The following is a 72,089-nucleotide window of genomic DNA, read 5'->3' as shown; positions in this document are numbered from 1 at the left end:
TTTAAATCAACAATATTCTGTTTATTGAACTTTCTTTCCTTAAAGTGGTCCTACAAGACTTTTGTTAAAAAGGGTAACTCATCACAATAGCGGTGTCCTACTCATTTACATGGAATGCAGTTTTAACCCTTGATCATACCACACTCTACCTTAGGTTGTTATGTACTGTTTAGGGGCTGAGTCTTTTCCTTTCAAAAAGAATGTGGACTAGTCTTGATCAAGTGCTTTATCTTATACACATCCTTTATGGGATCTTACACTCTGCACAGTTAATTGTTTGATAAATATCTAGCCAACTCAGTCAATACAACTTTCAACTATATTTGCACAAAATCCCAGTTCTCTGAGTCAGGTCTCAATAATCATCAAATGAGGGAAACCTTTTTGGATCAAAATTTACTCCTGAATACCATCAAATCACAGAATTGAGTTTATTTGTATAATTGTTCCTATATGCTTACCTATTATTTTATTTTTTCTAATGTATTAATAATTGTGTGTTTCACATGGGATAGAATATTCCTAGACTTTCAAAGTCTTAGTTGGTAACTTTGCAGTCCAGGTTGAGCCCTTCCTTACTTTTTAATATCAGTTGTTTTTCTGCAAGCATATGCCTTTGTGCACATTTCTGAGACCCTGAAAGATGAGAAGGAGGTGAAAAGGGAGGGAAATTTAACATCCAGAGGAGGTTCCAGGAATGTCTGGATTGTAAAGCAGAGCCTGCAAACATCAGTCTCAGGCAGACTCAGGTTTAGAATTCATGAGATAATTTTCCACCTAGGATTTACTGGCTTTCAGAACCTTGGGGAACTTTACTTCTCAGGCAGTGAGTTATTGGATCGAAGATAATGATCAGATTTATTACAAATATTGTTCTACACAAACGTTAGGAATTGGAGTGAAATGTCACCTAGTGCTGGCTTTCTGCCAGTTTGGGAAGAGAGTGATACTGCGGAGAAAGTTCAGTATATATTGCGGTATGCAATCGTCAACGCTGCGTGGAGAGCAACAGGAAATCCTACTACTGCCCTAGAGCTTCTCTGATGGATGATCGTTCTGGGGTATTATTTTGGGCCCTCAATATCAATCGGTGGCAAGTTTCTAAAACAGGAATCGATTTAGGATTGTCACGGTATAGTGTAAAGACCCCTGGAGTAAGAGGATTTCTTCTGCACAGTGGTGAGCCATCTCAACACCCTGAATCTGTCTCTTTACCTGGATGCTGGGACAGTCCAAATGCAGATCCTGTTAATATCACTCTCTTTCTAGAATAATCAATGACAATGTCTCCGGTGGAGCAAGGCAAAATATATTTATTGTTAGCATGCATTTATTGATGGTCTTTTTTTTTTTTTTCTTTTTATATCAGGAAGTAATCTCAGTGGGCAAAAGGCTTTGTCAATTTCTAAAGCCCCGAGGCTGAGGCTGCAGTAGTCATTGTAATACAATAGGCAAGTTACCAAGCAGAGAGCCCTCAGGATTCACAAGCTGGGTACCACATGCAATTCAGCCTCTGGGTCTTGATGAATAAAATCCTCTCCCAAGCACAGAATGCCAGGCAGAAGCTCTTTTGACACAGTTCTGTTTGGATTAGACAGCTAATTTGAAAGTGACTATCTGAGCGTCCCCACCCCAAATTTAATCACCACTGCATCTGTCCTGATGCAGCTTGTGATGAACAAGCTGCCACTGCAGTGTCCTTATTGAGGTTGTTGCTCCTACTCCTTTATCCTCAGGCAGTGGCTTTGCACGCAGCCTGGATGGCCATCACTCTCAAGCTGCGAGATACCTGCCATGCTTCAGTCGGCAGCAAATGCCGGTCCCTGGCTGAAGCAGAGGCAGAGGGACCATTTACCAGACTCTCTGCAGGCGCAGGGAAAGAATGGGGATGGCGATGATTCAGTGACCGTATCCCTGCTGGTAACTCACAGAATATGTTCAGTTGTCAATACAACCATAGACTCTTCCTGAATGGTTCTGCCAATTGCCAGTTTAGCAACCTGACTTGTGAAAGAATTTGGCTCTCTCTTTCTCTCTCTCTTTTTTTCCCCTTTCTCTCATAAGCAGTTCACCATTTCCTTCATAAACACGTTGAGCAGGTATTTAGTGAATATATTAACCTCTTTTCCACACATACTGGTACTAATTTTTTGTTTGTTTTCCATTAAGGAACACTTGATTGTTTAGACTGTCCACTGTATAATTTATCTATAGACTTCACACACAACTAATTTAGCAAGGCTTTCTTATTTAGTTCAAACCAGGACCCTATTCCAGGGCAAAGTTCATTACAACTGGAGTCCTTCTAAGCCTATCCAGAAGTTAAAAGAATTCTTATTTTAAGCCCAATTCTAAAAATAATTTGAAGCAATGAATCCCAGCATAACAACGAATCAAAATACCAGAAAAAATAATAAAATAAACTAGGAAAGAAAGGAAGGAAAAGAAGAAAAGAAAGAAAGAAAGAAAGAAAGAGAAAGAGAGAAAGAGAGAAAGGGAGGAAGGGAGGAAGGGAGGAAGGAAGAAAGGAAAGAAAGAAGGAAGGAAAAAGAGAGAGAGAAAGAAAGAAAGAACAAATAATAAGCCTTCAGGGCATGAAGTGAAAGTCATTCTCAAGGTAAGTTTGGTAATTTTTGAAGTGTCTCTGGGAAGTGGTGATTCGGATGTATGTCTATTGTCCAGGTGTTTAAGAGGGGATAAACCATGTGTCAGACACAGTGGTGGTCCTTTCCGGGATATACTTTATATAATCTTCAGAGTAAAACTCCAATATGGTACTGATTATTAACTCTACTTAAGAGAATTGGAAAAAGAAACTGGAAAAGGAAACTCACTTGCCTGAGCTGACACAGATTGCAAATACCTGCCTGGTATCGAGTACAGGTCATCTTTTCTTTCTCTTTCATCTTCTGGGTATTTTATAAGCACATTGAAGTGGGATTGCATATATATTCATGTAAACTAAATTTTATGTACTTTTTGAGCAAGGAATAGTTCTATTTCAATTTTTAATATGGAAACATGGAAAATGCTTAGCTATTCCTCCTTCCCTGGCAGGATTACAGCGCCAACCAGGAAAGGCCAGGTGTTCAGGGCATGGTCGCCTTTGTTCCTGCAGAGTCACAAACTGCACCTCAAACATCATTGTCCACGTGCTGCCAGGGAAGTTAGGCGAGGAGGCAAGACCAAGGCCAAGTCAGCTTTTTGCTGTTTACAAAAATAGGTTGAAGTTTCCACCATGATGAAAACGTTCAGTTTTATCAACTGCCTAGCAGAACAAAAACATTTACCATTTAGAGACCTTCTTACCTCTAACAATAGTTTACGTTCTCTATTTTTCCTTACAAATGGGTAGACTCAAACTATTCTTAGATATTTCCACCAGTATGTTATGTTCTTTACAAGAATTTGTTCATTGGATTTGATATTCTGTCTACACATCAGGAAGTGAAAGCAATCACGTTGGTGTTGGGTTAAATAAAATGTCTTTGAAATAAAATTAGACCTACACATTTCTTTTGTTCTCTTATGTTTGTCATGTAAAGTGATAATGTTCTTTCTTTTATCCACATAGGTACAGTCTAAATGTTCGATTTATTTGCTTGTTCTTACAATCAAGTGTCCCACGGAACTATTTTGTAAGTAAAAAAGAATCATCACTTTTGGACAGTTTCAAAATTCCCAACACCAGGGTCTCCAGAAATATGCTGGCAAACAGCAATGAAGAATTAAACTAGGCTTTTGTTTGTTTATTTTTGCTTCGTTTTGTTTTTAGTCATGAAGTCCCATAAGACTATTAGAAAATGACACATGTAATAGTGATGGACAGGAAATCTGGAGTCAGAACTGAATTTTAACTCCTGCTGCTCCACTTACTGAGATGTCTCAGGCAAGTCACTTTACCTCCCTAGACACACTGGCACTTGTTGAATGGGGTGTTGCTCCTTTTTCATATGCTTGTTGTGAGAATTGCATGAGATAATATAGAGAAGGTGCTAAACAAAGTAAATCAAGCAATCCATAAATGTTTCTGCTAATGATACAATTTTCTCTAATTAGATGACTTTGGGGAATGGGTAAGATATGTTTTTGTTTGTTGAATTGACATACAATTCCTGGATAACATTTTTTTTTTTTTTTGGTCAGGCAAATTATTATGGCTCAATAGTTCTGATGGTGATTATAGTGGTGGAATAAATCCCTGTCATATTATTATGCTTTGTGACTTTTTGGTTACGTACCTCAAAAGCTATTATCCACTATCTTTGTATTGCTAACTTCATTGTGATATTTATATGTTGTCTTCTAATATTTCTGCTTATTTGTGACAAACGTGAGCATATCAGAATACAAAACTAATAACAACAGGAAATACAGAACTAAATAGAGCCTATAAGAGAGAGGGTGTTAGAGTCTCTGACATCTGTTTGTTGATCTGTCATTGAGCTGCTATTTGAATGCAGACAAAGTTTTTAATTGGACTAAATAAGAACCCGTCTTCGAGAAAAGCTTTCCTCATTATCAGATCCTTTTTAAGCCTGCAAAGACAATCTTGCAACTTCAGTGGTTTGTATTTTCTCAGGATAACTGCATTGACTGGGGTTTCCATTGTATTCTGCTAGTTTCCTTTCCCAGCAGTATTATGGAAAGAGTTAAATTATACAGTAGAAGCTTTAGCATAGAGCGAAACTTCGCTAGTTTCAGAATACCAGAAAAAAGGGGCACCAATCTAATAAAACTCATTTTGTTTTCCCTAAGAGATTTGTGACAAATTTACTGCACATCTCTAAGAATGAATCATAAAGCATTAAAAATGAAGCATTTGTTCAAACTTGAGGCATTTGAAGGATAATATTATCATACTAGTATTTTATTTTATTTTAGAACCTTTTCTTACAAAACTGAATCCACCCTTAATGATTATTCAAAATAGTTGATAATGGTGAGTGAAATGCCCTTGCAAATGACAATGGCACAGATATGAGTTATATTGTTACAGCCTAGGAAGATTGAAACGATCCAAATATTTTGTAAGACAGGTTATAACCCAAGGATATTGAATAAATTATAGGCTCCTGTTCTAAATCTTAAATGGCTGACCTAAAATGTCTCCGCAAACTAAAAGTGCGTTGTCTCATTTTCAAATTGATGGGTCATTTTAAATACATATTTTGACTACTGGCTGCCAACTCAAATTTGATCTCTTTCTCCTATCTCTATTTAAGTAACCTCTTAACCAACAATATGCCTTTTAGGAGTCAGTTGAAACAGGGCTGCTACGAAGTGATCATGAAGTCTGATCATATGGAAGTCATAATAGTTACTATTGAGTAATAATGTAATAATATAAAATATATATTACAAAATACTCTATAATAGTAAATAATTTGAGGCCCTTACTAAAATCCCAGGACCATGCTATGAACATTTCATGTGTTATCTTGTTGAATTTCATAGTGTAGATATGAATCTATGCACACGTAACACTGGATATTCATAGGAAGCCTTCACCCAAGTTTTTTTGTTTTGTTTTGTTGTAAGATTTATTGAGATGCAATTAACATACCACATGATTCATCCATTTAAGGTGGCAGCTATTTTAGATAAAGCAATCAGAAAAGACTTTTCTGTAGAAGGGTTCATCATACGAGGCTATCTTTGCGATATCATGGTCAGGATACCTTTTAGAAGAGCATTTCCAACAGAGTGATCAGGAAGCCGATAGCTTGGCTGAAGTGGGAAGAAACTGTAGAGAGGATTTTATCTTTTATTCTTATAATTATGAACTGTCTTTGGAGGATTCTGAGTAAGGCTGACTTACATTTACAAAGGGGTACTAGACTGTTATCTAGAGGAAAGACTGAACAGACCAATTAGATGTTTTTTGCAGTGAGCTGGGCCAGAGTCAGTTGTGGCTTGCATTAATTGTGAACAATGGCCACATTTGTGCCATACATTAGTCTTCAACTGCATCTCATTTTGCATCCACTAGTAATTCTTGACCTAGAAAGTGTGATTTATATCTCCTGTGTGTGGTCGTTCAGTGTCATGGAACTTGACCTCTCACTGACTTGGCCACCATGTCCGATTTGTAAACTTGTTGACCATGGAGCAATGGTCCTCAAATGTTCCTACACATCGGAACCCACTGTAGGGCTTGTTCAAACACAGATTGCAGGGCCCCTCCCCGAGAGCAGCTGATTCAGAAAGCCCGAAGCACGTGCACTTCTAACAAGTTCCTAGCTTATCACGATGCCACGGCTCTGGGGACCACATTGTGAGATCCACTGCTCTGGATCAGGAATTGAATTTTTTTTTTCCCTATAAAGGACTAGTTAGTAAATAATTTTGACTTTCTGGTTCATAGAGTGTCTGCCACAGCTTCTCAACTCATAGACAATATGTGGACCCATTAATAAGTAGGACATAGATAATACATAAGTGAATGAGCGTATTCCAGTAAAATATGTTTACATAACAGCTGACCCCTGCCCCAGACCATTTACTCTAGTCCTAGCTGCCTCCACCCATCTAATATTCTAACACACACCTATTAGAAAAATACACATACATTTTCACATATATATGTGAATAGCAACATATTTCTTAAAATCTCAGTTTTCTCTAGTTTATTTTTTATATCTTGCTGATGGTACAATAAATTAATATCTGTAGTAATGTTTTATGTCAGTATGATTATTTTACAAGTCTTCAATACCCCACTTGAAAAGTAGGACGATTAAAGAGAAATCATTTTACAAAATATCTGTTACTTTTGAAGAGCCAAAATGCATTACCAAGGTTATCTGTTCCATAATAATAATTTTCCAGTATAATTAGTTCCCTCGTATTAAGAATAAATCCATTACAATGTGCAAAAAATAATTATACAAACTAGGGAGGAGAAAACATTATTAAATAAAACTAGTGTACTATCATTTGGCAGATGTATAAATGCACATATAATGAGATCACTGATGGGAAATATTTGTGGGAGTTTGCTGAAATGAGTGTGACCCCAGTTTTTCAGGTTTTTTTTTTCAAGAATGTAAAAAATTCCCCACCTACGGTTTTCAATAAGGCTGACAGTTTGGCAGTGTTGCTAGTTATTTACAAATCTACAAAATACATGTCTTATAGCTGCTTTGTTTCAAAGTAATACACGTGACTAAAATACTGAGATGGGCCACAACACAGGAACACTAATTAAACAACATCTACAGTGTTGCACATAATTTTGTCATTTTATCCTGTTTGGTAGAATAAGATTATCATTACCTAATATTTTTTCATATTTTTAGATGTGAATACTGAGGCTTTTTCATTTATTTTGCAGATCGCTCTTGTGTACATGAACGTATAGGTGCAAGCAAAGAAAACTAAATAATTACACAAGATGACATCGTATGTGTGCAAGTGGGTTCACAAATTCCAGCCGTGGACTCTGAATTTATCCTTTAACTGTGTGTTGTTGGTTTCTTGGGAAGTAAAGAATGGAATGCTGATAAGAAGACAGAGTTACTTCCCCGATGTGTAGCCATGTCTCCTGTGAGTCATATAAACCTGAATCTGGGGTGTGGGCTGTGATGTCAGAATCTGATTTTCAAAAAAAAATGTGTTTAAAACATTTCTACTTAAGTACAAGACATATACATAAAGTCAAATAAACCCAATGCATAATTTCATGGATTACTACAGTGACTACCCGGATACGTCACTCAGAAGATGGATTATTGTTGACACCCAGAATCCCCTTGGTAAATGACACCCACGTGTTACACACAAGTTTCTGACTTGAGCAAGGAGGTAAACAGTGATGGTGACATTTTCTAAGGTGGAAAACTTACAGGAGGAGGAGGTTCATTTGGGGGAAAAACTGTTTCTATAACTTTTATTATATCATTTTAAAAATATTCTGTTACTGAGCCAAAAATCATCTTTTTCTATATCAATAATCAAGGCACCATTTAAGGATGAATCAGTCAATGAAGAGGTGTTTACGGAATGCACTGCCATTTAGTGCAAAGCAATGATGAAAACAGTAAAAATAGGTAAGCATGCTATTCACGTAATGAGAGTGCAATCTAGTGGGCAAAACAAAGCCAACTAAACATACAGGAAAACAGTAAGGCCCTCGGGTGCCAGTCTTGTTAGAGAGAACCTGAGTGTGTCAGGAGTACTTACGCAGGGTCTCCGTGTCCCTAAGATTCCTGCTCTTTCTCTCAGCCATGCCTCTGGTCCCCCCAAGCTGAAAACCGTGTAAATCCACAATTCTATGTGTATAAAGTAGAAAACTGTACTTGCCAACTGAGTGGTGCAGGGACCATCTGATACTTTATATTCCGGGAAGGAGTTCAGAGAAGGGGATCTTCTGTGATTTCCGTGGGTGATTCATAGACACTCTCGTTCATTCACTTAATTTATTATTAAGCAGCTACCATGTCCTAAGGTCTTTTTTAAATCTAATTGGGAAGTCTTAGAAGAAAATGTGAGTTAATAATAGAAACCTGAAGAGTTGTGTGGAGCTGAAGCACTCTAGTGGCAAAATGATTGTTTTGAGGGACTTAATTAAAATCCTGATTAACAGGCTTTTGACGTTACTCAAAAGTTTGTTAAAACTGAAGATATTTCAGTATTACATTAAGTGGTAAGTATACACACACCAACAATTAAAGTGAAATATTTCCATCTTATAAAAGTGGAAGGAAAGAGAAATCCCTTAGATACTGACTGGCTCTAACAGAACACAGGCGTTTTCTGAGAGGTGAAGTCCCTTTTCAAACCATTATTCTAAGTAGAAATAAGGGATACATTACTAATTACTATAATTGCTATATAAATTCTAAATCTATGCACTTGCATGAAGAGCTTTACATACCATATATGCATATATATATATACATATGCACAATTTTTGTAGATTATAAAATATAAACTATATTATGTATAACCTTTTCTTTGAACTTTTAATCAAACTGTTTTAAAATACAGTCATTCTTAAATTTTAAGCCATTTTTAGTATTACTTTATGTAACTAAAATTCAAAAGAAAAAAAATTTGAACCAGAGAGACAAGGGTGAAGCTACCCAGAAACTCCCTTCCAGTGAAGAGGGATGATTTACGCAAATCACAGAAGCTAGAAGGAGGCACCTATCAAAAAATGTTGCACTCGGTCCTGCTAAGGGAAAGATCATTTTTCACTATGTTTCTTCTGCTGCTTTAATCAGTCTCTTTTCACTGTCTTAAAGGATTGGGCTCAAGTGCTTCTCACTTTGCCAAATAATTTTACTACCTTACTAGTTTGGACCCTATCATGACCTTATCTCACTGCTGAGTGATGGAGGCTAATGGGTTTATCCATCATGAATAAAGATTAATTAAGTTGCTTTCATGATTTCAGGTGACATTGATAAGAAAATAAGGACAAACAAGGACATATCATTCCAAGTATCCATAAAGGTTAATTTTAGAATTTTTTTTCTCAAAAGAAGGAGAGATGCTTTCTTTGAACCTGCACAGAACATAGCTTCTTTAATGTGTTCTCTATTCAGAGAGCTCGAACACCACATCATCCGTTCTTTCCAGGTCAATAAGACAAGGCAGCAAACACTCATTCTGCACCCCTCCTGTGTTTCTAAGGGTCTGAAAATAGTAAGTGGGTATCCCTGGTATGTATAAGGCCTCCCATTGCTTCTCTTCCTTTGCTAAGCTGCCGTCAAAAGGCGTATGAGCTGAATATTATTAAATCAGGTGAAAAAGGTACATGATTTCATGTTAAGTGAAAAGATAGTTTGCAAAGTATTATCTCGAATGTGAAACCAATTTTGTAGCAGAATTACATGTATGGATATTTAGACACAAAGAGACGGGCTACATTAAAAGAGAAATTGTAGAAAAATGTATCCCATGAAATTACTAGTTATCACCCTTAGGCAATGATGTTATGAGTGATTTTGTTTTTAAATGTAGTCAATTCAATTAATGGCAGCTTTGTTTTTCACCTACAATAAACATGTTTCACTTGCATAATTTAAAAAAATAATTAAATTCCTCCCCAAGAGTATAAACTTGTGACCACCAACAAGAATAGCCAAGCTCCCAGAATTTAGACAGTGAGGTGGACTTTTTAAATCAAAGCACCAAAGCGGTTCTTGAATTAGACGTTAAAGGTAAATGGATATAAAATAAATTCCTTATTAATCAACTTTGCTCTGCAAAGAATGGTCATTGCAAATAAGGTAGTGCCCCGAAGCCTCAACAGATAACACAGTAGTTAATTTGAACATCTAGTTACCTAAAAACAGATGGATTCTATAGCATACGTTCACTCAATTGTGGTGATATACCGAGAAAACTGCCCAAAATATATCACTCTGTCAGTAACCAATGAATTAGAAGTATATACTCTTCTTCTTCCCTGTTTTTTGATATTTCAAGAGGACAGATCCAATCCCACTTCTTCATAAATATATTTGTCACCTTCAAGTCAAATTTACCACCTCTAATTTCTATTAAAAAAAAAAAAAACTTTCAGTATTTCTAGATTGTTACCCTTTCATGTTTATGCCTCATTTCTTCCAGAGGACTACATGCTCATTGAAAACAGAGACTGCTTTTAACTTTTATATCATAGTATAGTATTTTTCATATAAAAGTGTTAATGTCCATAGAAGACAGTAGCTGTTAAAACATAGTAGCAATTAAGATTTGGCCCCAAGCTACTTAGGTCCAAGTAGTAGCCTGATACTAATTAGAATGACTTTGAACTATTTCAGGAACCTTTTGTTGCATGTGTCCTCATTTGTAAATGGATACAACAGATTTGATGTTTGTTTGTCTGGGGACAAGGGGAAGGGTTCCATCTACCCTACCAGGCACTATTTTATGTATTTACCATGTACCCCCCACTTTGAACCCTCACAACAACCCTATAAATAGGTATTATTATTATTATTCCCATCTTTCAGATGAGGAAGTTGAGGCTCAGAGAGTTTCAGTGACGTGACCAAAGGCTCACAGCTATTAGCATAAGAGCTGGGATTCAGTCAGGGCGGTAGGTTTCTGAGCCTATGCCTGGAACCTCTTCATTGTAAAGCCTGGTGCATAGTAAGTTCACAATAAATATTAGTTGTGGTTATTATGGATTTTATCAGAAGTTTAATTTTACCCACCAATTTTTTTTCCTTTATTTGCATTCCTTCAGTCAAATCATTTACTGTCCAGTTTGCCACAGTCCCTCCTACTCCCAATTTTCTTATGCTAATACACCTGATTTGCTTGGACCCTGAAGATTTGGGGCCAGTTACTTTGTAAAATATCCCTCCATGTAGGCTTTTATCACTTTATTCTAATTAGATTTACATTATGCCTATTTGGCAAGAATATCACAGAAGCAATGTTGTATTTTCATTGCATCCTATCATGTGGCAGACAATTTTGATTTGTTGCATTTATGATTATGTTAACTTTGATCTCTTGATTGAAAAAGTACCTGCCAGTCTTCAATATCAAACTATTTGCCCTTTATAATTAGTAAGTGTTTGTGGAGAGGAATTTGAGAAAATGTAAATATTCCTGTACTCATTAAATTGTCCATTTATTTAGTAAGTTAGTTGGTTAGTTACTTCAGTGTGGATTTTAAAAGATTCCTGTATAACTTAGAACTTATAATAAATGTTTATCAATACTTCATTATTGTTAAACTTTTTATTTTGGAATAATTTTAGATTTATAAGAAGTTGCAAAATCGTAATAGCAAAGTTCCCATATATCCACTCATTCAGCTTCCCCTTATATGAACATCTTACATTACTGAGACACATTTCCCAAAACTAAGAAATTAGCATTCCTGCAGTCCTATTAACTAAATGACAGACTGTATTTTGACTTCACCAGTTGTCTTTATTCATACCCCCTTTCTGTTCCAGAATCTAATCCAGGATAGCATTCTGTGGTTAGCCAATTCAGTCCTCATGCCTTTTCACTCTTCTCTGATCTGTGACAGGGTTTCAGTCTTTCCTGTTGTTTTATGACCTTCACACTGTTTTAGGAATCTTGCTGGAGTATGTGAAAGGAAGTGCCTCAGTTTTAGATTGCCTAATGTTTTCTCATGATTAGGCTGGGATTCTGGGTTTTGATGAAAAATATGACACAGGAGAAATGCCCTTCTCTATGGCTTGTTTCTGCAGGTACATGGTATCAGTATGACTTATGATGGGGGGTTTAACCTTGATCACCTGGGTACGCTGGTTCCTACAGATTTCTCAACATTAAGTTACTGTTTTTCATTTTTCACACTGTATTCATTAGAGGTGACTGATTAAGGTCATTTCACACCCAAGAGGAGGAAAACCAAGAGGGCAGAGTATCAAGTATACATACAATCATAACTAAATTTTAAGCATGCAGAGAAAGGTCTTTCTCCGAGTCAACGCCTTGAATGTTTGTTTTTTGTTTGTTTGTTTTCTGAGGTCCATCACTTGATGGCAAAATTTACTTAGTCATTTCATTTATGGATTACATGTTCATCCTAGGTCCCCTGTCTGTTTCACAGATTAGTCAATCAACCTCAGAACCAGCATGAATCCTTGACTGCATCTCCTTGCAGGAGACACCGGTGTTCTGGGTGTGCACCAAGTGTGAGGAAGACAGCTCTCCTCTGGGAAGCCTGGTAGGTAGAGTCTTTGTAATTGCTTATAATCAGGCCTGGAAAAAACACAGTTAGGTTTTGAACCAGGAGCCCCCTTCCTGGAGAATGCTTCTGGCACTCAGTATGGGCAAGGCACCCTTTCAGGCGTTTGTGACTTTAAACCTCCTAAAACCCAACTGGACTGGTATTGCCATTTCCATTTGACAGACGAGAAAACTGAGGCACACAGAGATTTTAAGTGATTTACCTTTATTTATGTAAGTAATTTAAATCACAAAACCCCAGAGCTGGAAAGTAGGAGAGCCGGGATCTGATCCCAAGCAATCTGGCTGAGTCACTACTTTAAATCACCACCTGATACTCATTTTATTCATAAACCTAGAATGGAACTCTATTTCCATACCAAAACTAAACGTTGTTATAGGTTTTAATGTACAGTGAGTCTTCTAGAAATGTAACTACTATAAAGAATGTGGCAACATCATCCTTATTTTTAAGCTTCCCAAGAATTGCTCGTCATTTCAGAAAATCAAACTTTTAATGGCAGCATTCCTTGTAGTATTTGAGTTGTCAGTGCATCACACCTGTACCGCCGAGCATCTGGAGCAAACTACAAGAGCAGAAGCATCTGACTGCTTAATTGTAGCCCCTTGTGTCATGCTGATTATTGACATATTGAAATGTGTATTATTTTCTAGTCCATGCTGTTCAGTTTTTTTTGTCAGCTTTTTTGGTCAGGCTTTTTTGTCTAGTCAGTTTTATTGAAGTATAATTTAATACACGAAGATTCAGCCTTTTTAGTATGTACCGTTCTGTGAATTTTGACAAACACACAGTTTGGTATCCAACAATCAAGATACAGAACGGTTCCATCAACCTTCAAAATTACCCTTACGACCCTTTGTAGATTGGAGCTCCACTCAGGTAACACATGTATGATACACACCTGTAACAGTAACTGTATCATTTACAACACTGAGAATCTGTGTGTATCAGTAGTTCACTCATGCATCAGTAGCTTGTCCATGTGTCCACTGAAACATACTAGGCTTAATTCCAATTTGGGGTATTTATGAATAAATCCTCTACAAACATTTCTATACAGTTTATGTGTGTGTGATCATCAATTCTTATTTTTGCTGGGTAATGATCTATGAGTAAGATGGCTGGGTTGTATGGTAAGGGTATACTTAACTTTTTTAGAAACTGCCAAACTGCTTTGCAAAGCAGTTGTATCATTTTACATTCCCACCAGCAGTGTATGGTAATTCTATACACCGTGCATCCTCGCCAGGACTTCGTCTGGTCACGATTTCACCTTTTATTGCTTCTAATGAACCTGTAGGGTGCCATACCGTGGTTTTAATTTAAATTTCTCCATGGACTAATAATGTTTAGCACTTTTTCATCAGCTAATTTGCTATCTGGATATTGTCATTTGTCAACTGTCTGTTCAAAATGCGTCCAGTTTTCTTGGATTATTTCCTTATATTGATTTCTAAGATTTATTAATACATTGTCAATTCAGGTTTTATCAAATACTTGTTTTACCAGGGTTTTGTCCCAGTTGGCGGCTTGCTTCTTAATTTCTTTAACAGTGATATTTAAAGAGGAGTTTTAAATTTTGATATTTTTAATTTATCATGTTTTTTTCTCTATAAGCCATGCTTTCAGCACTATGTCTGTTATTTTTGCCAGATCCAAGATCAAAAATATTTTTCTCCAGTGAAATGTTTTTATTTCAGTTTTCTTTTATTGATTTTATATTCATTGCTTATGCTTAGGTCTTTGAGGTGTGAGCTATGACTTGAGTAATTTTTGCACTTGGATAGTCAATTGTTTTAGAATCATTTGTGGAGAATATTTGTCTTTCACCATAGTATTGCCTTGCACCTTTGTCTAAACTGATTTGACTATTTTATGTGTGTCTGTTTCTGGAGTCTTTATTGTGCCCCATTGATCTCAGTGTCTATCCTTTGCTAACACAGCACTGTCTGTCTGCATTACTGTGGCTTCACAGTAAGTTTTGCAATAAGGTAGTGTATGTCCTCCAACTGTATTTTCTATGTCAAAATTATTTTGACCCTTTTGTTTCTTTTACTTTCCGATAAAGTATTTAAAATCAGCCCACTGATTTCAAAAAAGAAAAAAAAAAACACTTGCTGGTGTTTGATTGGGATTGTGTTGAATCTATAGGCTGGGACAATTGATATCTCAACAGTACTGGGTCTTTCAATTCAGTATCATGATATGTCTCTTCACATATTTAGGTCTCCTTGTTGAGTATTTCGTTGTGTTTTTTTTTTTTTTTTCCATAGGCATGCTATGATCTTCCAGCATACAGATAATGCACATATTTTGTTCAATTCATACTTCAGCATTTCGTTTTAAATAATATTGTGTTTATTTAAATATCCAAGTTTTAATTGATAGGATATAGGCATATATTGGGTAGTTTTAAATTTAAGTTATTATATCCTGTGAAAGAGCTAAATTATCTTATTAGTTCCAGTAGCTCTTTATGTCTTCTTTGGAATTACTTTACCTGGACAAAAAAGTGAGAAACTCCGGCCAGCAGCTATGTGAGCCAGCCATCCTGGAATGGTAGCCTCTAACTCAAGTCAAAGGTTTGCGTGACCAGAACCAAAGAAGACATCTTGATTGCAACCTTATGAGACTAAAAGCCAAGGCCACTCAGTCAAGCTATTCCTGAATTTCTGATCCATGGAAACTGCAGTAGTAAGTATGTGTTGTGTTAAGCCCCTAAATTTTGGGATAATTTGTTTTGCAGCAATAAATGACTAATGCAGTTATCTTCAGTGCACACCCAGCTTCCAATTGTTCCACTGTTACTTTGTACTTAGAACAAGAAGACCCTCCATGGTCTTCTCTGCATACCTGGTTGTCGGCAGGTTGTCTCTCCTGGCTCTGGCCCTTCCTTAGCAATAGACTCTTTGTGACTGTGTGCTTCTTAGCCTCGTGCTTGGGGCAGAGAGTCTGTCCCAGACTCAGTCTTAGGAATGCCCTGACTTCCTTGGTCCCTGGAGTGAGGCTTCCTCGGTAATTCAGCCCCTCCTCCCTGTAGTTACCAAACTCTGCCTTTTATCTTTGGTGAGACTTAAATGACAGAGTCATTCCTGCCTTTCTTCCAGGGACAGGTGACCATATAGATTTGGGTCCAGGATGAGTCCCACTCTGTCCCCAGGGGCAGAGGATGGCTTCTTTTATCCCTCCCTCAGCCACAATGAAGTTTCCCCTGTGCCTTTGCAGGGACAGGATTTGCTGGCACTTCCTTCTCAGTCTGAACCTTTTGTTTTCTAGAAAAGTCAAGGGGAACATTCCCCCTAGGATGCTCTTCTTTTTGGCAGGAGCAGCCACTCTCCTCCTCCAGGTATTTGCCCCTGAAGGAGGCTTTCTCCGGCCTCCCACCCAGTTCTCTGTATTTCTCACTGGTACTCAGTGAGGTTTAAGGAAAAGCCACAAATGGCTCTGATGTGCAATATGGAAAGACCCCTGTATACTATAAACTTCAAAATAGTCCTTATAAAATATAATTCTATAAATGGATATATGGCAATCAAGATAATATGGCATTTGCATAATGCCAAAGAATCCAGAAATAAATTCACATATTGGTCAATTGAATTTGGACAAAAGTGCCAAGATAATCCAACAGAAAAAACAAAGTCTTCAGCAAATGGTTCTGTAACAACTAGATATCTGTATGGAAGAAGAAAAAATAGAACATAGCACTTTAACTCTCATAATATAAAACTGAATACAAAATAGACCAGAAATCTAAATATAAAAGCTAAGTTGGTTAAACTTCTAGAGAAAAACATTGCATTAGACAAAAATTTCCCAGATGTGATAATGAAAAGCATTAGTTATAAAAACTAATAACTGACATTCTCCAAATTAAAATATTTTGGTCTTGTAAAGTCACTGTTACAAAAACAGAAAGTGAAAAGACAGATCTAGAAAAATATTTAAAATAGAAAGTGAAAAGACAATATCTGTCAAGCAACTTGTATCATCAATATATAAAGAACTCTGACAATTAAATGAATTCAATTTTGAAAAGTGTGTAAGACGTTTGATTCAGCATTTCACAAAGTACCTGAAAGATGAATAATCAAATGAAAAGCTTTTCAACATCATTAATCAGTTATTAAGAAAATGCAAATTAAATCACAATAAGATAATTCCCTATTATAATTACTGAGTGACTAATAATTTAAAAAAAACCCTGGTAATAGCAGAGGCTATTACGCCCGAATGTGTAACAACAGGGGCTTCCATCTACTGCAAGAAGAAATGTAAAATGATACAATCACTTTTATTTTTTTTTTTACATTCATGTGCAATTTTTTTGTGGGCATATGTTTTTATTTCTCTTGGAACTGAGTGGAATTGCTGGTCATATGGTAAGTCTATGTTTAACATTTGAAGAGCTGAATGATACAATTACTTTTATAACTCTTTGGAAAAAGTTTCTCTAAAATGTAAACATATGTGACTTTAAGAATAACTCATTGGACTCTTAGGTATTTATCCAAGAAATATTAAAACATTTATCGACACAAAGATTTTACCTGAATATGCTTAGCAGCACTATTCATAATAGCCAAACAAGAGAAACAATATAAATTTCAAAAAATTGATTTCATAAACAATATATGGTTTATCCATACAACAGAACACTGCTCGGCAAAATATGTAGTCCGATTATGGATATGTGCAACAACATGAAAGCATCCCCAAATCATTATGTTGAGTGAAAGAAATCAAACCAAATAGAATACATACTATCTAATTCCATTCACATAAAATTTTAGAAAATTCACATTACTGAATAGTGTCAGACAACACATCAATTATTTTCTCTATCTGATGGTGGAGTAGAGGTGAGATAGATTACAAAGGTGCACAAGAAGTCTTTTAGGAGTGAGAGAAATCAGTATCCTAATTGTGGCAGTGGTTTATGAGCATATACATTTGTTGAAATTTATTTAATTGTACAGTTTAAATGGACATAGTTTATGTAAGTTATATATCAAAAAGTTGATTTAAAAAATGTTGCATCCAGCAGGTATGAGAGCTCCAGGTGTAGATGGAAACCAGATCAACAAATGAAAGACATTAACTTTGCAATAGAAATGTACGTATCCTATGCTGTTTATTATAGCAGACTAAATCTGTAATGCTCACCAAGTAACTGAACCCTCATTCTTCCCTCTGTAAAGAAGAGATAGTATTGACCTATCAGAGTTACCCTGAGGCTAGAATGAAACAAAATATGCAAAACACTTGATACATAATAGATCTTTGTTCCTTCCATCTTATTTTTGTTTTTCTTGAATGTTTTTATATGTTTCTTGTGTGATTCCAACTGCCTAGAATAGTTTTCTTGCTGCATAAACCACCTTTTCAAATCAAAGTATTATTTTTCACTCAGTTTGAAACATTATGTTTTTTCCATACTGTTCATAGATTTTTATTGACCAAATGTTATTTACTTGCAGCATAATGAATTGCATGATTTTCATGGGGGGAAAAATACCTGTTGATCTTTTTAAATTGCATTTGCATTGCATGAATAAATGAGAATGTACAGAATAATAAAATTCAAGTGCCAAAACCTATTTCATAATACAGTGTCTATGTGAGTATGTGTGGTCAAAACTGAGTACACCGCAGGAGCATTTACATACCTGGGTTGCAGAAACTGTGACTCCATTTCCTCTGAATACTTAATGCATGCTTTCTTTGCCTTCTGCCATCAGCAAAGAGTTCTCAAAACAATTTGAAAAGCCAGTCGTTAAGGAGGACGTAAATTCTGCAACATGTTAATCTAGAATATATGTGGAATTTAAATCTTTAAATCCAGTCCACACAGAAAGGAAGTAATCTGTGATTCCGCATCCTTTAATCTCACTGCTAAATGTCATTGTGAAGAGCCTGAGAAATTCCTAGCAGGCTCAGAACCCACAGAAGGAAGACTCCACTCTCTCGGTTTGCAGACCATGAAGCAGGACTCTGGCATCAGTAGCTGGGAGGTGGTCCCTTCAGTGAAACAATTTTGGATCTCATAGCAGACCCTAAGCCATTCTCTGTCAACTGAGTGAGATGTTTCTTTTCTTTCTAAATTGCGTTTCTATTTCCCTCTTCCTCTAGAAATGTCTCAAAAAGCAAAGTTTTGTTTTGCTGTACTTTACTCTTGAGTGTGTGTGTCACAGCTTTATCTAACACGAGCATTAAATAAAGGGCATAATGACACAGTTTCTATTTGTTGATCACTTTCTGTAGTCCTTATGTATATCACATTCACTTATCATGGATGTTTTGGGATAAAAATACTGCCTATTTCTTTCCTCTTACTTATGAAAAAAGTGGAGCTTAGACATTTTTCTCAAGAGTCCACCAACTAGCCTGAAGGCTGGAATTTGACTTTAAGGATATTGTCTTTTTTTTTTTTTGCCATGGCACAATCCAAAGGGAAAGGGATTCGGTGAGTACCCGATGACTGAGAAACTGACAAAGGTGTGTTTTTACAGAGAACAGTGATGGTTCCTCCAGAAAGAAAAACAATCAAGTACGTGGCACTTTGGAAATCAGTGTTTCTCATTCTAGGCGTCTATATGGTCGGTGCCCCATTTGCCTGAAAGCAAAATCAAGCAGTGTAAGAGATTATAGTTGCCCTGTTATTTCCAGGTTGCACGTTTGCTGCCTGCTAATACCCTTTTGACATTTTGATGGATATGGGTCAGAAAACTATTAACAGGTCCATAATTTCATTTAGTCATTGGTGATTTGAGCTTTTTCTAATTTATCACAAGCCATCTGGGTTGATGAAACACTTTCTTGTTGTTCATTTCTCCTCATGCACTTGGGCGAAAGTATATATTTGGGATTTAGGAAAGATACAATGATTCTTCTTTTGAAGTCATAACAAGCTGGGGTATATAGTGGAAGGACCCCTAAGAACCCCACTCTTTCATCAACTCACACCTTTATCTAGGTTAAGAAACACTTATTTGAAGTCTCATGATTTCAGTCTACACAAATATCTAAGTACTCATAGTTATTCACTGGGACTCCATTTCTAGTTGAGAAAACTTACCAAACTGTTCTTTCACATGGCAGATGTACAACTGATGGAAATCAATCTCTTAGACCCTTCCAAAGAACCTCAGTTTCTCCTTCTTTGGCATGGGAGGGGTTGAACTAAGGCATGTGTCTGTTAGCTTCAACTCTTAATATCCTTCAATTCTATGTTCATTATTTCAAGTGAAAAAAGAAGTGATTTCACTCTTATTGCATCCTGTACGGTGATATCATTGTGGCCTCTTGTTTTAAGGGAAATAATTTGCTTTTTATAAGTTTTGGCTCTCCATGAATTATTGTCTTTAGCAAAATTACTAGTAGAAGTGTGTGTTAAGCCATTAGACCTGAAAACTGAAGAAACAAAAGAGACATACATTCACTGTCTCTTCAAAAAGATAAACTACATCATCATCCAAGCCAGCATCATCTCTATATTTACCAATGAGTTTCTTTTATCTTCTCATAAATTCACAGGGTTTAAACAACAGGAAAGTTTTTTTTTTGATAATGTTCCTTATCATAGGTAATTGAATCAATGATATTATTGAGTAATTTATGCAATAATCATCATTATTCAGATAAAAAAGGAATTGGAACAATGTAGTGGTTAAAAGTTTGCTTTGTAGTCAAATAGGCTGTGTTCAAATTTGGTTTCTAACTATTTCTAATAATAATACCTTCACAGCCTTGTTATAAGAAATAAATGAGACAAATGTGTGTAAACTACCCCATGGCTATTTTCTGTTACTTCTACCAACTCTGAATGAGAGCATTGACTTGAGAAGGTCATCAATTCTCTCCTCCCTCAGAGGTCTTGATAGACTCAGTGAGAAGTTGCACGGACTCATGGGGGTAGTAGCGCCGTAATGAAGCCAGATTTTATTTTGATTATTATGAGTATCACCCCATTCCTTTGTCTGGAAAGTAGTAAAATAAGTCGCACTTGAGCCACATGACAAGATGGTATATTTCTTTCTGGAGACTGCACTCCAGAGACAAAGATAATGCTTAATATGTTTGAGCAGATCATTTTTAGAGGCAGAAAACTACTGCCAATAACAAATTGTCTAAATAGAATTATAATTACGATATATTCGTGAACAAGACACATTCAACTTTTTCTTCCTCATCCAGCCAGGAAAAACACAAAAAAGCAAATATCCCCATTTCTAGGTGTATATAATTTGATGCACATACTCATTTTTCTCGTAGGATTATGCAGTGCTAGCCCCACAGAGAAGCCCAGCACACATTATTAATTTGATAAATCAGCATAACTAAATGCAACTGCTCAATAGATTCATAGATTCTTCTATTCACTGTAGAGAGAGTACATTAATGCTCACTTTCATAATCATTAGAGGCATTCACAAATCGCCTTTCTCGGGGCATCTTAAGAGTAAGATTGTAGGTCCCTGCCCCTTTTGAAGTTGTGTGTGGATTTATGACATGTTTGGGCAAATGTGAACAGATGAGATGGATCGCTTCTGGATGGAAGCTTGAAGAAACAGTATGCCATTTGCACTCTGCTGTCCCTCTGCCATGGTAATCACAGGAGCAGGCATCAAAATGTGTATTTACTTCAGCAGTTTAATCTGGTTCTTACATGACCACTATGCTCAGAGTCTTCCTCTTGACCCAGTAGAACATGACCTAAGGGAGAATTACGTTTATTACGTTAAGCCATTGGAATTTGAGGTAGCAGAGTCATGTTGTATACAGTCAACAAATTAAACGCTGGCATATTTAAATTTTCTCATCTTCCAGTTTTTACAAGTCTTCCATTTGATCATCACTGCATGTAGAGTAAAATTCACATTTCTTGTTACGATATATGATAGTCTGCCTAAATTCCTCTAAGTGCCTCTCTTTCCTTCCTCATGTTCACTTCTGTCACAGTGCATCTTCGCTTTGTCTTTGTCAGCCTAGCACCTTATAAACGATACTGCAGTGTAATCCTACCTGGCACTGCTATCACTAAGAATAAACTGGATTATCTTTTCAAATACTTAAGAGCCATTTATCTTTCATTTCCTGTGTGGTTCAAAAGGAAAAGCTTCAGTGCTGTAAAGATACTACTCAGTTATCTTCTTGTATGCAGTCTTGCTGTTGAGTGGTCAGGTGTCAATCTTGATTCTTGTTCATTCATAGGGGATCTATTTTTGTTTTTAATTTTTGTTTTTAAAAGGTTTTAATAGTTCTGTTTTGGCATTCTCAAATTTTCCTGTGATGTACATTGTATGACTGTGTTTCCTAACTTCTGTGTTTAGATTCTGAGTAAATCTTATTAAATAAGTTAATCTTTGGGTGTTTTTTTTGTATAATTCTGGAAGTTCTTGGTTTTATTTCTTGACGTCTGTCTCCCTTTGTTCACTTGGATCACCTATGAAAACTATTCTAAGAATGTTGGTTCTTCTAATTTCCATTTTTTAAACATTTACTTTATATTTTCTACCACTTAATCTCCTCTTGACGCCTTATGGGATAGTTCTTCAAATAAATAATTTAACTCACTAATTTGTCCTTCAGCTGTATCGGTTCAATTCTTCAGTTCTTGATTGATTTCCTTCTATAACCATTATAGATTTGTTCTGGGTTATCCTATGTAATTCCTTGTCCCTGGTTCCTCTTTCCAATATTCTAATCTCTTTGATGGTAGCTGATTTGGTTTTATAAATTTTTTTTTTGGTCTAGTTCATTCATTCCTCCAAATACCCACGGTCTGAACTTTGTTTTATTAGTTGTGGCATTTAGTGATATGCACTTGCAGTGAGATTCTCCAGCCTTAGCTTATGTTCCTTCTCATGGATTCCAGGTGTGGCAGGGACATGTCTCAGGATGAAGGGCTTTAGCATTGCTCTCAGCACCTCACTGTGCCCTAATATTTTTTAAGAGCTTGCCGCCTCAGTTGTAATTACATAGCTCTTTGAGTGCAGAAAAAGATACAAGGAGGATAACATTTTTAGGAGATGACTACTCCTTTTGTGTGGGGCCATTGCATTTTCCCCCAAGCTCAAGTTTGTGCCAATAAGGTTGTGTTTCTCTGTCTGCAGTAGCCACATTCAAGCACATTTTCAATGAAGCAGAATGGAAAATTAAGGGCATGTCAATAAATTTTCCTCTACCTTGTCTTGGTTAGATGCTCAAGTCTTCTAACATTTGGATTATTGTTTTATTTCCTGTGCGAATTTACCGTCTTTGTAGGTAAACAAGATTTTTCATAGAAATTACCATAGACCTCAGCAGCAATGTTATCATATATATTTGTTTTAAGTTTCTTCTTTAATTGTATACCTAAGTTGCTTCTTGTCTTTAGCTTGAGATTGGCTATGTGTATTTAAAGACTTACCTATAATCATTTCTGTGCATTTAGAATTTATAGGGAGTGGTTCTCTTCATCAGTGCAACTTGCCATGTTACCAGAATTTTCTTTGACTATGCCAATTATATTTTTGGAAATTCCTACGAGAATAGGAGTATAAGAAATTAATTGGTATTATTATCTCGTATTATTCCCTACCCCTGATATCTTTATCAAAACACAAACTAACAAAAACACATTGTTAAGAGCAGAGCTAAATAAAATTAAAATCAGAAAAATAATGGAGTAAGTAAATAAAGCAGAAAGCTGATTCCTTGAAAAGATCAAGAATGTAATAAATAGCTATAAGACTAACAAAAAAGAGAGAAGTCACAAATTCACAAGTTACTTGTATCAGGAATGAGACATGTGATACCACTACAGAGCCTACAGACACTAAAAGGATAATAATAATGACACACAACTGTACACACAAAATTTGATAGATGAAATGGACCAATTCCTTGTAAATTACTAAGTACCCAGTAAATACAACTCAACACTAAGAAATTTGTCAAAGTTTGAATATCATTATAACTATTTTAAATATGTGTATTATAAGCTCCTGAAAAGTAAATCTACAGGATCAGATTTCACTGCAAAATACTGCCAAACATTTAAAGAATAAGACTGATTTACACAATCTGTTACAGAAAGTAAAAGAGGAGGGATGGTTTCCCAACTCATTTTATGAAGCCAGCATTACTTTGAATGAAAATCAGAGATAAATGCTGTAAAAAGCTAACAAAACAAGACAAAAACTATAGACCAATATCCCTCAAGAATATGGGTGAAAAAATTCTTAACAAAATTTTAGGAATTTAACAAGGTTTAAAATGGATTCTATACCATAACTAAAAGTAGGTTTAGTTAAAAATACAAAAGTAGTTCAACATTTAAAAACCAAGTAATCTACTATATATATTTATGAGTGAGTATGTATACATTATATTAATTTATGTATTTATATGTTTATAAAAATAGGCTGGAGACTCAGGAAACAGTTACAGTTTGAATCTGAAGACAGCCAAGCTGGAGAATCGGGAAGAGACAAAGAGTACCTAATGCATTATTCTGAACTCTTGCCTTCAGCTGATTCACTGAAGTTTACCAACGTTGTGGAAGGTAATCTACTTTACTCAAAATCTACTCATTTAAATGTTAATCTCATCTAAAAACACCCTCACAGAAACATCCACAATAATGTTTACCCACATATCTGGGCACTATGGACCAGACAAGTTGACATACAAAATTAACCATCACAGAATTATTCAAATACATTGTGACAATGCCAATTTTCTGATATTGAAACTATTTATTGTGTAAAATGTAACCACTGAGGAAAACTGAATGTAGGACACACAGACCTCTCTGTAATACCTTTGCAACTTCTTCTAAATCTATAAAATCATTATTTTTAAAATAAAAACTTTTTAAAACCACATTAGATGTTTAGTAATCAAAGAACATAAAGTCCAATTTACAATGACTTTTTCCCCATACTATCATAAAGTTCATGTTGGAAATGGAATTGAAAGTTGAATTGGATTTCTGCTCAATTTTACAATGAAACTGAAACTGATCTTAAAAAATAAAATCTACTTAAAAGTGGAAAAAAATGGCTTGGAAATTCCCAGTTCCTTTTACTCAGTATTTCAGCTGGTTAATTTCCTGTTGAGGAAATTCACAGGGCTTGCTCCCTCTGCCTGCAGAGCCCTATTTCTCTTTATTAAGGCAACTCTTACTCATTGGATTTCAGTTTAAATGTCATTTCCCCAGGAAATATTTCTCTGTCACTCAGATTTGTTCCATTTTCTTGATTAGTTATTCTCATTGCATCGTATATTTTTCCTTTGCAACATTTATCACGGTTATAATTGATTCCCAAAAACTGTTTTTCACAATATGTCTTTGATGATATAAATTGTATTCATTTTCATAAGTATCAATGAGTGCCAATTGTTTGACAATTCTGTAACATTTAGTAAGTATGAACTATATATTTGTTAAATAAGTTATTCAGAGTTTTTCTTACAAAACGATAATTTTGGAATTCTCTTTCACTTTAATATGCAGATAACAAACAGCAATACTAAAAGAGGCTGGTAGAGCAGATTTTAAGTTCACTGCTATCTGTTTAGTTTCATATTCACAGAAACCTACACAGTACCTGCACAGAGGAGGCAATCAATACACATGTGTTGGATGAATAAATAGGGCCATATTTACAGGCAGAGCCTGAGGTCTGAGAATTGAACCAGGGTTCTGGCTCTGAAACTACATTGGAAGGAAGGGAAGTGTGGGGAAGAATATCAAGTGATTTTTACCAAAGCAGGTTGGCCTATGTGCTTTTATTCACGTAAAATTCATGTGAAACCAACAATCAACAGCCCAGCTTTATTATGAACTTAAAGATTCAAAGGTACAGAAACATTATCATATGTACATTGGCTTATGGCAAGGGCAAGCATCCTTTAACTTCAAATTACTGTTAGAGTAGCATTCAATATGTGGTAAACAAACCACTCGTTTCCAAAATGTTAACTGTGACCTGCTTTGCTAGTGAGTTTCTGAGAGCAATGTAAGTGTTATCAACAACCTCACACTGTCCAGGAATTTGTCTCGCTCTCTGACAAGTGGTCCTTGTTTATTTTTTTCCAAGATGAGCATGACTCCTTCGAAATAAATGAGTGATGCAAAGCTGTGCTTTTAGAAGAAGATTCTATTTTATCTTCCAAAGAAAGACTGTAGTTCAGTTTAAGAAATCTTGATTTATATTATTGATATTTTTATATTTGTCCCTTTCTCCTAAGAGAAAAAATATGCAAGTAAAATTTCTATTAATTAAAGGTTTTAGAAATTGTAGTTTTCATGGTTAAAACATTTCACAAAGACAGAAATCCAAATAATCAAGAAAATAACACCAGAAGTTAAAAAGAACTGCCAAATATATATATATATATATTTAAAAGTCAGAGTAAATAATGGACTTTGAAATTTTAGACTACGGGGGAATTTTCTAGAAACATGACTTACAAAAATATTATGAAAATAAATGTAAATCTTAAATAGCCCTAAAATCATTACACAAACATAGTTATGATCAATAATTAAACATTCATTTATACAACAAATCAAGTACAAATACTTTTCCAGTATCTAATAGATAACACACAAACTATTGCTACCCTATATAAACTCTTTCAGAATTTGAAAACAGAGAGGATGATTTCCTCTTATTTTTATGAGTCTAGAATAACTTTGTGTCAAACTAAATAAGGATTTTACAGAAAATCAAAGTCCCATTGAATTTTTGAACAATGATGCAAAATACCCAGAGCATATTTAACAGATTAAATTCAGCCATATATAAAGAATATAATATATCATGATGAAGTCAATTTGACTACGGAAATGGATGAATGATTTTTTTATTAGAATATCTCTTAATATAATTTACCATATTAACTTTTAGAAGAAAAAATATGATCATCTCAATAGACAGGAAAACAGTTGAAATATTAACCCTTTGAAGGATATTTATTGAACAGTTACTGTTTTCTAGGCATTCTGAGGTTCTTAATGTCTAAGTTTTTGCTCTATGGGACTGTAATGGATTATAAAATTTGATAAGTTTTAACAACCATTTAAGGAGAAAAAAAGCTTAGTAAAGAAGGAATAGAATGAAAAGTGCTTAACCCCAAAAAGTGGTCTATCAAAGACATGTAAGAAATATAATATATAATTTTGAAATACTGGATATACTACCTTTAAGTGAGAAACCAGGCCAGAATGACCAATAACTTCATTTCTATCTCACATTTATTTACAGACCTTACCAAATTTTATAAAAAAAAAATAAGGTATTGAAAAGATAAAGCAAAAATATAATATTTCACGCATTAAGATTAGTCAATAAAATAATAAGATTGTTAAATGTAAGTAGGGCATAACCAAGTAACTTGTGTTCTAATCCACCAGTGACAGAAGGTAGAAAAAATTTGGGATATCGTCTTCAACCAACATACACAAAAATTATAAATCACTCAAAAATAATATAATGCCCAGTGTTCAGTTTTATGAAGGAAATGTACACATATTCAAATCATATCATCGTTAAAATAGGGGTACATAGTATTCAAGGATAGGAATTGCCAACGTTATAAAGATGTAAATTCTATTCCAATTAAAATCAATCAATTCAATTAAATTTCAATTAGTTTCTGACAAAAGTTTTGTACTGTTGTTATATGATTACTGTTATAAAAATTATTATATAGTTAAAGCTGTGAGGCTGGCAAGGGAATAGATAAAGATCAGTGGGACAAAATAGAAACCTCAGAAATAGAGCAATGTATATATCAACACTTGATCGATGACAGTTTTGATATTTCAGATGAGTGGAGGAAAGAGTGGATATTTGATAAACATTACTGGGACAGAAATTTATGTATATTCAAACCATTCTTAACAGAAATTATCAGAATTCTGTGGTGATGTCAGTAGCATTGCTTCAAATACTTATAGCTTGAATTATTTAAGAAAAAAAGTTTTTTTTTTTAATCAAAACCAAACATCTACATGAAACTAGAAATAGTGTAACTGGAAAAGGATGGTTTAAAAAGAAAGCTGATAGAATTTAGGAACAGATAAATTAAAATAAATTATTTAAGAAACAAGGCTAAAGTTAAAGAAGAAAAGAGTACAATAACAAAAAAATCACTGTAGAGAGTACTTTAAGGAGAAAAATAAGAGAGAAAGTGAGAAAATGAAATGGATACAAATACAAAAGAAATGAGGAGAATCCTGTTTAGATGTCAAAAGTAACGTGAGACAGTCATTCTCACGCTAACAGCCACAGCAAGCTGGATAATTTGAGAGCTAAGGGCACAAAAGCTCCCAGTGAATTAATTCCACAAAGTGAGGAGACCCACGCAGGACAGAAGTAACTGAACGTTGCCTTCACTCCTGCTGCCATTGCAAGAGGAGGGGGAATGGAATCCGCCACAGACGGGGAAAGAGAAATGAGCTGAGCTTTTGATGAAATATTAAAGGCCACGTGTGGTCAAGTCTGACAGATCATAATGGTGAGGAGTCCCTTTGCCATGGATGTTCCGCGAAAGCTCAGGAAGAGAACTCTAAAAGCAAAGCCAGAGGAAGAGAGTTTAGATAGAGCACCCTGGGACGCACGGGGCTTCCAGCAAGGGCAAAGAAAGCATCACCTGTCCGAAATCAGAGCAGCACTGAGAGAAATCCATTAGATGCACTCGTGGGCTGACACTGACGATGAGGCAGAATTGCTAGGAGAACCCCCTCTTCCCCCCACACTCTGAAATCGCACTCAGGTAGCCCTGTGACACAGCACGTGGGTGCTGACATCCTTCCTTGCGGTATCAGGTGGTCACCGCAGCGCGGGCTGCTGCCGCCCTGAGAAGGTTCCAGGGTGAGGCAGCACCGCAGGACTGAAGGAGACAAGATAAAGGAGAGGGCGGGGAGAATTCCTCGGGCGCCAAAGAGCAGGCAGCTAAGTGACAAAGTGGAGAGAGATCTTCAGCAGCCCAAGACTGCAGGCGCAGCTGCAAAGAGAGGCACCAGCTTTTAGATATTTAGTCTCTGTTAAAGGGAAGATCTTGATCCCCCTCTTAACACATTTTAATAAAGTCAACCAAGTCTGCTGCGTGGTTTGTGAAGGCTCACCTCCATTACAAATCAAATCCATTCGGCTCCTGCTGCAGGGCCATGACATAAGGAAGGGTGTACCCCATTCTGGAGGTGAAGAGAATTTATTTTCTTTTCTACTCTTCTTTTAGACAAAATGTCTCTCACACAATTAAAAATAAACTGATTGCCAAAAAATAGAGAATAGATCTTTATTTAATATGCACATGAAACGTTCACCTCTTTCAAGGACATGTTATTTAAGTGGTTTCTCCAAAGAAGAGCTCAAGAAATTCCTACAGAAACAATAAAAATAACATTCTTTGCTCTCAATGAGGAAAAAAAAACTAGAAATCAATTGAAAATTAGAAGAAAATGCTTTTACACATTGAAATAAAAATTATAAACAATGTGATATTGAACAAATCTTGGGTCAAAGGGTACATATATAAAGGGATGTTAGAATTTCTTGAAAATAAGAGTAATAAAAATATAATACAGAGGAATATGTGACATACAATTAAACCAGTTGTGAGTAAAAAAAAAATTACAGTATGAAATACTTATATAAATAAAAATGAGCCAAAAATTAAATTAAATGAATTGACTATCCAATTGAAAAAACTAGGAAAAGAAAGATACAGTAAATGAAAAGAAAGCTGATAGAAAGCTTTATAAATACAAAAGGAGAAATAAGTGAGTTAAAATAGTGATTCACACTAAAACTAATAAATAAAGGTCAAAATATTTTCTGACTGAATAATTTCTAACTAACATCAGAAACAGAGCAAGGGTTTCTTTTCTTTAACCCCTTTTTTCAATGCTGTCCTGAAGGCTGTAGTTAGTACAATGAAGCCAGGACAAATACAACACATATAAATTGGAAAGGAAAAAGTAAAACTATAAAGATGCTTTTACTTTACTTTCTGAAAATGTAGAAAATCTTAGCTCTATTTTGGGGAATCTAACAAAAGTTAAAAAAATGTTAGAATTTATGTTACACTAACAAAGCTGTAGAATGCAAAGTCAATACATGGAAATCAATAATATTGTGTATATGAGGAAAGGTTGAAAATAAAATTTTAATATCAATTTTACTTGTAATAGAAATAGAAGTAATTTAAAAGACACATCACACAAAAGGAAAATTGAATTGCAACAAACAAATAAATATACTAAATCTCAATAATCAGGGAACTATATTTTAAAATCGTTATGATATTATTACACATCACTAGAGGAGCAAAAGTTTAAGTCCAAAAGCACTAAGCATTGGTGAAGAACTGAAATAATGGTGACCCTCAAACAGTGATGGAGGGAAAGTCAATTAGAGGAACTACTTTGGAGAATAGTTTAACGTTACCTAAAAACACTAAATGTGCGCTGTCCATTTCTAGGTATATGCCCTAGAGAAACCTTACATATCTGCATATGTTTGTCAGTAGATATTTAAAAGGCTTCTTAAAAGAGCATTGTTTTCATTTTCTTCTGATATATAACCCAGAAATGGAATTGCTGGATCATATGGTAGATCTATTTTTAGTTTTTTGAGGAACTTCCATACTGTTTTCCATATTGTTTGCACCAATTTACATTCCCACCGATGGTGTAGAAGGGTTCCCTTTTCCCCACATCCTTTCCAATGTTTGTTGTTTATGGTCTTTTTGACCATAGCCATTCTGACAGGTTTGAAGTGATATCTCATTGTGGTTTCGACTTGCATTTATCTAATGATTAGCAATGTTGAGCATCTTTTCATGTCCTGTTGGCCATTTGTATAACTTCATTGGAAAAATGTCTATTCAGGTCTTCTGCCTGTTTTTAATTGGTTGTTTGCTTTTTTGATATTGAATTATACAAGCTATTTATAGATTTTGGATATTAACCCCTTATCACTCATATCATTTGCAAATATTTCCTCCCATTCTGTAGGTTGTCTTTTCATTTTGTTGATGATTTACTTTGCTGTGCAAAAGATTTTTAACACATTTTATAAAAGGTACATGCACCCCAATGATCATGGCAGCATTATTTAAAATAACAAAGATAAAATGCATAAAGAAGATGTGATAAATACATAAAGTGGAATATTACTCAGCCAAAAAATAGTAATGAAATTTTGTCATTTGCAACAACATGGATGGACCTAGAGAGTATTATGTTAGTGAAATAAGTCAGACAGAGAAAGACAAATATTCTAGGTTATCACCTATAAGTGAAATCTGAAAAATAAAACAAATGAATGTATATAACAAAACAGAATCAGACTCACAGATATGGAGTACAGACTAGTAGTTACCAGTGAGGAGAAGGAAAGGAGGAGGTAAGGTAGGAGTATGGATTAAGAGATACAAACTACTATTATGTATAAAATAGAAAATCAACAAGGATGTATTGTACAGCACAGGGAAGTATAACTGTTGTTTTGTAATAAATTTAAATAAACTATAATCTGTAAAAACATTGAATCACTATATTTTACACCTGAAACTAATATAATACTGAAAATCAACTATACTTCAATAAAAGCATTGTTTGAAATAGCCCAAAATAACTAATTTAAATGTGAAGAAAAATAGAAGAGGTAAATAGACTGTGGTCCAGCCATATAATTCTAAACAACAATTAAAATGAATAAAGTATAGCTACCACTGCCAATATGAATTAAACTTACAAACATTAGGTTGAGGAAAAGAAATGAGAAATAGGAGAATACATATGTACCATCTGACTGTATTTGTACAAAGCCTCAAACCTGGCTATTTAAAATAATACATAGTCTATGGATATATACTGAGGTGATGATGGAATTATAAAGTAAATTAGAAAATCAAGAGTGATTGAGAAGTATGTGACCCAAACCTAGTTCACAAAAAACTCCTCAGTCACTGGCAATGTCTTCACTTGAGGAATGCTTACAAAGTTTTATTTTGTTAACATTCCTAAAACAAATTTTATGAGCATTTCTATATTCATTAGAATATATTTTATTAGAAATGTTTCCAAATACAATTTTTAAAAAATGAATACTACCAGTTGATTTTAATTTAATTTATAGGTCTAGTTAATCAATATTGAATGTTTTAGCTGGCTGAATGAAGTAGTAAATTGACCTTCTTCTCAGAGTGTAAATACATATAAATAGCATTTAGAAATAAAAAATAAAATTTTATATAACAGATTAAAAGTCATCGACCTCTGAAATTGTGGAGATTTGTGACTTAATATTCTCTCTGAACTCTCAGTGTTAAATAGGAATAATGCTGAGCTGTCTCAGCAAAGCCTCCATGTTTCTACTGGGGAGAAAATGTCCTGTCCAGACAAGAATGAAAGGGAAAATCAACAGCTGTACAAGCCCCGACAAGACAAATACCCATCTCCCATCAAGAGAACAGAATGTCCCGTCCAGAACAGGACCATCCTACCCAGTAGCTGTATTTTTAACTATTAGCAGGAGAACTTTTCTCTTACAGATTACTAAGTCAGGGGACGTAGCAAAACTTGATTCAAGGTAATTTATTCATATAAATATTGTTTTTAATTCAAGGAACATTTACTGAGTACCTGTTAGACGCAAAGCTGGGGAGAGCAGTCGTAGCAGACCATGATCTGTGTGACTTACACCTCAAGGAGTTCACAGGTTGGTCAAAGAGAAAGTATCGTTACATGTAATTGCAACATCTATAAATATAGAAAATAAAGTATACACTCCATGCAGGGATACCAGTGTTAAGAGGTAATAGACTTTATTCAGAAAGGAAATTATGAGCCAACCTAAAGGATGATGCATTTGGAGTTTTCCAGGTGGAAGAACATGACATTTTTTAATGATATTATAAAAATCATCATATACCAGATAGCAAAAATGAGCATGGTGCTGTTTAATAATAGTATAAAATCATAATATCAAAGATGGCAGTATCATTTTTATCTTTTTTCCTAGTTATCAATTCTCAGATATGAGGGTGCCATCTTGAAAAATGTAAATTTTCCGTTCCTCCAGTCACCCAACCTACGCTGAGGGCCGTCTGTGCGCTTCAGCTGGATCAGTGACAAATCATGGAGCCTGGCCAGCCTCCTAGTGCTCACAGACCAGTAGTAATGATTCCATAGATTTTATCGGACTTTTGTTTTCTTATTATTCACCCTCACACTCCATTTACATCTTCCATTTGGAGAAAAGTCTTTTATAAGTAGAGTGTAGGAACTCCTTTGGTCCTGGGTATGTTCACAGAGGCTACAAATTATCCTTTCTTTATAGAAAATTTGGCCTTATAATAATAACTCCCTTTACAGAGGACTTGCAAAGACTTTTTCCTTTCCATGTGGTGTTCAGAGATTAATGGGAATGGTGTCCACATATTTGTGTTCCTGCCAGACTACACCACTTATCTGAAGCCAGTGTCAGGGCCTTATGACTATTAATCACCTCTCCAGTCCCCGAAATAAAATCTGCATTGTACATTTTTTGGACTGTGTGAGGAGAAAGGGAATGGTGTGGTTTGGGGCTGCTTCTCATCAATTTTCGATTATGACTGTAAGAACCATCCTAGCTAAGCTCAAGTTGGAGGGCAGAGGGTAAAAAAGCCCCCAGGGAAGTCTAATAAGGGCCACATGGAAGGAGGGGAAAGTCTGGGGTTTATAAACTCTTTTTTGGAAAAGGAAAATAATAAACAATTTATAAAATTCCTCACAGGGAGGTATAAAATATATCCAAGCTAATTGGGAAAAGTCACATAAAGGACAAAACAAGCAGGCCTTTTAAAGGCATAAATAAAAATGATTAAGCCACACCCTTGCTCAAAGCTAAGATTATGAACCCAATTTTCTTCACTAGTTAAGATAATCGTTTCCATAAAAAAAAAATATGATTTTATGATTGCTTCTTCAGTTCTGCAGACGCTTCTCTCTCAGCCAAAGGAAAACGTTTCATAGACTTTAGAGGCCTGTTCAGGAGTCCTTCTGGTGTGAAATGAGCAACCGCAGAACATCTGTGTTTAAAAGAAAGAGGAAAAAATAAATAAATAAAGGATCAGCCTCTCTCGTTAGACCCCCAGACTCTGAATAATGAAAAACTAATTTTATGTGTTGTGTTCTGTATTTTAGAAATGGCTTTTCATAGAATGTTCTGATCTGACAAGAGTCTATGCTGTCACTTTTATATAAATCTCCTTTTTCAAGTTAAGTACCTAACGATGAAGAAGTAAAATCACACATTTTGAATCATAGGCTAGAAGTAACACAGTCAGGATTTCAGTTGCGATCTCCTCACTCTAAACACACCTTTTATTTAGCATTTTGATGCCTTTGAGTCTATAGGAATTAGATATTGACACATTTGTATAGAATTATTATTGGATACAAGCATTCAGACATCATTCTTTTTTTTTCACTTTTTTTATTGAGTAATAGTCATTTTACAATGTTGTGTCAAATTCTAGTGTAGAGCACAATTTTTCAGTTATATATGAACATATATATATTCATTGTCACATTTTTTTTTTCACTATGAGCTACCACAAAATCTTGTGTATATTTCCCTGTGCAGACATCATTCTTATTAACAGAGAAAGTCATCACACACGCGCTCACACAGATCACATCACATCGTATCGGATATTAGTCACTTTTGGATTGTCCTTCTTCCTACTCAATCCCTATCCCAACTTTCTTATTTCATTTTGTTCTTCTTGAGCAATAATTCCTTATTTTAAGTGTTTCTGATGGGATCGTGCCTTCATCACCCACAAAAGCTCTGTAGGTCAATTCATTCTCTTCCTACTCCGGCTTAGTGAATCACACATTCACCCTAAGGACGTTGAATCCTGAATGAGCAAAAGAAAGAGCTAAGAATCTCAAAAACTCTAGACCTTGGTTGTAGTTCTTACTCCTTCAATTCCTGTGCAAAATCTCAGCTCCTGTCACTTTACAAAGTTTACTCTTCTAGATCCTATCAATTCGGTGACTCCCTCATGTTCTTCCAATACATTCCTTGGTTGTCTGAGAAATTAATACTCAGTTTCAGTGGCTTACAATCAAGAATGTGACTGGTTCATGCTCTTCTGCAGTCTTGAACACTCATGGATTGTGAAGACACTAATCTTGATTCTTGTATCCATGATTATGGATTCAAATATAGAAATTAACTTCTTTGAGATATGAAATTAATTCTTAACTTAAGACATTGGAGATTGACTACATAAACTGTTAAAACATCTCTCAGAACCATGATGAAAGGCTCACATGCTAAACATTAAAGTGCTGATGTCATTGCAGCATTTTTACAAAGTGTTTCCTTCTTTATCTCTGTTTGACTCAAGACATACACAGTTTATGTATGTATAGAGTAATTCAAATACACACTTAAAATTGGCTGAGTAAGATAAAACTTCAAGAGCGGGGAGACATTGAAGGTTTTTAATGGTTTTATTTGAAGACTGCAATACATAAAATAGAAGATGAACAAATCTATTTCTCAGTCTTTTTTGTACATATCAGACATGAGAAGCTTCGCATTATTGAATTATACTCTCACATCTTTTTTAACTGCACACTAGTTGGAAAATCTTACAATAAAGACTATTAAACTTTATTTTTATTCATTGTTTTATGAATAATATCTTTAGAAAAAGTGCCCCTTGATTAACCAAGAACTTGAAATAAATCCTAGGAATGAAACAGTCAACTTTATGTGATTTTTTTTTCCCCATTTCAAATTTCAACTTGATCTAGATGTCTGGTTTTTGAGTCATTCTGGCTTGAGACATGAAAATGGCAAATTTTATGAAAAACAATCTTGTGTTTTGGAATTTTCAGCCCTGTTTTCAAGGTTCATTATAACTCTTTTATATTGTTAAGTCTTTGTCACCAAAAGGGCTTTTATAGTAGCGTAATACCAAAGTAGAACCACTGGAGAACAGGAGATTTACGTAGTAAGTGTGTCAGAGGAAATCCCTCATTGAGTGGCAAGAGCACGTGTTAAATTTCAAGTTTGATGAGAGTGACATTAGCTTTTATTTATAATGACAGCTGCTTATAAGCTGCAGAGACAAAATAGATTAAGAATTTCCTGATGCTTTTGCTCTCAGGACCATGTGGCAGGAAGGACTCTGGATTTGGATATTAAAGGAAAAAGTAAAATTTAGTTTCCCACTTACCCCTAGGGGTTAAAAGTAGAGGTTGACTGGCCAAAGCACTAGACTGAGTGAAAATGGGCCTGGGTACGAAATCAAGGCAACTTCTTCACATGGATTACACCCCACCTCCATCTCTGGAGTATTCATCCATGAGAACTGACTTTATTTTTCTCAAATACTTAACGTAGATTTATATTAGCAAGAATTAATCTCTTCACTGAGAAGGTGCATATCAAAATAAAAGGAATTTTAATTTTTTTAGTTTTTCTACTGAAAGAATTATGGGAAGGAAGGAAGGAAAAAGGAAGCAAGCAAGGAAGGAAAGGAATGGGAGATAAGTCAAGGGATAGAAAAGGAAAAGAAAGTCAATGTTTTGGCAGGAAGAGAAGGAAAGAGAAGGAAAGGAAAAGAGAGGAAGTAAATGGCTAACTGCTTATGTGTCAAGCAATATGGCTCAAAAACTCTGAATCCTCACTGCCTGAATTCAGATCGTGATCTGAGTTCACAAAGTGTGTGATCCAAAGCAAACTATTTAACGTCCTGGTTATTCAGTTTAATCATCCACAATACGGACTGACCTGACACCTGTTTCATAAGGTTGCACTACAGATTATCAGCATTGAAATAGGTCAGAGGTTTAGAACAGCGCTTAGCACATTGTAACCATTGTAAGTATTTATTGTTAGGAATATAGTTTCCACAGCTCTGCTGACTGTCTCAAGTGCTTCCGTAGACACTCCGGGCAGTTACAGAACTGAGTCCTGGCCTCCTGGTGCCCGCTCAGGTCCAGGAGTCTCACAAGCCAATAAGCTACCTTTATAGCAAAGACAGACAGAAGTCCCACCTTGCTTGCCGATCTGTGTCTACTCTATTCTGGTTCTTTGCAAAACTGGTCCTTTAGGTTACATCCTTTCTTGAAGAGCCTTGACCTCTGTTGGGGATTGAATCGTCTCCTCCCAAAAGTCACATGGTGAAGTCCTAACCCCCAGTACTTCAGAAAGTCACTTTATTTAGAAATATGGTTGCTGCAGATATAACTGATTAAGTTAGGATGAGGTTGTCCTGGAGTCAGGTGAGCCCCTAATCCAATAGAAATGGTGACTTTATAAAAAAGGGAAATTTTGACACAGAGACAGAAAGAGAACATCACGTGAAGGTTGGAGTTACGCTACCACAAGGCGAGGAACACCAACGAGTCCGGTAAATCAGCAAAAGGGAGAGGCACATAAGAGAAACCCCACTCAGTCCTCTGAGGGAACCAACCCTGTTAACACATCGATTTCAGACTTCTCGCCTCCAGAGTTGTGAGATAACGTACTTCTGCCGTTCAGCCACTCAGCTCGTGGCACTTCATTTCAACAACCCTAGCGAACTAGCAGACCCTCACTGAGGAGAAGAGTTGCTGCCTATCCAACTGCTCCGGTTTGTGCACCTTGGAAACCCCCCTGAGCCTGGAAGGATCTCCTTCTAGATGTGGCATTGAGGCCCTCCTGTGGCCCCAGGACACTGACAGAAAGTGCTGTCTAGACAAGGCCCTCACATCGTGGCCTGAAGCCACTGTATGTGGGAAAGAGGAGAGAGACAATGTGCCTTGCAGTTTGGGTTTGTTAGTTCTGCCACCTGCAAAAGTGTAAACTGGAGCAAATTATTTCATGCCTTCCTTCCTTCACTGACAGATAAAGAGGCAAGTCGCCTCCCTGGTGCCCAGAAATAAAAAGATAAAGTGATCACTCATGCAAGTAGCGGATATATATTGAGCACCTACTTATAGACATTAACCCAGACACTGGAATAAAAAAAAAAAATTGTAAAGCAAAGCCTGTCCTTGAGATATTTAAAATGCAGGAAGGAAAAAAAAAAAAAAAGAAAGATTTTACTTGTTGACTTCTGATACTCCTTGTGTACTTTGGATATTAATTCTTTGCCTATTTTTAGCATTACATATGTTTCCTCCCAATGTTTTACTTGTTTTTTTAATTTTATAGTAGCTTTTCATATACTAAAGTGTTTGATTTTGATGGAGTAAAGTGATCAATTTTTAAAATAAAAAAAATGCAGGAAGGGAGACAGACATACACACACATAATTATAATATGCAGTGAGGAATGCTTGACTAGAGCTGAAGTTACAAGGTTCTATGTGAACCCAGAGAAGGAATGTATTGATGTTGTGTAAGCATGGGAAGAGGAGTCAGAAAACACTTCACTTAGCAGGTATGTGTGGCTTAGGGAAAGCTTGACAGGTCCCATGATATCTGAACCTCGCCTTGAGGAGTAAAGGGCGATTTACCAAATGGTCAAATGGCAGCAGGGCAGGGTGCCCAGGGTGTGCATGGTGCGGGGATGTTTGCAGAAGGGTTGCCTCAGTCTATGGGGTTAAATCTTATGCTGCATGCATCGGCAAGTGGATGGAGATAAAGTTGGAAAAAAATTATTTTCAAGACTTTTCTAACCTTAAAAAGTTAAGATTACCAAGAATAAAAAAAATTCCTATCCCCCAAGTTCAAGAAGAGGAAAAACTGCCCTTTGGTCATGGTCCCAAGGCTTTATCAGAGCTGCTTTTAAACCCATTTTAATTTTCAACAGCGAGCAACTTATCTTCTTAACTGACTTCTCAGGCCGTCAGCAACTGTTTGGCTCCAGTGACCAAGCCTATAAGAGGTTCAGTGGTCAGGCAGTCCTTGAACACTTCTGCTTCTAAACACCTGTGGATTCCTGAACTCCATACTCCCCAAACCAAACGCAAGATAAGTTTCTTATTCAGTTCTTGTTCCTTTGTTCAGAGATAGTATGCCTTATAACTACAGCTACCCCTTACTTAGCAAAAAATAAATTCAGCTTTGATTTCATATTTGACACAATTTAATGATTTTATTGTACCTCTTCAGATCTTTCATTTCCTAAAATAATTAATAAGCACCATCTGTATGCCTGTCTCAGTGTGGCCTTAGGATGCACAAGCTTGGTCCATGACATGTTGGAGCTGGCCCAGGGATTCATCCATAGGGTCACATGAACGCTAAAATATTTTAGCTAAACATGCTGCTCTACCAATAGGAGTGGGGGCAGGAGATTAAGAGTTGTTGACTGTCTGCAAGGAGACATGTATTATAGTGTTTGCTGTGCGTAGTTCATTCATTAAATATCACAGCAATACCACAAGAAGGATGTTTGCAGGCCTGTTTTCCAGACAAGAACTAGTATGTCAAAAGGTTTGGTAACCTTCTCAAAGAACAGAGAGAGAGCAGCGATGTGATCTCATTTTGGCGTCGCTTCAGAACCGGTGGTCTTGTCCTCACAGGATCTGCAATCGTCAACGTCCAAGGGTAACTTAGGAAAGCTGGCAGTGAAAGTAGCTTTGCCCAGACTTGAGGAGGGACTGCTCTGTCTTTGAACACAAAGCTGAAATGCAGCCATCCGATGCTAAGCTTCCAGACTGGTAGTTGAAACCAAACCTCGCTCTAGACTGTGTGTACATGCAGGTGCGGATATTGATGAATATTTAGGACAAAAGAGCTTCTCCCTGTCTCATTGTTTAAAAATTGCTGTGATTTATAGAATTATAAATTACTGTTTTTCACATTTTAATTTGTAAATAAATGCATAAAAATAGTTAAAAAAATTGCTTACACAGATACATTGAGCACTTACCATTTGTATACTTTATTCCAATGATCCTTTGGGGTTGAAAATTATCTTATTCTTGTTTTACAGATGAAAAAACTGAGACATGAAGAGGTTATATAAATTCCCCAAGGACTTATATCTAGTACAGGGCAAAACCTAAAGATGACATTTACTCTACAGGATGGCATTTTTTGTTTTAAAAATTAACTTCTCGTAAAAATATACTTGTAAAAACGAACAAATAAATAGGTAAAGTGAGTTTTGACAAAGTTCTAAACACTTTTCAGTGATCCTTATAGTTAAAAGCAATTAAATTTCTCCTTTTGTTCAAAAATCACAATTACTTGAAAGATGCTGAAGGTTTACGTGTATTTTCCTCAAATTCATGTTGAAAATGTGAATGCTTTCTCCTTGGTGACTAATCATTGCAATTAAAGCTTAAGCAAGCCCACATCCACCATTCACACCCATATCCTGCAGAGAGGGATCTAAGGATAAATAAATTAACTTTGATGCTTGATATAATCATGCAAAACGCTAATTGCTAGGCAAAAATCATTTCCTGTAATACTTTCACTTTACTGGCAAAGGTCTAATAAAATCTTCATAACTTGTAAGATTAGAGAACATGAAGAAAGTACAATTATTTTTATAAAATACTACATCAAGTTTCTGACTGAAAGCAATGAGCTAGTCTCTTCTTGTATTATGACTTCTGGTTTCCTCTAAAATAATCATTTGCTGAGAATTGTAGGAATTAGTACTAAATGGATAAACTCAAAAAATAAAGATGTAAATAAAATAATTTGTCCCTTTCTTGCTCTGGGTCTTTTGAAGTAAGTCCTCTGGGACATAGCGCAAAGGAACATCTGAGGCCTTCAATACGACAAGATCAAAGAAATTATTAGAATGAATTATTTGAGAGGACTTAATTATTGCATTTCCCTAACCTAAAAAAAAAACCCAAAAATTTTAAAAGGCAGAAAACAATCTCTAAATTGTACGGGTGCAGATCAGGAGGTACTATGTCCCTACTTTTCAATCAAATGACAAGACAATAGGTTGGTAACTGTAAGTTCTTACCTAGGTTCTATGTCATTCAATTGTTGACAAGCCCTCTTCATATTTAAATAGATTTCACATCTTTATGAACAAATTTTAACCAACAATGGGGATGCTACTTAAACTTTTTATTTTGAAGCAATTTTAGATTTTCAAAAGAATTTCAACAGTAATATGAACAGTTGGTTTAATTCTTCACCCTCCAGCTGTAGCAATATTATTATCTTACACAACTAGGTATAGTCACATATGCTAAGCAATGAGAATTAGAGTGATATTAATTATTAACTACACTTCAGGCTTATTTTGAGTTTCCCCAGATTTTGTACTAATGTCCCTTTACTTGAACATCGATCCAACCTAGGGTACCGTTACATTTAGACATCACATCTCCTCAATCTCCTCCTTCAAACAGTGAGGATTTTTTTTTCTTTTTCTTTTTTTTCTTGGGCAAGGGGTATTCTATGACCTTTATATTTTTAAAGAGTCCTATTCAGTAATTTTATGGAATACCCCTTATTTGGCTTTTTCTGATGTTTCCCTATGATGGGAGGAGGGTTATACATTTTGAGGAGGAACACCACAGTGAGGTGCCTTCTTCACGGCATTTCAGCCAGAAGCTGATAATAACGTGACTTACTACTGTTGATAACCTTGATCACTTGGATAAAGTGCTGTCTGCTGGGTACGGAAGTAGCTGCCACTTTCTCCTCCCTATACCCTAGTCCCTAGATTCCAGTCACTAAATTCAGTCCACACTCAAGGGGAGGGGAACTAAGCTCCCCGTCCTGGAGGGAAGAGTGTGAATAAATCTTCAGTTTTATGTTAACACCATGACAGTAATTAATCCAATATTTTGGAGGAAATTCTTTGAGGCTAGCCAAATATCCTGTTATCTTTACAGCTTAAAGTTACATGTATATATACATATAGACGTTCTTTTTCAATTCTTTTCCATTATAGGTTATTATAAGACATTGAATATAGTCCCCTGTGCTATACAGTAAGTCCTTGTGGTTTATTTATTTTATAGTAGTGTGTATCCGTTAATCCCAAACTCCTAATTTATCCCTCTCCTTACTTTTTCTCTTTGATAACCATCAGTTTGTTTTCTACATTACCCCTAATTTTATCATTTATCAATTGCCTGGAAGAATTATTACTGTACCGTTCTTATGGCTATTTTGAGTGTCTCTCATTCCTTCTACATGTATTGTTTGGAATTCTCCTGTAAGGAAGATCCATCCTATTTCTCCCATTTATTCACCCTTTATGTACTCAATCCTTTATGTCAATATGGGCACAACTACTAAACCCATACATTCATTTTTGTGTTCCATGTTAGGATTTGGTATACTTTACTGCTAATATTAGCCATTTAAGAACTAGCTATCATGTGCTTAATATTACACTTTTTATCCAGAAAAAAAATATTCTTTTTATTGGAAGCATATTAAGTAATTTTGGTTTGGAAACAAAAATACCATATCAAGTTATTATCTTCCACTCCCATTCCAAAGGAAACTCCCTAGTGTTTTGCTGATTTAAAAAAAATTTTATCTCCCTAAAGGCACTTAAGTTCTTTTTTTTCCTATTTGGTAGGACTAAGAATCAAAATTTCAGAGTAGTTATACATGAGAAGGTCCAAAGAAAGGAAAAGATTAAAATAAAAGGGAGGAAGAGAATCAGGCTTTTTTTTTTTTTAATGTATAATGTAAATGCTCAGGAATGGGGAATTTGCCAAATAAATTATGATTACCCATAGGAAGAGATATTCCACAACCATTCTGATAATGTTTTTAAAGAATTTGCAACAGCATGGGAAAGCTCACAGAATAAAGCAGAGCAAAAAAAAATGGCAGGATTAAAAACTAGACATGCAATATGATCCCGATTGTGTTTAAAAAAAAGAAGAAAGAAAAAGAATATGAAGAAAATTAAATACATGTGTAAATATGCACAGATATTTTAAACATCTAAAAATTACTAAGGGATACACAACACTTATTAGAATATCATGATGCCTAAAATCTACTTGGCATCTACTGAATTAATTACTGAATATAAGAAAATATGAATAGTAGTTATGGCTGGGTGGTAGAATATTTGATGACTTAATATTTCTTCTTTATGTTCTTTGTGCATTTTCCAAGTTCTTTATTCTCAACATGTATTTTTTGGTATTGCAATAAGGAACTGAAATTTAAACATAAAGTCAGATAATGGTGGTTTTCAACTGTTCTCAAGCTTGCAAAAGTGATCCTTGATGAGAATTATTTTACTACTGTATCATCTAGAGATTATTTTTAGAAAGAAACAATATTTAGGAAAAAACATAAATTAAAATTGGTCTTTTCTAATTAATCAACCTGAGAACATAGCCGCTCAATATGAATGGTGTAGGTCACCTGAAAAGCAAACAGAATAATCGTAACTGCTTTAGGAGTCTTTGAAGTTACAGATTAAGCCAGTGGGAAATTAGCCAGATTGCCATTATAGCTGAAAAGTGCGGGAAGGGCCCAGCAGCCAGTGTAATTATGCAAGCTTTGTGAGCCTTGAAAATTTTGTGATTGTAATGCATGCTCTCAGCCTTCATAAAGTTCTACACCAACTGCATTCCTTAAACTGCTGTCTGGCCCAAGGCTGAGCAATAAATTAGTAAAGAAAAACAAATATTGTAGCAAACCCTTCCTTCATATCAGAAGTTCTTTGCCTGTTGTGTTGCCAAATGATATCACGGTAAACGTGCTTCACCTTTCAGTGACTAACACCTCTTGGGTAGGATGAAGAGGTTGCCCTTCCCAGAAGACTTTCTTACTGAGCTGGCACTGGCACACACACACACAGCTGTGTCTAATTATGGCTGTGATCTCAATTATGAAAAAGACCAGCCGGGTGCAGACAGGGGTCATTGATAAGATTAGGGATTCAACATAGTGCGGTAAAGTTTCAGACATAAAGAGATGAGTCTAAACTGATGCTCTGATGATAACCCTAAGTAGATTTTTCGGGACACCCTTGAATACAAGTGTTGTTCTATACTCAAATACAGAGTGAACTCAGAAGAAGGAAGGTCTACTGTGGTGTGAATATAGACCTTTATTTAAGTAGCGACATACTGAAGGGGCTGGGTGGGAGAACAGATTATTAAAATGTCTTCACAATCATTCAAGGGCAGAAGCAGAAGTGAAGGGTTAAAGGTGATCCTCAGAGCCCCCAAAAGAAAGACTTTCATTTCTATTTGAAGATGAACCCCTCTGAGGATAACAGAGATTGAAGAGGACTCCAGGGAGAAGGCGTTTCTGCTAAGAGCGAATGTATTCCATCAAACTTAAGGAGTAAAACCTTTCTTATGTGTGACCTTTGATTCTTCTACAGATTCTCTGCCAAAGACAGCATTGTGGACAAGTAGCATCTGGTTTGGAATATCCGATAAAAAAAAAAAATGTGCAGGACAGTGGCCTTAAAAATTTGAGAGACACAGATCACATTAAGATTAGTAAAAACTACTAACTTCCCCTCCCCATACATATTTCTCCATGAACACAAAAATGCAAGATTCAGCAAGTTCAGAGACCACCCTCTTCCACCAGGCACTCTACGAAAGCACATGAATCCATAAGCCCTAGCTTAATAATTTCTGATGTTGAAGTTGATGTAAAAATTAATAAATAGAAACCTCAATTAAATAGAGTTGGGAGGCCAGAAGGAAGAGCTCTAACATCCTATGTGAATAGCAGTGCACAACAGGAGGAAGAAAGTCTTTCTCTTTCCTGACAAGAGCTCAGCCAATGAGAAGCTGTCACAACTCAGCCAAGGAAAAGACATGGACCCCTTGTTTACTTTGTTACTTTGTAGTCCTTTCAATATTCTTTTCTCGTCTATAAAATGGTTTTCTCCATTTTTGCTGGGGACTTGCACATGGCTCACCATGGTTGCAGACTTCGATTTGCGATTCTTTGCTAATCTTGAATAAACTCATTTTGCTAGAGAAATAACTGGTAGACTATTTGTTTTAGGTTAACAATAGCAAGTAATTTCTTACAATTTTTTTCTCCTAGGAACTGAAGGAACATTTCTCATATCCTACAGCTAACCTAGTTTAATTCTTTTGAAGTAAGATAGGTGTTTTTTATTTTATTTATTTATTTATTTTGTAATGGATTGGGTTGGGACAATGAGGCAAAGGGAAGTCAAATGTTGATGATGGTTTCTGGCTGTGATTCAAGGCTGAGACATGCCTTCATCAATTTCTTTTTCTATTGTTCATGTGGCTATTGTTCACTTCCAATTTACCATCTGGTTTGTAAAAAAGTGAAGAAAGTTTTAGAATTGATGAAATGTCTGTGGAGGCAAGGATGTTCAGTTCACCAGAATGAAACATGGATAAACTATTCCTTCATGTTTTGCCGTAACTTCACGTAGTGTGAACACAAATGACACAGACCATTTTAAACCATTTCTGTAATGAAAAATACTTAATAACTGAATATTTTGTTCTCAAAATTACAAAATAAACTATTTTTAAGCAGTTGGTATATTTACATTTAAATTACAGACTGGTGTGAGAAAAAGTATCTCCAACTATTAAAAAAATCTAAAGTAATTTAAAATTTGGCAAGGCTTTCAAAAATAATAGACTGAATGCAAATTTTTAAATAATTTAGAAATAATGTCTTCATCCTACTCTTTCCATTGCATACAGTTGTCTCGTTTTATATCTAGAGATGATGTCCAGAGCAAGTTCTCTAAATGGCTCTATGTATATGCTACCCTATCCCCAAAGGAATTGTGGAGTTTGCAGAATCTTTTTAACTTTGGAATCCGAGACACTTCATAAAAACGTGTACACAACACACACTCACACATCTATGTTTCTGCTAATATTGTTATTCAGTAATATCATAACATTTATTATTTTATTCTCTGAGCATTTCATTTTGCTTCATAGACAGTAGGAGAAGAGAAATGGTTCTTGCTCTATATAGTAGAGGTGATGGTGTCTTTCTCCCACCTCCTACCCAATTTTCCCCCAGGGCCAAACCCTTCCCCAAGCTGCTGAGTATCAGCTATCGAAAGTTCAGAGCTGAGCCCTCATGGAAATTTGTCCAAGATTTTGGTCCTCCCAGAAGTCAGCATTAGCCAATGACTGACTGAGGCAAGAATGCCTCGTTGGGTAACTCCAAAGGGCCATCCCGGTCCCAGAGCTGCAGGTAGAATCAGTGGGAGCCTCACCTGCCACTGGAATTAGGTCACCTTTCCTGTCCAACCCATCTTCTTCACTTTTTTTATTTTAGGGGAGAGGGGTTGTATCCAATTCACACTTAACATACTTTTTGTGCACATTGATGTCACTTTGCCTTACAATATAAAACATTTTTTTTAATTGGCATAAAGACTCTATTTGGATTTTATCAGTTTGTCCACAAGTGTGATTTTCCACTCCAAAATCCAGTCTAGGACCCTGCACCACATTCAGTAGCTCTGTCTCCTTAGTATCCTCCAGTCTGTGACAACTCCTCAGTCTTCATTTTTCATTATCTTGACAGTTGTTAAGAGTCTTGGCCAGGTATTTTGTAGAATGTCTTTCATTTTGGGTTTGTATGATGTTTTCTCATCATCACATGGAGTTACTGAGGGGGTAAAGTTACCTCCGTGGTGGAATATTCTCATTTCATCATATCAGGGGTGCGTGATAGCAACAGGACTTATTACTAGTGACTAGTGACTACAACCTTATTATTTGCATAAAGTAGCATCTGCCAGGTCTCCCACCGTAAAAGTGCTATTTTGCCATCTTTTCCTTCTCTCCTGAATAAATAAATCTCCTCACAATAAAACTCTTGCATGCAACTCTCAGTCTCAGTGTCTGTTTCCACAGGAAACAAATTAAGCAAACATGTAATAGTCACCCATTTGTTTCAACCAGTAACCTGGAAAAATGAATGCTGAATCATTTAGTCCTTGAAATCTAACCTTGTCAATACCTATAGACTAGGAACAATATCATCAAAATTAATTTTAACTCTGCAGGAGGGGAGGGTATAGCTCAGTGGTATTGTGTGTGCCTCACATGCACAAGGTCCTGGGTTCAATCCCCATTACCTCTGTTAAAATAAATAAATAAACCCAGTTAACTCCCCCCACAAAAAAAAATAATAATAATAACTCTGCAATCATGCTAATGTTACACCAAAAGGGATACACATTTACAAGTTTACCAGACAACTCACTTTGTGCAATAGCTTTAATTCAAGGAGCTCATGGAAATAGCAATATACATTCAATATCCACATACATATTATCGATCACATGTATGTCATTCCTGGCTGTGATCTGATTTGCAAAATACACAAAACTCATTCACATAAAACTGTGGTACAAGGACCTAAGCTTCCATCTTCACCCCAAATTAACCACACCCCAAAATTATCACATTCCATTCTGAGTCCTTTTAAACCATTTCAATGAGACCATATTTTATGAAAATCACTAACGTTAGTAGAATTTACACTGAAAATAACTGGATACAATATTCTCATCTTTGCCACATCAAGTTCTCTATTAGAAAAATTTTACAAGAAAGCTTGATCAACTATATAAAATCACTGTCAGTTTGGTTTCAATGACTTTTTCTTTAATTTCAGAAAAAAAAATATTTTTTCAAGAATTACTAACATTTTTCTCTCAATTTAATTTTTTTTCAAACTGGAAGTTTTCTAATTAAAACTTTCAGATTCTCTCTGGCTCATTTCAGCTTCACATGTGGTATTTGAACATAGCTGTCAAATTGTTAGGTGTACCATAAACTCTGTTTTCTGCTGATTAACTAAATTCCTTACTTTGTGAAAAGTGATGCATTTTTTCACATATTTTAGAAATACAACTGTATCTAGCCTCAGAAAAAGTCACCTTTTTCTCCCCCTCCAAGGAAAGAAAAAAAAAAAAAAAAAGCATAGGAGAGGTAATGATTCAGACCATAGCCTTTGAAGACGTTTACTGCAATCACCTCAGAAGACAAAATATCCTTCATTTTTGTAGGCAAAGTCTTTGAGAAAAGTGCATGCTGGTGCAACATATCATGTGTGATCATGATACCAGATTACTCTTCCTTGACAGAGGACACAAATCCTGAATTTCCTCCCCTGGGCATGATAGGGTCATCTTCGCTATAAATTGAGTCATATATATCAAGTTAAAATAAAAGTCTCCTTGGGGATTGAACCGACTGATTTCCTTCATAGTTCAATGAAATGGTCGGACAGCCATGTGGCTTTCCTCGTGCCACTGCTTTCCTTGGGCCACTGCTCAGATGTTACCTTTTCAGTGAGGACTGTCTAAAGACTGTTTAAAATGACTCACTCCCCTGTCACTGTGTTCTCTATCCCCTCTCCCTGATTATTTTTTATCTGTAGCACTCATTACTATCCAAGTGGGCTCTGTAGTTTGCTTGTTTTTAAATGTCTGTCTGCTTGTTCTAACCATCTGAGGACAGAGATCTATTTTGTTCACATTATATTCCTAGCGCCTACAACAGTGCCTGACATATAGGAGACGGTTACTCATTTTTTAATGAATACCGGGATTAATACATTTGTTTAACAAATATATGTGGATTGCATGCTACTCTTGATCCATTCAGGGAAAGGCAGCATGTCATACTGTTCTTTATGTTACTTTAAAATGAACAAAAAAAAAAAAAACCCCACATATTAACCATTTTAATCTACTTCCAAAGAATGTTTGGAGTATTGTCCTACTAAGAACACTCTACCGCAAAACGAATAGCTTGTCCTCTCCACCTCCTTCCCTGCATTTACTGGGAATAAAAGTGCCAGTGTGACACTGTGTCTTTGCCAGACTCCTTTTGTGATGACATTCAAAGTATCTGATAACTTTCAACAATTCAAAGAGAAGATTCTTAGAAAGTCCATTTTTCTTGAACAAATTCATAACCTGTAAATAATCTGTTGCACTTTTCCTTGTCAGAGCCAAGCTTTCGCAGTACTTCAAGGTCTATAAGCATGTGCATTTCTACCTAATTATACTGACCATTTCCATAAGATTATCTATGGATTTGAGGGTGACACTGTGGTTTCAACAGCCTGTTTCATTCGTTCTCCAGCCATCTTGTTTCAACTGGCTGAACATATTGAGGTTTCTTCTATTTGATATTAATTCTTGCAATTAAAAAATATAGTAAACAAGTGAATGTAATAAGCATTAGAAGGTCATTTTCAGCTGAAACGAATAGTGTAATGCCACACCAATTTCAGAACCTAATCGTTACCGAGATGCTTATGTTAAACTATCGACTTTTAACTTATGATTTAAGGATTTTCTTCAGGAAATGTGAAACTAGTGAACTTGCCTTTGTCTATAAGTTTGCAAGTGCCATCCCCAAAAGGATGTGTCACAGGTAATAAATTAGAGCAGATGGCTGAAGAAAGTTGAGGAGACAGACTTACTCATTGTTCACGCCATTGTGATGGTTACAGGTGATGGCAATTGGTTCCATATATACATTTCCAGTCTTGATCTTTCCAACGCTGTTAGGAAAATTGCCTTCAGACTGAGACGACACAGAGCTCTTTGCTGTCACTTTGATAGTGGCCATCACCTGAAGAGACGAGCAGCAGCTCTGGATTAGCCCTTGCTGGAAATACCTTTCTGTAGGTTTTGTTATATTATGTTTGGTTTGCTGTGTTCCCCAATGTGCCACATTCTTCCTCTTCCAGGTTTGATAGCTTATTATTTCAATTAGACTTTCTTACTACAGGAAACTTTCCATTAAAGAAGGTTTCAATTTATGAACATTTACTTTTAATGTGTTCTTCACTTTTCTTGTCACTTTTCTTTATTATCAAAATGAAACCAAATAACCTTATCCACCCTTTCAAAGGTAATTATTCATAAGACAAGGAGGATGGAATCCAGTGCACATTGTTTGAAAATGGTGTCTTGTCTTTATTAATCCAATGTTCTTGTTCCTACAGTGAGGTAATCGTATTAAATACAGTCCTAAACACAGGATTATAATTATTTTCACCACAGTATCAGTCAGCATTAGGGTAAAATAATTTGTAGCTTGGAAAAAATTATCTTTTACTATAGAAAAAATTGTGAAACATGCTGGTACTACAAATTTGTCCTACAATTAATAAATGTTACCATATGAAACAAATGTCTCAGTTAAAATGCTACTCAGAGAAATAGCCAGGAGATTGAAAATATCAGCTCCTTTACATAAAACACTTCAAATATCCTTCCTAATGAATTCCTTAAAAAAATAAAATTATAGCCTTTCAAACTTTGAGGCTTAGTGTTGAGGTATATTCGTTTTTTAGAAATTCTCATTTGTTAGGAAAGATCGAGAGAAGTTGAATCATTTCTTAGTGATGTCTCTTTGCTTGTTTTATCAGTTGCAATGTAAATTTCAGAGAAGTACATCAAATTCGTTCCTTTAGATAGGGATGTCATTTCTCATGGGTACTCTTATCCCAGACATGTTTCCATTGTCCTACATGTATTAGGCACTCAATGGCTATTTGATAAAAACATTAATGAACAGTAATTTTTCTAATGCACTTTCTAATGAACACAGAATAATAAGCAATCCCTGCCTTATGACATTTATTCTAAGAAATCACCCTTGACTAAATGAATTCAATTGACTAGTCAACACATTTTTTTCCCTGCCACATATTATTTTCTACAGAGGAATGGGAAAGCGAGGAGCATCTGGTAGACAGAATTATTTATTTTATATAAATACATAGATATGCAAATAATTTGGTGGAATACTGTGTACATACAGCATACAATATAATACGCAACTATCATTGAAGAAAGTGTATTTTAGGGACTACATGAGAAGAGATTATTTTTTTCTCGTGTTTAAGCGTGCTCTCAGTCATTAGCTACTAGTTTTTTTTTTTGATGATAAATTATGGTTTTTTTTTTAACGTTTACAGTGTATTTTATTTTAAACTTTTTTTAATTGAGTCATAGTCATTTTATAGTGTTGTGTCAAATTCCATTAGCTACTAGTTTTTAAAAGATATTTATGGAGTAGTTGGCTTTCTTTGAATGCTGTCAAACACTTTAGTCAGTCTACAGGCTCCACCTGCTTTTACTTATATATATATATACGGGCTGCAACTGACTAATAGCATCTGGAGAGAGCAACAGGAGGTCGTTTTTAACACCTGGAGGCTTTTCCTCTGGGTAATGGGCCATAATAACTATTCTGTCAGGCATGCATCTCAAGGTTTCTACCACCTTCTCCAGTGAATTCCCCTATAATAGTTCAGGTGGCAGGTAGTGGCAAGATAAAATAGGTGCAAATGACTTTCTTTTGTTAACTTGTGTCCCAAGAGGCACCGGGAAACAGCCAGGACCAGTGACTCGCACAGACATTCACAGGCAGGTCTGAGGCTTCAATTTTCTGCACTGTGTTTTTTCTTTTCTTATGATTATCTTAATATTATCTTCTTATGTTGTTGTGATGATCAGTTCAGATAATCTGTGTCAAGTGGTAAGTATGACTAGCATATTATTAAAATAAATATATTAATGTTATCTTACTATATCAATTTTGAACAAGAAGAAAAGGAGGAAGTAACTTTATTTTCATGTGATTAAAATGCTGATATCTGCTGGTTGAAAACAAGGGAATATATAAAAGTGTAAAGGTAAAATTTTTGAATATTCAACCATTCACATTTTGATAAACTGAATTTTTCTACTTTTTCTTTAAATAGTTTGTTATTTTAAGAAAGTGCGGCAATGAGCATCTCAGCAACTAATCTTCCTTTGTGTTTCTGACTATGTCTATAGGATAAATTCCTAGATGTAGAATTGAGTTTAGCTTATTTTTTTTAAATTGAAGTATAGTTGATTTACAATACTGTGTTATTTTCAGGTGTATAACAAAGTGATTCAGTTATACATATATATCTATATGTATTTATCTATATTCTTTTTTATTGTTTCCATGATAGTTGATTATGATGTATTGAATATATTTCCTTGTGCTATACAGTTTTTCATATATAGTAGTGTGCATCCATAGAAATGAGTTTATTTTTAAAAGCAACATTTTAGTCTTTTACTGAATATTAGCATACTGTCTCATGGAGAAGTTTTATCAGTTTACACTACAGCAATATAATAGTTCCAGGGTGATCTCACTTTGACCAGTGTCTCTTAATTGTTATCTGTTTGGTGAAGGAAAATTGCACCCTCGTGTTTTTTTGTTGTTGTTGTTGTTGTTTAATTTGACATCTTATATTATAAAGGCCACCTTGACTTTGTTTATATTTATTTCAATTACTTTTGGCTGAAATGTGTTTTTCTGTTAGACTTTAAGTATTATTTTTGAAAATCAGGGGTAGGAGGGTATAGCTCAAGTGGTAGAGTGAATACTTAGCATGCCCTAGGTCTTGGGGTCAATCCCCAGTACCTCCTCTATAAATAAATAAATAAACAAATGAACCTAATTACCTCCCTTCCCCCCCAAAAAATCTCAAAATAAATAAAAAATAAAAATAATAAAAATTAAAAATAACTTTAAAGGAAAAGATAATTGATATGCACCTACTGTTTATTTTGGATCCTAAGCACTTGTTTACAATATTAGTGGAATTTTTTGTTCAATCTTTTTTTTTTTCCTTTTGATTCCTTCTATTATACATACCTATAGAAGTCTTTCTGCATAGGAAAATACAATACATTTTAAGCTACATTTTTCTCAATTTTTTGTACTCTTTTAACTTTTCATAACTTTTTAATCCCTCTAATTGTGTGACTATAAAAGAGTGTATACATGTTCTTGCACTTGTTTTGTTACTTAGTATGAAAAAAGACTTTAATGTAAATGTTTCCAAAAGGCTAAATTTCCCGACAATGTGGACTTTGTTTCATTTACTTCTTTTTTCTTCAGTGACGAAAAGATCTGTGTGTCGTTTTTAAGTCCAGTAATAGTTCTCTTTGCTTTTCATAAATATTCTTGAGCTTTTCTCTTTTTCATATAACAAAAAATTTAAATGGGATATGTTTAAGCATCTTTGTAAGATCTGAAAAGTTATATCAAATTCATGGTTGTCTTTTAAAATCTGGAGTATTAGATTTATTTTCTGATTACTAATTTTTTTTTCATTTTGTATCTTCCTTTCAAATGTGTAAACTAGTATTTGTAATTAGACAATTATCAGTGCTGAATTACATAAGTAGTTTTAGTATTCAACAGATGTCAATTTTTTAAAAATTTGATTCATTTTTATTTATCCATATTGCATGATTTATGAAATAGTTTCAAAAAGATTATATGGTAGACATGATTCTTGATTTCTTGCCTAAACAAATAATCTAGAACATTAATTATAAGTAACCTTTTTTAACTTCTTTTAGCCTCACATTCTTCCTCTGAAAAAGAGGGGAATGACAATGTTAACTAACTCATAACATTGGTGTGGGAATTAAATGAACTGACAATTGCTAGCAGTTAACCACTATGTTTAACACTATTCAGTTAATATCATTATCCTGAGAGTCTTTTAATTTCTTTAATAAGGGATGCAACTTAGCTGGCAGGAAAAGTCTTTGGTATAAGATTGGTCCCTCAAATCTCTAAATTGTCTTTCAGCATTTAATATTCTAGAGAAGAAATCCGAAGCTTGTTTGAATTTTATTTCATTTTTTGTATTACTGAAGTATTGTTATTGTATTTTATTTTAAAACAATATTTTAGTATTGATATTGTAGATAGGTGCTTACTTGTTTTCACATTTAATGGAAGGACCAGTGGCTTTCTCAGACTGGTACTCCCCGATTCATGATGCAGCATTTCAATCAGTAGAGCTACATTTAGATGTCTTTTTCATTTATGGAAATTCTTCTTCAGTTACGTCTATAAGTATTGTTTTCATTTCAATTGTTTTGTTTTGTGCACTCTTCCTCAGATCCCCCTCTGATGCAAAGCTTGGTTACTTTTTAAAATACATCTGAACTCTTTGTCAATTTTCCTGCCTTTGGGGAAGCTTCTCTTATCTATGATACACTCACTGATTCGGTCTTCCACTGTATTTCTGTCTCAGATGCAGCTTTAAATTCTCTACTAGATATTTAGTCTTCACATATCTATTTTTTGATCTTGCCCATTGTAATGGGTTGAATTTTATTCCCCCAAAATTTAAGTTCACCTTGTAAACCCTAGTATCTCTAAATATAAACTTATATGGAAATGGAGTCTTTTCAGTTGTAATAAATTTAAACATTTCAAGATTATCTTGACTTTAGAATGGACCCAAAATCCAATGACTGGTATTTTTGAAAAGAAAAGAGTGATATTTGAGACACAGAAACACAGAGGCAAAGCCATGTGAAAAAGGAAGCAGAGATAGAAACCAAAGAACACCAAGGATCACTGGCCACCAACGGAAGTTAAGAGAGGAGTGTGAAAAGCGTTTTCCCTCAGAGCCTCCAGAAGGAGCCAACTGTGTGGATACCTTGATTTCGGACTTCTGGTTTCCAGAACTGAGAGAGACTAAGTTTCTGTTATTTTAAGCTGCCAAATTTGTGGTAATTTGTTGCAGCAGTGCTAGGAAACGCATTTTTATTTTTATATTTCATAATTCATTTTCACCTGTTCTGTACTAAATGACAGTTCTTCCAAGAGTCAGGACATAAGTTAATTGTTGCTATTCTTTTTTGCCTTTTTTTTCATTTCTTTTTTTTTTACTTTTTTTTTTTCCTTCAAAGATATTTTAGTAGGCAATTATGAGGGTCTCATTGGGGGAATACAAGCCAAATGCTGTTTTAAACAAAACCTTTACTTATATTGATAATGAAATATACACTTAATTATAAATAAGGGATACAGTGAAGATCAAATCATATTTATAGGATATGAGAAAATCTAACATACTGTATTATATTTAATATCAATGGCTAGAATAACTCCTTATATCTGTAACTCTAAAAATAAAATCATACTGAAGTTGTGTATCTTTTAAATTTAATGCATAAAAGCTGCCTTAGTTTAGATTTTCCCAGAACCAAACCCTAAAGCAAAGATTAGAGTACATTTAGTTTATTTTGGAGGTGATCCCAAGAAATAGCAGTAAAGCAGTGAGGAAGTGAAACCAGGATGGAGAGTCAGCCAATAAGGGTTGCTATCAAGCAGTAATACGACTGTAGATACCTGGAGCTTAGCCACGCAGGGAACTCTGAGCACTAGTGTAAGGCAATTATTTCACTCAAGAGGGAAGTATTTATACACCACCTGCCTTCTGTCATTGGTTGAGACCTGCTCTTATAGGTCGGCATGGCCGTGTTCACTGAACACTTCTGGTTTGCTAATTGGAGGGGGAGGCAGCTCTGATTAACTGAGAAAGCGCTTAGGGAGAGAATACAGGTGTTGTCAATTAAAAGTCAAGCCAGCCCACTCTGAAGTGGTAGAGAGCACGGGCAGGGCACCAGTCACAACTGCCACAGTGGTGTTAAAATGCAGGGACTCTCTCAAAATACCTGAAAGCCCACGATTAGCATTTGCTAGCATCGACTCCATACGGACCCAGCACAGACACCGTGGGAGCTCGGGATGGCGTCCATGTGGTTCTCTTGACCTTTCTGTCATGGCGGCTAGTTGGCTATAGTATCTCCAAGCCTTGTGTTTTTTTTTTAACTTCCAATCAAAGAAGAAGAAAAAAAAAAAATGGAGCAATGCTCAGCAGAAATTTTCTATGCATGGGTCTTTTTTTTTTTTTTTTTTTAACGAGAGAGAAGAATCTTCCCCAGAAATCTCCAGCTGACTTCTTCTTAACATCTCATTGATCAGATAGAAAATGGAATGGACCTGTTTTCCTTCAGATCAAGGACTCTCAATCTAATATCTAAACAAAACAGGTTTGATAGCAGGGAAGCCATGGGGAATGGAGCTGGCTTTTGGAACCAACAGCCTAGACGGTTGTGAGATGTAACAGGAAAGAAGGAGCCTGAAGGTGTTTTCGGTGCGAAAACCCTTGTCTCGGTTTTATTTCTTTAACTATTCTTATATATAGTGTTACTCTTAGAGATAATAAAGTATATATTCATATATATTATGTACACCTGTGTGTCTGTGTGTACATATATCTGAGTAGGTATGTGTATCTTTGAATTAGTAGCAATGTGATAAGTTAAAATTTTTCATTGTACTGGAAATTTAGGAGAGAGTATCTTCTACTTTTGAGGTATTTTGAGTCCTTCTTTTCACTTCATTTTCTGGCAACAGGTACTCCGTGAAGTCACAGATCTCAATCATTATTCCTATCCAAATTTTTAAGCCCCTCGACATGCATAACTAAAATATATACAATGACAAGACATTATTTTGAAGATTCTAAGAAGACAGTGAATCTTTCTTCTAAATTACCTTTTGTCTCATTTAAATGGCAGAAAATGCTGTAAATATGAATGACTTCTGTCATCTTCCAAATATTAATATTGACATGTGTGCTGCTTTGACAGATCATGTTTTTCCTTTCCGTTGCCTTTCATTCAATTGTTCTCCAAAGTTTAACAGAGATTTATAAGCTTAATTTAGTCTTAATTTGAATTAGACAAAGAAAAACAAATTGTTCAGAAATCATGAAGCATTTTCCTGGATTTTTATGAACTTACTTTTAGATCTAAAAAGTCCCCCCACCATTTGGTTTGGGAACTGCTCACTGCTCTAACAGATGAAGCTCCAAATCTCAGAGACTTAACCCAATATGTTTATTTCTCACCTCACTCAAATGAAATTTAAAATAGAATTCCTGGTTAGTCCAAGTGGTGACTCCAAGACCAGATCTCACCTTTGATTTTATCTTCTGCAGCGGATGATTTCCAAGACTGCTAAGCTAGTGAAGGTAGAAAGGCTATGTAGGAGGGACTTGGGAGATTTGTATGGGTAAGTCCTGGAAGCAGCTCACGTGAAATACACACTCACATTTCGCTGACTGGACTCTGACACATGTTCACAACTAACTGCAAGGGAGTCTGGAAAACACAGTCTAACTCTGGGACCAATAAGAAAGAAGAAACTTGGTGACCAACTAGTGTCAGTATCACCTTCTCTTAACCACTCCATGACCCTCTTCCCAAAGGTATAAAAAGAAAGTAATTGTGTCACTCATCAACAAACAAACAATGTAAGATGCTCTCTAAGGTTGATTTCTTAAATAATGTTCTTGTCAATTTAGTTAATATTGGATCAAATTCAACGTTAGATTTGTAAGTGATTTTAAAACTGGAAAGCAAATTACAGGTATTGACTTCTTGTCAAATGCTTTTTGAAAAAAAAAATCATTGCTTTATTCCACAAATATTGTTGTCTACTATCCACCTAAATTTGTAATTGCATTTAGTCTTGTACATGAATAATATTTTAATTGTTTAGCCTTACCATTTACTGATAACACCTAAGAAGTAATAGTGAGGTTTACTTGTCTCCTTTTTACATATGAGAGAAGAAAGGTAAACTCCTTATTTCATCAAAAAACAGAAAAATATCTGTTGCTGCTTTTCCCTTCTATCACTAAGATGACTTCTCCTCCCTGACATCATGGGGGTGACAATTGTTCTCACCTAATTACTGCTATCAAAGTTGTAAACATGCCAACTTCTATGGAGAAATTTCATAGTTTATTTTCCAACTTGTATTCAATGAAGACCACAATTTACCGTGATTTAATTTAATTCATTCCTAGAGTTTAAACTTTAGTGCCTATGCAGTCTATTCGCAACTTCTGGAAAACTTTTAAAACTCCTTGCAAATTGCAAAACATGAATTTTTAATTTTAAAGCAATTTATTTGCATGGGCTGTTTTTGTTTATTGTGGTTTTATTTGCCTGTTTGTTGTTTTAAATGGCATAAGGCTGCATAGTAAACACAGCACTAGCACTAAAACATCTTCACAGAACTTTAATATTACAAAGTTTCTTTCATTGCTTTCATTTACTTGATGAAACATACCTCTAGATAGTAGTTGTTGATATTATTTGTGTTTTGCCATTTTCTCATTGGAACTGAGAAAGAGTGAAACCTAAATCACATAGTGGGGACCCCAGCTTACTCCAAGATGCTCCATTTTGCTTCCTAGGAATCAAAATTCCCAACCAGAGGTTATTACCCCAGAACAAGGAAGATAAAGCCTTAAGAATTGTGCACAGACACACACACACAAAATATACAACAAGCGATAATTCAGGACTAAGGGATGGGCATATGTTTTCTGGTCTCAAGTCAGATGTTTTTTTCCAGTAACCTTTTTCCTGCTAAAAGCGAAGAGATCTATTTTGCTTTTTCCTGTTAAATGTAAAACCGAAGCTCAAACTGACAGGATTTGTTCTCTTGTTCCTTTTTTTATTCTCAATACTTGAGTAAACTTTCTTGTGTGGTCTGCATAACATAAAAAGAGCTAATTTTTCTTTTGAGGATAGCATCATATGTACAATATATTATACTATGTACAGCAAATCAATAAACAGAAAATGTACATAACCATCTTTCCTTATATTTGTAAAGAGCTTTTGGAGGGTGGAAACTAGGAGCTATAAATCGATTTATATGTTTATTTTTTTAGAAGGAATTAAGAGAAAGTGGTTGATGAATTACAGAGTTGCATAGTTTCCATTTTATAGCAAACACATATGAGGATTATGAAACACACACACATATGCACTCAGAGTAATTACCACCTGTGCCTAGCAGAAGTTCAACAATAACCTTCTAACTACACGTGTTGTTGTAATGCAAGACTCTTCGTGTGTTGTTTATCGTGCAATATTGTATTAAGTATCCAAAAATTAGACAATAAGTTCTACATATTTAACAAAACAGAGTATGAGTGGAATTGAGGGTCCTTACTTTGAAAAACCCTTCACTACACATATTTACCATGAAAACCTGATCTGTTAACTCATTGTGGTAGCCGGGCTCCAGGACGTTCCACAATAATTCTCACCTCCTGGTATTTACACCATGATGTTGTCCCTGTCACAGTTAATATGACTGACCTGCGCAACCAATAAAATATTTCAGAAATTATGATGTGTGACTGCTAAAGATAGGTCAGAGAAGATATTGTTACTTCTACCTTGCACTCTCCTCTATCATTTATTCTACAGGAGGCCACCCAAGCAAGCTCCCATGCCCTGAGGATTCTCAAGCAGTCCTATGGAGAGGTCCACGTGACAAGAAACTGAGGCCTCCTGCCAAGAGCCAGTGTTAACTTGCCACCGATATAAGTTAGCCATCTGGGAAGAATGACCTCCAGACTCAGTCAAGCTTTCAGATGCCTGCTTTCTTGGCTGACCTTTTTAAAACAAATAGTTGAACCAAGAACATCCACCCCAAATACATGTGCAACATCTGGAGACAGGAAAGAACATTTCAGAAATAAAAGGTGTTATATTTGTCTTGGATGTAGATTTCACTCTGTCACCTTGGATTAAAAACTCTTGGAAAGATCGGAAAGGACATCACAGATGGTTAGATAAGAAGGCAGTTCTGCACGCAGCTCAGGGTGCCTAGGCACTTTAGAAGATGGGAAAGCAAAGACCCCCCACACGTCTTTTCTTCTCTTTGACTTGCTTCAGTTCATACCCATATGTTTATCACAGATCCAAGCTGGATTATAACTTTGAATGGGATGAGGTGGGAGATGCATTACTTTAATATCCACTTCAAATACGGGAATGGCCTCTCATGAATTCTCAGCTTCCTTTTGTATCTTCTTTTATAGGCTGATCTCTTTGTAAAGTTTTCTTTTTTTTCTTTTTTTAAACTATTTGAGTATCTGCTTTCTTAATCTCAATGCATTATTCTTCAGTAAGCCTTAGAAGTTTAGTTGCTATAAATGATTCCCCGTAAACTGACAATTAATTAACATGCTCAATGTAAGCAAACGTGTGCTAGTTTAAGCAAAAGTGGGAAGCTTGTTTTAAGGTGTCTGTCCAACTGTGGCTAGAAGGATTGAATTTACTGCATAAACAAGACTTCCAGGTGATTGCCTTTGGGAGCTGGGATAGTTACCAGCATTACTGACTACCCAGTATTACTCAATGCTGTTACAAACATAAAGGATAACTTTGCAAGAAAGTTTATGACAAAATGTTGAGAAGATCAGTTTTTAACACATATTTACATAGCAATACGAATCACAGTAGTTTAAGGAAAGTTATCTGTTCAGTTGACAGATATTGGATGAAACTATGTAGATATGATATAGTGTTGGTAGTTCTTAGTGTTAGATTATTTTCTAAAAGAAAAAGTCAAAGAATTATTGTTTGAATCTCCATATTATATTGAGCTGCATTTCTTATACATCTTACTGTTCTGTTTGAAATGTAGCATTCTATTTGAAACAATAAATACAGTAAACCTATGAGTCTTTCTTCTTAAACTGCAAATTTCTTAAATCCTAATTGGAAATTTTGGTCAGGCAAGAAGGAAAAAAATCTTTATGTTGGTAAAATATCTTCGTGTTTGTAGTTAATGATACCAGATAATTCTAAGGAAACAGAATAAGAATTCTTTTAAACTGAATGCCAGCAAAGGGTCAAACGTATAAAAATCATCTACATATCAGTAAAAATATACATAACTGTTAACATCATTTTCTCCTATAATTATCTTAATCCATAAAGTGGGACTCTCTTCCTTATGGAAAACTCAGTAGTTACGGAATGTATTAACTGCTTTGATGGTAAAACATTCCTAAGCAAAGGAGCTGCATGATGAATTGGTGGTGGGATATGCACACTTTTCCACTAAGAGCTAATCAGAAAATAGGATCTCTCTCAAAGCATTCTTTTAGTAGCTTAGCCTAAATTTGAACCAGTGATTTGTGAGATACAAGTCTTCATGTTTTAAGTTTCAGAAATCATAGGGGAAGGGGTCAGATTTTCCCAGAGAATATTATCTAAAGGGCTTTCCATGATTTAAGGGAGATTGTCAAGCTGCAAATTCTCTCTCTAGGTTAATGCCCGCGTATTCACACTCTCGTTTGTCCACGTCTGTTACGCCTCTACACTGTCATATACACTGTATATATAATGCATATATGTCGGTGCCTACCTGCTCAGTCTCCCCCAGCTTTGCTGTTGATCCCATTCAGAGCTAAGATATTTATATCCTTATCCTCACTCCCTTATCTCACAAAGCTCCAGCAACACAAGCCCATAATTTATAACAGAGGTTTAGTGAACTTTCAGAGGCAATGGAGACTGGAGCATAAACAGCACGTGATTTTAAGAAGAATGTCAAATATCATTGCTCCTGGAAAACCTTGATCTGTTTCTCACTGCAGGGAACTTCTCAGGGCTCCTGTCCTAGGAAGCTGGGTCCCAGCTGCCAGCAGAACACTCATGAGACATTGTATCTCAGGGTCCTCCCTCTCATTTTCTCTTTCTGGTTCTTCTCTGGGAATCAGAGAAGACCAAACCCCTATTCCTAGAATATGTAGGGAAAAAATATACACAACTTTAGGAAACTTTTCTATCTAGACTATAATCAGAGATGTTTTCTTTCACAACTATTTATTCTAATGTTTTTTCCCTTAGCAAAAGAGTTATTCTCTTTGTATGAGAGTATTATTTATTTATTTAGTACTTTAAGGCAAGATAATTCAAACTGTAGTCCTGTGTTAGTAAAACTGATGTCCCCTGACTTATACCACACACATCAGCAGATAGTGAAGTGACCTATAACATGACTATGGCTGCCCAACACCTCCAAGTGGACAACATGAAAACCAGAGATATCAGAAAGGAACACCAACATATCCATCTTAGTTCCTAGTGGGAAGAATTCATAATAAATATTCTCCTTATTCTAGAGGCATCTATCTCATTTACAAAAGTGGAATTCATTTAATTTAATAAATATAACCCAGGCTTGAGAGAAAAAAATCTCTTTTCAAAGTATCTAACATTTCTTGGAAGTAGCTAGTAAGTTTATGGCACCTGACTTCATAATAATATCTTTACGTAGTCTGTGTTGACTTTTTTTTAATATTTGATGAATTTTTAATTGTTTTTGTATGATCATTTGAGTGGGACTTTACAAAATGTTAATTTTCTGAGGATTTGAAATGAAAACCTTATAACTGACTTTGGATGGACTACCACTATCTGGGGGCATAAATGGAATTAGATATTAATACTATTGACTTATTTTTTGCACATAAACACAAGGCTAAAATCATTTGCAGATTTAACTCAAGGAAGCAATTTCTTCCTCAGGGCATTTTGGCATTTTGGCAGGGATTCTGAGTTGCTTTTTCCTCTCCTCTTTGGCTGCCCTCCCCAGGGCTCGGAGCAGGGACTCTCCATTAAGATCAGATGCATGTAATCACGACCAATTTCCTGCACGAGTAGAAGGGGTGGGCACTCGGGGGCTTGGCCGCTCATTCTTTATTCTGTTTCCACGAGTGGTGTTTTTCTATCTGTAACGGCAGCTGGAATCCAACCATGTGGTGGAGAGGAGGAGAGAGAAAATTAAACTCCTCTTAGGTATAAGAATATTCCCTTTTTGCCTGGTTTCTTTTTCTTTCAGTGAATTTTCCGTAGTTTCAGTTTCTCTACTACGTGCAACGTGATGAAAGCTATGGGAACCCAGACTTAATTCAGTGTGTGCTTATTTGATGCCACAGACCTGAAGGAATGTCACTTTATTTCAAATGTCAGTATCCAGTGTTTCACGGAGAACAAATCTGCCATAGAAGGTCTCTAAAGTGCCTATAACTGGCTGTTGCTTGCTTAAAGTCTCAGCTGTGAAAAGGTATTTTCATTTTTGTTGGCACTCAAAATATTGGGGGCTGTAAGGACTCCTGGCACATTGGCAAGTCATATAATGAATAACAAAAGGAGCGCAGAAAGGGCTTTCTATTTTTCCACAGAATATATCATTTATATGTGTATATATGCATATATACACATACATAACACTATATATGTTACATATATGCTTTCATATATGACTGTGCATTCTATGATACGTATTGCTTATTATATATTAGCTCATTTTTCTCATAAGAATAAAGATTCTGACAAGAAAAAGCTTCCTGAAAAATCAGATATTTCCATACCTTGATGTCATCTTTTTTCAATTCCCTTCAAAATACTTTTCTAGACATACAATTGTCTGATTATACTCTTAGCTTCATAGCAAGAATAGGGAATTAAAAGTATGTCACATGAAGAATATTCTGAATCTTTTATGAAACTTTTCCTACAGAAATTGTTCATTATGATACTCAATTCCTCTAGTATGCAGATCTCCACAACAGTAGCACTAGGGAAAACATCTTTCATTGTGTAGTTGTTATTATATAAATAGAATGTATAAAAGAGTTTCCTTCTTCTTTGGAAGGAAGCTCATTGCTAAAGTTTAAGTTTACCTGCAGTTACTCCCCATAGCTCAGACATCCACCTCACCTTTAAGAATTAATAATAAAAATAATAATTATTGTAATATGAGATTTACTTCTCTCACAAAAGGGAAAACAGTGTGGTGATTTAATAGTCATTCTGGAGCATCTAAGGAGACATCTCAGAAGGATAGTTGGAAAAGTCATGGGTTGCATCCCATGCTTCAACTTAACAGCTGGACAGCAAGAAAGCTTGATACAAACTACACATCTGTCCTCACATAAAGACTGGATGGTTGACTGGCCCAGTTTATTAATCCAGATGATATTAATTTTCCATATATGTACAAACAGCCCAGTCAGTTCGTGAAGGTCCCAAGGCAACAGAATTTCTAGGAATGCAAGCAGTTACCCTTGCAATAGATTTTCTCTTGGCCGGACTTTTTCTGGCACCTTCTGGACATCTGTCTTCATCTCAAAACAATTTCCGACTTGAAGCTCCTCATCACTGAGTTTCTTCAATTCTTCCGTGCTTCCAAACGCCTCTGGCTCCATGGACACATCTCTTCATCCCTGCAGGCTACAAACCCATGCCCATCTTTTCTTAATAGGAAGGTCCCCTTGACTGTTCAACGTGAAATTTAATTTCCTGTGAAAACTAGACCACAAATTATTAGCAGCAGAACACTTGCTTCTCCTGTTCTTGAATTCAGAGTGTACTTGGTCCTCATGAACATGATTGAGTGACATCTTCCCTGAGGGGAAGAACTTTCTATTCAACACAACAAAAAGTGTCTCCCTGCTCTAGGATGGGTCATATCAATTCTTATAATGGAGAAAATAGAGAAAATCAGTTGGGTTTTCATATGCAAATAGATTGAAGATTGAAATTCTGCTGATTTCTAATGATCATCAGTGCATTACAGTTTATAATTAGATTTTACAGACATTCCATTCATCCTCATAAAAACATGATTACTTATTATACTTAATACACTGACAAAGAAATAGAGGCTCGGAGAAATGATTAACTTGTCCAAGAGAGTAGGGCAGAAATTAGAAAGCTAGATATCTCTGTCTGTTTTCTTTTTTATCACATATCTAAACCATACAGTAACTTTCTCTTAACAATACTTCACCACATTTATTTTGCACTACCAGCTTTAGTACAGACTTGTTTGTTTTTATTTTTATGGCAACTATTACTGATTATTTTGAAATAAGATGGGGTAAAAATCTAAAGTACAATAAAGAGTGGTATTCCATGTTTAAAGAAAAAAATGAAAATTCCACCAATATTGCTAATCAATTAAACTTCCAAACTTCAAAAGATGATACACTGTGTAGAGGGACTAGGAATACTATCCAATATGTGCCTTGAATGTTTTAAATATGATTCATGGTTAAAATCTGTCATAAAGTAACGGTCCCCAAACACTGCAAAAATCACTATCTTTTATAGAGCAGGGAGTCAACCTCATGGATAACTTTGATCTTGATTCTAGCTCTCTGTGAGGAGTTTATTCATTTTAATAGCATGGATTTTAACCTCCATCATTCACCTTAAGAGACTTACGAGAGACTCAAATTAAGTAAATGACTAGAAATGTCAAGTAATTAAACATTTGTTTTTTAATACAAAACAAATCACTTCATGCCTGTGGTCTCGGTCACTTTATCCCACCCAGTACTCTCAGTCTTTGAGCTGCTCCGGGCTACATTTAACCTCCTAGTCCAGCCAGACATAACTCCATGCTTCCTATAGTAGCCTTTAGACATTCTTTCCCCCAAGGACTTTATCTAGGTTTGCTGAGTCTGTGGCTCAGACCTGAGTTTGGAGTCTAATTTCTCCCTCACTCTACCTCGGTTACAATATAGCTGAAAAAGCAGCACTTACAGGTGTTTAACTTAAACTGAGACTCTTAATGTCTCTGTGAGTAAACACAGTAATGGAGGAAACCTCATCCGGCTCCAATCTCAAGGAAGTCCCTCTCTTGAGAAGAATACACTCTCGTTGATTTTTGAGATGGTGTATTTGGAATTTCTGATCATTCTTTCCTTAAAGCTTTCAATAGGATACATTTTGCAACGGTTCCACTAACTGTTGAAAAACAAAGTGTTTTCTCTTTTATACTTATTGCAAATGAGGAAGATTTGGGATGCTTCTTGGATACCCCATACATAAAATAAAGCAGTCTTCTCCATGCCATGCATCCAAAAGACATCATGTATACAAGATTGATAGCTACACTTTGTCTCTGATAGCAAACATCTGCTATTTGTGTCTACCAGGAATCTGTAATCCTCCCTCTGCTTTACGTCTGGAGACCACTGCTCCTTCAGTCTCACTCCATGAGCTCTGTGGGGCCATCTCCAGCCTTGTTTCAAGGCTTGACCTGGCCAACCAACTTATTCCATTCCACAGACATAGTAACTAGTTCGGGGAGAAAAAGTGATAAATGGGTGCCACTTCAATTATCATCCCTGGGGTTTTCCTGGAAAAATTCAGGAGAAGCCCTTCTTCTCTTGAACTTGATGAAAGAGGAGGATATAAGCCAGAAGGGTCTTCTTGTCTATTTCCACCACAGTCAAAAAAATAAATAAATAAAACAAAAAAGAAAAAATCTTGCTTTATTATGGTGAAAAAATAAAACAGAAAGGGGAGATAATGCAAAATGGAGTACAATGTCTAGACACACCCACGGCCTCTCTTTATGTGTTTCAATAGAATAAATCAATGCATTTCTTTTTTTACTTAAACCGATTTGATTTGATTTGAAGTTTTTGTTGTTGTTGTTGTTTTCTGTTTGTTTTTACTTTTGTCTTTTATAACCAGAAGATTCTTGACCAATGTAACTTTCCTACAAAGGCCCAGATAATTTCAGTTCAGTGGTAAGCTCCATTTTGGCTACGGTATAAATTGAAGCTTCTAAGTCCTGTTTTGATCCCAATTTGGTTTCTTGACTATATTTTCAAATAAGATGGAAGGGAAGGAATTAATTAGGTTTTCTAAAACGTCCAACATCCCATGACACTTTGCTTCCTCTTCTGTGTTAAAATTCTTCTCTCCGTCCCATAAACTCATGATGTCTTCTGTCTATAGTGGCTCACCTGAGGTTGCCTGCTTGCTTCCCTGATTGTCTAATGTGTAAACTTACCAGATAAATCATAGCACAAGACACACTTAACGTAAAGAATCATTTGTTGTTTATTTGAAATTCAAAGATAATTGGTGTCCTCTGTTTATTTGTTAAATCTGGCAGCTCTACTCAATGGGCTCATACAAACCACATGAAAGAACTGTCACTTACTCTGGTTTCATTTGAATTAAATGCTAAACAGTCCTTAATTACAGGGCTAGTTCCACAATTATCTATACTTGCAAGATTTTATCTGACTATTGCTTTTTCCATTTACTGTGTTTTAATAAAGTCTTAACTGTGGAGCATCCGGAGGAATATGAAAGGGAAATCAAAAAATGTGAGACTCTGAATTCAACATTCAGGGAGTAATTAGTTTGGAGAAAAGATAACCATGGCTAGATATGGCGGATACATTTTCGACACATAATCAAATGTGTCTTAAATGAAAGATGTGGCAAATTCAATTCCTATTTTTACAAAATATGCAGCTCAAATATAGGAGAGTTTACAAGGTAGAATGGTAGAGTCTGTTACAACTCCAACTAGAGAGAAAACAAGTGTTAAAATGAGTATTTGCTATGGAATGAAGTAGACTACATTTTTGCTTATGAAGACTGCTGGTGTTTGAGGAAACAAGCTGTCTGTCAAAAACGTTATAGAAGACATCCTTGTGGTGTTTTCTGCCAGCACATCATGGCAAGTAACTTTGGGAAGTCCATGGACCCGATAGATAGATACTGACTCTTTCCGGGCACAGAGTAGATAAAAATTATCCCCACAGAAAGGCATGTCTATGGGATTATGAAAAAATAGACAATAAAAAATTTGTCACACATGGATAGCCAGAAAATTTTAAGAAAGAGGAAGGCTAATATTTAATTTAAGTTGTTGCTTACTTTCTGCTGGAATGTGGTTTTCCTCTACTTTCTCAAAACCTTCACTTAATGAGGTCCAGGCACAAGTATTGTGTTAGTGGAACTTTAGGGCATCTGGGGAGACGGGCTGGGGTTATATGTGGAGTGAAATCCTGAGGAAAGGGGATGGCAGTCATAGGTCTTGAGAAAATGAAAGGGAATAAGGAAGCTGGCAGAGACGGAAAGTAAGGCAGGACGAAGTGAGGAGCGTTCCAGCTGTCATGCGGAACCTCAGAAATACAAGAAAAAATGACGGCTGCTCCAGGAAGTAGTGTGTCAGCTCCATCACCCTCTTTCTGAGTATTAAAATGTTTAATTAATTAATGGGGAAAGGGCTTGGGGCTATGCCAGTGATACAAGGAGAAGTATGCCTTATAATTTTTAGAATATTCCATTGATGTGATGGGCTGCTTGTATTACATTGAAAGTCTGTAAATTGCTTATACTTTCTGGCAAGGACATTATAGAAGGCATCCTTGCGTTTGGTGAGGAAGGAGATGGATTATGTTTTATATTCTGCAGTTCTTTTATTGAACCCCCTGCAAATCTGTAGGTGGCTGTTCTCTGACCGTTCACTATACTGTGTTCAAATTCCCAGAGCATCCTCAGGTGGACTTCAAACTTCCGGAAAAACTAAGTGTTTTGTTATATGTCTTTATAGCACCTATAATACAGTGTTAGAAATTATGTATTAGAAAGTTAATGAACAACTTAATGATTAAATATAACTTCTTACAACGCTAACTGACAGCAAATTAAGAAAATGTAGAAGCCAAACCAAAACAAAACAAAATGATAAAACACTGCATTCAATTTACTGCAGGTTTAAGATATATATATATGTAACGTTAAAATAAGCTAATATATTCTTAGACTAAAATAAGAGTAGAATTGTAAAAAGGATAGGAAGATAATAACTTTCCTTTCTCAAGCTACAAAAACAATATTTAAAATATTATTCTTAGCTCTAGCTTCTTTTAATAATTTGGTAAATTATATCTCTTATAATCAAAAGATACCATGATAAATTGCTAACTGCAGAAATACTATAACGTATATTGTCACATCCATCACCTCACGTAGCCAGTTCCTCTAGATGTGTAATATTTTTCAGTATGGTTACAGTATGTGAAATGTTTTATATTGTTTCTTTTCCTGGTTGAAATTTTTTAAATTCTGCAATTTAAAAATTCTTACGACTTTAATGACTCTAATATTCCATCGTATGGATATAATACTATAGTTTAATGATCTCCTTACTCTTCTTATGGTGAAAAATTCAACATACCTCAATTAGGATAAGCTGAAAATCAGCAAAAATATAAAAGTATATACATTAAATTTCTGTTTAATTAACATACAGAAAATTCTGCATCCAAAAATTAGAAATACACATTTTCTCCAACATACATGGCGCATTTACAAAAGCTGGCCTCATACTAAGCCATAAGATAAGACTCGACCTATTTCAAATAATAAGCGTCATTCAGAGAATTGTTCTGATGTAAACTGCGTCCTTCCATGTATTGCACAAAATCAGTTAATAATCATTTAGCAGATGTGTATTTCCTATAACTGATACATTAAAGAAGCCACTTTTGAAAAAAAAAGGATAATGGGACCCCATTGTCAAGGACTAGGAAAATTCTGGGTCAAGCACATCACAATTTCCAGGGCGTTTTACAGCTTATTGTATCTAACAGAGGGAAAGTTAAAGACCCCATCTGGCTGTGGCACATACCTGCTGTAGGAACTTGGGAATACTGTACCTCACAGCACCCCGGTTTGTTCAATAATAAAATGTGAACTCTACCATTACTATGGAACTTAAGTGAGATGAGATGCATATAAAATCATTAAAGCAGTGCCTGCCACTTATTAAGCAGCTTAGAGTTCTCAACTTCTATTATGTATGTTCATATTGATTCTTATAGAGGATTCATAGTATCTAACATCCTGTGAAATTGGTTCCATCTGGACTCCTTTTTATTTTTTATTTTATTTTTTCCCAGAAGGAGCTTAAGAAAATAGGATACACAACACATTTTGGAAAACACTGTTGTAGAGAGATCTTCCCCGCCTTATGGTTTAGGACTCGAGAATTCTGCACCCGATTCCAGGGGTGTATATTTTTCCCACACCACCAGGCAATTCTTGAACACCAGCTGGGTGTCCTACACTTCAGCTCAATTCTGACGCTATCTACCTGGAGATAGCGTCATGTCCCACAGGTGAAGGACTCAGTCCTATAAGTCTGGCCCCCCTTCAGATGCCAATGGCAAGTCAATGTTGTCACTTGTGCTTTCAATCAACCAGCTATAGACTGGAGGTTCCAATGACCACTCCCACCCCCATTTGATTAATCTGCTAAAGCAGATCACAGAACTCAGAGAAACATTTTACTTACTAGGTTTCCAGTTTCTTATTTAAAAAAAATGATGTATTTTAGGAACAGCCAGAGAGAAGAGATGCACAGGGCAAGGTATGGGGAAAGGGTATGCAGCTTCCACGCCCTGCCCTCCCATGCGACTCTCCCAGCATCTCCACTAGTTCACCAACCTGGAACATCTCCAAACCCAGTCCTTTCAGAGTTTCATGGAGCCTTTATTTCATAGGCATGATTGATTAAATCATTGACTGTTGGTGATTTATTCTACCTCCAGCCTCTCCTTCCTAAATGTCAGGGAGATGGGACTGAGATTTCAACCTTCTAACCACATGACTGGTTCTCCTGGCAACCAGCCACCATCCTGAGGCATTGTCCAAAAGTCACCTCATTAACATAACAAAAGACACCTTTGTAACTCTTGTCACTTAGGAAATTCTGGAAGTCTTAGGAGCTGTATGCCAGAAAAGGGGCACTAAGACCAAATACATATTTCTTATTATAGGTGACAATATCACAGACTCATTAAATAAAACAAAACTAACCAAGCAAATTTTCATTCTTTCAACAAACATTTCTTGAACTCCTACTGTGTATTATGTATTTGTGGACCTTACATTGGCAAGTGGGAATGAAGATAGGGCGATCTTTGAACAATAACTTTTCAAAGGGTGAATACCTTTCAATAAGTGTCAAAAGACATTGGGAATGGTCTCCAAATTCTTAAATCTCAATGATTTCCTTTTCCTCCTTAGGAACTATTTGAGTCCTATGTAGAGAGTAATGGACTTATAGTTTTCTTACACAGTATCCTTATGCCTTTTTGATGTCACACAATGAACACTCTACTCAACAAATATATTTGTCTCTGCCATGGCCTTGTGCTTGATGTAGTGCAAAGAGTAAACACGAGTGACACAATTCTGCCTTCACTGAGTTGTCTGGGGAGGAATCTTTCTTTCTCTTTTTTTTTTTTTTTTTTGAACATTTCTTATTGATTTATAATCATTTTACAATGTTGTGTCAAATTCCAATGCAGAGCACAATTTTTCAGTTATACATGAACATACATATATTCATTGTCATATTTTTTCTCTGTGAGCTACCATAAGATCTTGTGTATATTTCCCTGTGCTATACAGTATAATCTTGTTGATCTATTCTACAATTTTGAAATCCCGTCTATCCCTTCCCACCCTCCACCCCCTTGGTAACCACACGTTTGTGTTCTATGTCTATGAGTCTATTTCTGTTTTGTATTTATGCTTTGTTTTTTTGTTTTTGTTTTTGTTTTTGTATTTGTTTTTATTTTTGTTTTTGTTTTTGTTTTTGTTTTTTAGATTCTTTCTTCATAAGCAATGCAAAGACGGCCACACTATCAGAGAATATGGCATCAAGTAACATCAACAATAATTTAGACATAAATTAATATATGATTAATATACATAACCCATATTAATTATCCCCCCAAAATAATTAACAAAAACAAAACTTTCCATTGACTTTGAACTTAAAATGTGACATACTATTGACTGAAACAATCTATCGTTAATTTGAAAACATTAGGAATTTAAAAGAAGAAAAAAATGAGAATCTGTCAGAGAGATGAACAGTTACAAACCTCATCTCCAAGGCAAAGCCTGGGAGTCTAAGGACATTTGGAAAACAGGAATATTTCAGATTTCCTGGGCCTAAAGATCTTTCTCCAGACACTATGTTAAGGCAACTGGAAAGCAATACATAGTATGCATGTACGGGCCTAGGTGGTGCCCACACACGCATTTTCCTTATGAGGTAGTATTGATAGCGTCCTCACTACTTTTCTACCTTACACCCCTTTTAAAAATTGTTCTAAATCTTTTGCTTCCTGACAGCCAAACAACCTAAGGGACAAGATGATCAGTTGATTATGTAGAAGCTGGCAATGCTGGAGTCAAGTATTTCCCTTGAAGTGTCCTTTCTAATAAGATTTTCTGCAGGTCCTTCCTCTCTGTAGGAATCTGCTGTATATTGCCAATTAGTTTCTTTTTTAGCTTACCTTTTCCTGTTAATTGGCACTGATCACTTTGCTTCTTATTTTCCTCCCTTCCAATATAACATTATTCATCAAGAATCATTACAATTCAATTTGTTGATTTGGAAAGGATTCAATATTGGCAATTAGGTCTAGGCAATGGCCTTTGGAGGAAAGATAATTATGAAAACATAGTGATAAGTAGTGTTTATGGGTGTGGCAAAGAATACAATTTCAGTCACCTCATTGCCGAGAAAATTTGATTTGGAGATTGAGACTGTAGGGGAGGAAACACATTTTTTTCTCTACCCTTGTAAGTCCTCAGCTGAGTTTCTTGTAAGTAAACATGGATTCACAAGGCAAAAACATACATGTTTATCTAATATAAATTTTATGTGACATGGAAACTTTCATAAGGATATGGAGACCCAAAGAATTGGTTAAAACACTCATAAAAATGGGTGCTTTTATGCTGGGTTTGACAATGAATAGAAAGTCTGGAAAGATATGCTAGGACAAATGGTATGGGTATATCTAGGTATCTGGGAGGAAATTAGCAAGGACTGTTGGCTCAGATAGCTCTCCATGTCCCTCTGCCTCCTGAGATAAGGGTGCTCCTTTCTTCCCTGTCTC

This window comes from Camelus bactrianus, chromosome 6 (assembly GCF_048773025.1).
Source record: "Camelus bactrianus isolate YW-2024 breed Bactrian camel chromosome 6, ASM4877302v1, whole genome shotgun sequence".
Taxonomy (NCBI): domain Eukaryota; kingdom Metazoa; phylum Chordata; class Mammalia; order Artiodactyla; family Camelidae; genus Camelus; species Camelus bactrianus.
This window is presented reverse-complemented; position numbering follows the sequence as displayed.